This window comes from Papaver somniferum, chromosome 6 (assembly GCF_003573695.1).
Source record: "Papaver somniferum cultivar HN1 chromosome 6, ASM357369v1, whole genome shotgun sequence".
Classification (NCBI taxonomy): Eukaryota; Viridiplantae; Streptophyta; class Magnoliopsida; order Ranunculales; family Papaveraceae; genus Papaver; species Papaver somniferum.
Window position 1 is genome coordinate 160186790 of NC_039363.1, and position 72089 is coordinate 160258878.

A 72089-nucleotide genomic window follows, 5' to 3' on the forward strand; every position below is an offset into this window, starting at 1 on the left:
TGGACAGTTTATAATTGATAGAATGGGTCGAACCTTTTAAATTTTAGATTGTTGACACATGCACTCATTTTCATTTCAATTTAAGTGGGAATGTTGGTTCCTATGGTAGTTTTGTTGGAGGGAAATTAGCAAGTTTATTCATGAAATCCCACCTAAATGACTCCATATGGTCGTGTGTCCATTAAGATATTATTAAGATGTTGGGTGTATGCAAACTGATCCACTATACAAATCTATCATATGTTTAGGACTGGGCACCCACTACATTTCCTATTTATTTCTCTCATTCTCTCATATACTGCACTAATTACTTGAGTTTTATTATCCACCCAGTCTAAGTTACTAAACATATTATGAACTTTCCCCTAACCCTGTGAAATCTCTACATATATGTACCATTAACCATGTGATGCTAGATAGAATGTCATACCTTATATTTTCGTGAGAGAGTTTTCTATGAAATGTCAAAGCTTATATTTTCTTGAGAGAGTTTTCTAAGTTTAGTGTAAAATCCATGCCATGTTGGTATTTTTAGCATAACTTCATGTCACATTAGTGTTTTCCAAATAATTACGGATGGTTCGTGTCTCTGAATTTTAAAAAGTAGATTATCAATTTATTTGGTTTTTATCAGTCCTCTTGATTTTCTCACGGTTCATTTCATATACCTCTGTATTTATGATGTCGTCAATTCCTTGATTGTGTGATAGACTTGAAAGCATAATAAACTTGGGTTAACGCATTAGTTGTGGAGACTAGAGTGGTCTGTTAGCTACAGTTTGGGACTGTTATAAAATTGTACTATAATGCGCCCCATATGTGAAACTTGCAATCTTAAGTAGTCTGTCAACTCATTATTGCGTATTTCGCTCCTCTTAGAGAAAGATATCATGATTTTATTATTTAGACTTGGTATTTGATTGAATGGTTGTGCTGACGGTGGATTAAGATTGTTTCCGCTATACATTGTTACCCTTTTCTGACTTAAACATCTTGTTGTTTCAGGTTGGTTTGTGATGACATACGTGGATTAAGATTAAGATTATTGTTGCTCGACACCTTATAATTCCATTTGTGGAAATCATGTAGCTCCCCCTGCGCACATGTGAGTTGACAACATACCATGAACCTCCTTTGTGATTTGATTTTGCTACTTATTTGGGTCAGATAGTATGCCGAATCTTGGGTTATAATCTGCACCTCTTATATTCCACTATATATATATAACATGTTGGTTGTTGATACGATCTTGAACATTATTCCCCTGTGATATTAGTATTTGCATACCAAATGCATTCCACAAAAGTAATTCCCTTGTAGTCCTTTTCTTTTCCTGAATTCCCTGCTCTCTTCATTTATGTTTTCACTCTTGTTGCATGATTGTTTACCTGCTACTGATGAGCCAACTGTTGTTTACATGACCTAGATCTAGGTTTAATCTCTCAAATTACCTCACACGTGCTTTCAACATTAAAAGAAAGAATATGAAGTGTACTCTAGTAACTTATTTTGTTCTACCATGTATTATGAACTGAACGAAGTCATTGTGTTGTTGTTGATTTTCTTTGCAGGAACGACGATCCTTGTCGTATGTGAACCAGTGACACAGCACACGGATGCTCTCCTTGATATCATTTATGAAGTATTGGCTAAGTTCATCGTCATCGAAGGAACTTATCGTGTTGTTGTTTAACATGTTGTTGGCAGCTTATTGTCTATTATTTTAGAATCTTGTTGTTAGAACTTACTAGCTAGCTAGCATGGACATGTTTTGTTTTGAATCAGAATTTCATCTTTTTTGTGTAATTTTAAAACCAATAGAAATGAATGAATTAATGTGGAATTCTCAAGTTTGAGTTTAAATTTGAATTTCAGCTTGGGTTCTATTTGAGTTCCATTTGACTTGACTATGACTTGACTTTAGTTGAGTTCTATTTGACTTGACTATGACTTAACTTTAATTCAATTTGACTTGACTTTGATGCAGTCAGATCATTTCAGATTGAGCAATTCAGGCATTTCCGCAAATCTGAGTCTATAATTTTTTTATATTAAAATTTAAATCTGAGACCCATGGCTAAGGGTCTGTACCTCGGGTACCCTTAAAACCGGTCATTACTCTGAAACCCACGGCTATGGGTCGTACAAAAAAAGACGCTTTATCAGCGACCCCATCAGAGACGGTTAAATCTGGTCGTATAACTCGTATATATGACATGTCCTGACGGTCGCGGAACTTTTGTTTTCCACTAGTGTCTTTTACAGAATATCCAGCTAATTTCCTGATTTCATCACAAACACATTAAAAGATGCATAAATGAATTCTACTTAGAAATCAACCTAAAGTGTAAAAGCATTATTAGATTTAGCTACCCAAGAGCATTAAATTTTATGAAATAGACAAATCAAAGCAATCGAACGTGTAAAAGCACTAATTCGATTTAACTAAGGTTATGATTCACTTGTGACTAGTAGGATATATCACTACAAGCACTACTCACAATTATGCTACTTGCAATCAGGAATTGACAACTTTTTCGTATTGAAAATCCTAATCTAGTAATAGAGATGAATGTAAATCCAATTGATTCCGGACTCAACCAAAAAAGCAATCAAATCATATGATAATATAAACCATGAATCATAAACGATAAAGTTGAGACAAAACTAATTCATTAATGCAAATAACATGTTGTGAAATCAACATAACCCTCGACCGATTTTATTTGTTTAGCTACTCATAGCTTTTGAGTTCATCATAATCAATTATAAAAATGAAAAAGATGAAAAATAAATGAAAAAAAAAAAACTAGTCGCCGCTCTCTCCAAAAATCTCCAAGTAGTATTATACGTGATATCCAAAGTTGTAGAAAACTTTTCCTTTTTATACTTTTCCTCAACTTCTAAAATTAAAATTAGGTCCAATCTCCAAAATCCAATACAAAGATGTCCACCAAGCCCATAAAACTGGGGTCATCACCGGAAATTGGCCGGCAAGCAGCTGGGAAAGTTGCCGGAAAGTAGCTCAGGTGACCGGCAAAGTCCACCCGCTCACCTGTCAAACGAGTCAGTCAACACGGTCAAGCTCAGTGAGTCACACTGAGTCAAGAATGAGTCAGATCAGCTAAATCATATGAGTGGGATGAGTTGGTATTGGCCAAGGCCATTGCACTGGCCTAAACTCTGTTGCACAATCATTGTGCAGCAGCATTACACATCCAGCCATACTGGCTGCTTCCTGCACACCAAGCCATCTTTCCCAGGCCATAACCAAGTTAGCTCCATGATTGCCCTTCTTGCAGCTTCACATCCAGCCTTTATGTAACAACATATGAGCTGCACTTTTCATTCTTCTCTGCTGCAATTCAACTCAAACTATCCCTTGCAGCCCATCATACCCTGCAACTGCTTCAGTTCACAAACAACTGCAATCAGCTCCAATACAGCACTTGCTTCACTGCATTCTTGTTCTCAATTCCGTTAAAGATCAACACCAACACACATTCACTAGCTCTGCCTTCTCCTTGCTCCTTACATCTCACAGCAAATAACAGCCAGCTCCTACCAACTTCAAGCTATGCTATACTGCTCAAACCAAACTCCATCTGCAGTTACATCTGTTAATTCTAACATGCATCTAACCTGCAATATTGAGTTCTCAGACTCAGGCCGTAACTGACCTCAAATCCCTGATTCCTTTACCAGAGCCGCAGCTCCAACTTGTACTGCACCTGCAATTGCTTGCAACAACAACAACAACTTCATTATTTCAATTCAATAACCCTACACATTCATCTATACAACTAGCAGCATCATCTCAACTTCAGTTCATACAACCCTTCAGCCAAACCACCAACACTTCCATCTACTCTCTGAACTCAGTTCTAGTCTAACTGCATCCCACAACTTCACCACAAGTCTACAACACCACCAGTCCTTCTATCTTCATTTAGCTGACTGCAACATACCAGAATTGCCACCATCACCACCACCTGAAATGAACTCAAGCAACAACACCATCTCTAAATCTGCACCTTCTCAGTACCATTACTGTCAGTCTCCTAACGCATTCAACACCATTCCATCCCTGCCTAACAACATCTTCTGCATCCGAACCTTCTCTGACTCGGCTACAGATTCTAGCCAGATCTCAGTAATAATCATCACCAGATTCATCTTCATACAGACCCATTATATGAGCATCAACAGCAGCGATAACAATTCTTGCCATATGCTCAAACCCATTTCAGCACCTATTTCTCAGACCACCATAGTCATGTCACCCGTCGTAACATTCATCTAGGTCATCAGGTACCCATGGCACCAATCAAACACCATCTCAGCCTTCACTGCCATCAACTGCTCATTCCAATCTCTGTTGTAGATTTTTTTCATCACCAGCATCAACTCAAGCCAAAACTAAAAGCTCGGAACCCATTATATTCACCTGAGTTCATCCACAAGACCCATTCAATGTCAGACTCTAACATGTGCATCAAGAGACAAACATAGATCAAACTCAACCAATAATTCCACCACAATCTTCTCAATTTCAGTTTATCTACTCTTCTCGCGATCTGAGCCCTAATTTCCATTTCAAACCAGACATTAATGATGACAGCATCACTTCTTCTTGTTCAAACTCAAATCCACATCACACCCATCTTCAATTCAACAATCAACAACTTGAATTTATTCTATGAGCTCATTTGAACTCAATTCCACTTGTTAGACGATCTGTTAATCATCACACAGAACCCATCAACATCGAGCTTCAATTTCTTCTTTTAATCCTAATTGCAACAGCAACAAGACCTCCATTTCTTCATTGTTTCTCCGGCTGCAAACTCAACCCAAACCTGCCGTTCTTCAGAACATGTAACCCTTGTTCTTCTCCAACTCTTCAAATCATTTTTACTCTCCTCCATCTTCTAGATCTGTAATTCCCCTGAACCACAACAGTTTATCTCTTCTTCGATTTGTATCTCAAGAACCTTCATCACATCGATTGCTTCTCTTCATCCTTGTTTCAACAGCATCAGAATTTCATCTCTTACTGCAGCCGCCATGGCTTCTCCTTTGAGTTAGAAACCAAATGATTGAGAAATGATTCTCTTCTGAATTCTAGGGTGTGGTAATGATAAGAAGTACCATAAGCACCCAGAACTCCGATAAGGGCTATCCATGTACTCTTTGGCCTGTCAGTCTCAGAAAACTGAAAATTCATTCTTCACTCCTTCTTGCGCAACAGTAGCCTGCTCCAAATGTCGCTCACCCGTGAATTGACTTTTTTGTCCTTTTCGCTCTATTTTTGATGATTTCTCCTTCTTTTGCTCTTAATGACTCCAAAGTACCTAAACACTCAAAAGTGAACATAAGATACATATTTTACAAGAGAAATAGCAAAGAAAGCATAAACAATAGATATGAAATCAAGATGTTTTAGACACCTATCAAATTCCTCCACACTTAGACTTTGCTAGTCCTCGAGAAAATCCAATAAAACTAATTCTAAAACATACAACAACTCCCTTTCGTTGAGGATACGGTCAAACTTAGCATGTGTGACAAGCCTTTGAACCCCCAGGTGTCTCTAGTGGACGAGTTATAGTCTCGTGAGGGTTTACTAGAGGTATACCCACAAAACCTACTTTCCAACTTACAAGTTCCCCGAAATGATAGCATCCAACGCGCTAAGAAGACATAAATATTCTGCACACTAGTCATAAGAAGTTAGACACATATATGAACACAATCTCATCCTTAAAAGTTGAGAGAGAGATAACCATCTCTTATCGAAAGAAATTCGGGTTCGAGAGTGATCGAAAGTCTCGACTCTGCCTCACAAGAAAGAGTTTTATGAAATTGCTCTCAATAATAAATAGATTTTTATGGGTCACACATGTTTCTAGGTAGGAATAAAGAGAGAGTCCTGCGACACATTGAATGGTAGGAAGGAAAAAACCCTCCGAATTGTTTTGAAAACCGAAATCTTTATAATTTTAAAAACCCATTTTTCTGACGATCTCTAAGAAAGGAAATCAACCACTTAACAAAGGTGGGAATATGCTTATTTACTTCGTTATCCGTTCGACGACGTGCAGTTAGCGCCACTCTCACAATATCCATATAAACGTCTTCATTCTTCAATCCTTGTCTTCATCTTCATCTTCGTCATTAGTATTCAACTCTTGATGATGAAATCTTGAACTTCGTAGAATCTTGACATTGTGATTCTTTCCTCTAATTCCTTGTTGCTTGAAACTTCATTATGAATATTTCTTCTTCCATTGGCTTTATTGAAAGAATACAAAACTAAAAATGAACTAAACAAACAAAAATATGATGCAATGAAGAAAAAAAATTGTACGAGGCAAGAAAAATAAAATAAATACAAAATGAAAACAAACGAAACATTAAAACTAATGATGAACCTAACGAACTTTTCTCTTGTCTGTTTTTTTTTTGAGACAAGAGAAAATAAATTACAAACTAACAAATAAGAATAAAGATAAAATAAAAATGCAAGTACAAAGGCCATGGTGTAAGTACTTTACCACTTGATTCTTCATAACGTGTATTGTCTCAATATCATAAACTTCTTGAACTCTCATCTTGATAATCTTCGCTCTTGTACATAAGTCTTCAACTTGTAAATATTCTGCTCCTTGTCTTGTTGCTTTACTTGAATATGAAATATGCTCATTTATGTACCGTTGCTTGTGAACCTTGAACGTCTTCAACTTTCCTTCGAATTTGTGATGCTCCGCTTGTTGTTAATGATGGTGTTTCTATATACTTGTTGGTGTAGAGAGAGATAAAGTGGATGGTGCTAACTGCGAACAAGATTCCAACTGGTATGCAAGTTAGCAATTTGATGTCACCATCATGATTGATAAAATAACACTCAAGAGATCAAAGTAGTGCTTTTATTGGTGGGAGGTTGGGTAGCTCACCATTTTACCCGGAGTTTATGTACGGTGACACACACTTTAAAAGCACATATTTAGACACGTACAAAGAAGTGAAGGTCGGTGCCTCTCATGATGTAACATGGGTAGTCTCCACTATAGGGAATCACAACTCTAATATCGAATTCGGTGTGCACCTCATTTGCCACTAGCATGGTTAAATCCAACTTTAACTCTCATACAAGCAAGAAAATCGATCACGTTCTCTGGCATCTCTAAGTTCAGCCACTCTTGTGAGAATTTCGATGTAACCTTAGCGACATGTATAGTATGTGACTCTAAACTAACTACGACTTGGAGTTTTTCATGCACTAATTTACAAAAAAGTTAATGATGCAAAATTTGAAAAATTTACAACGCAAGCTTAACTACTCCCCCACACTTAAACTTTACATTGTCCTCAATGTAAATTGAGTCATCCAAGTAGAGTCAAGGTGGAAAATACTACATGATAATGTGACAAGAAATTAGAAAAAGTAAATACAAGACAAGAAGAAGCTAAAAACAAGACAAGAACAAAAAATTTAAAAAAAAAAAAAAGACAATAAATACTCATCCCATGGGTTGCCTCCCAAGTAGCGCTTGGTTTAAAGTCGTCAGGCCGACTATCTCCTTGTTTTCTACGCCTTAGCCGGCTTCCAACACATTATGGAAATCTGATTGAATGTTACATGGTTGTTTCCTCGCCTCAAAGATGTTGAAGTGAATGACTTCTTCATCAAACTCCATATTCAAGGTGTCATTGTGGACATCAATCTTCGTTCTAGCAGTACTCAAAAATGGTCTACCCAACAGTAAAGGTGTGGACGAGGATGAATTCGCATCACTCATATCTAGAACATATAAATCCACTGGAAATATTAGTCATTTTAATGCACCAAAACATCCTCAAAAATCCCTTTCGGGTAAACATTAGATCTATCGGCAAGTTGAATAACTATGACGATTTTCTTAAGAGGACCAAGGTTTAAAGCATCATAAACAGAAGTAGGCATAACATTAATAGAACTCCTAAATCTAACATAGCTTTTGTAAACCTTGTTTTAGCAATTGTGCATGGAATTATGAAACTACTGGGATCTTTCAATTTAGGTGGGAGTTTCTTTCGAAGATATGCCGAAGCATTCTCCCCCACACTCATTACCTCATTACCCTATTAGCTTGTGTTTGTTAGTGCACAATTCCTTTACACACTTTTCATAGAGAGGAGATTGCCTAATTACTTCAATGAGTGGAATATTCACTTGGACCTTCTTAAAAACATCACAAATATCCCTATCGTGTTCCACCTTCCTATTAGCTTTGGCGAACCTGTCAGGAAAAGTTAGAGGAGGAACATAAGTAGAAACAAGAGGTTTAGACATATATTTAGTTACCTCGGGAGTTTGGGGAAAATCAGCGGTCTTCTCCTCCAAAATTGGTCTCTTTAGGGATTCTTCTTTACCCGCATCAGTAACTTCGGGTTGCACAAGTTATATACCACTTCCCAAAGTAATAGCAGTGACAGCCTCTCTTGGGTTAAGAGGTTAGGAAGGGAGTTTCTCACCATTTTGTGCATGTAACTGAATGATCTCCTCGGCCATCGAACCAATTTGTGTTTGCAAGTCCTAGACCGCACCCTCCGTTCTTTGCATAAAAGATTTCAGCAACTTTTCCATATTGGAACCTTGATTTTGAGGTTATTGTTGTGGTTGACCAACTTGTGCTTGCAACACTCTAATTGCATTATCCGTTTTCTGCTGATTTGAGTCCGCTAATTGTTGATTTTGATGTACCACGGACATTAGAGCCTCCACCAAAGTAGCCATCTTTGCCAATTCTGGATTTTGGTTTTGTTGTGGTTGTTGCACTTAGAAAAAGCGGGGGTCTAACAACCACACCCAATATTTCGCTTAGCCATCTGTATGGACACTCCAATATGTTTTCTAGAGAATCAACTAGACAGTTAGACTCAATCAATAGAAAAATATATCAAAGAGTTTATATCTCTATCTATCGATTTAAATCTTACTCAAGCAAACTGCGAGTCTCAATTTAAATACAAGAGAGATAAACTTGGATGATACCAAAAACCAATTTCCAAGTGTCAATCAATTTAAATCAACAACCAAAAGGTCGGATATTCTAATTGATTGAACAACGCACAACCTACATTATTTCAATTATATAAACAAATATAATACGGAAAAGAAATAACACAGACACCAGAATTTTGTTAACGAGGAACCGCAAATGCAGAAAAACCCCGGGACCTAGTCCAGATTGAACAGACACTGTATTAAGCCGCTACAGACACTAGCCTACTCCAAACTAACTTCGGTATGGACATTAGTTGAACCCCAACCAATCTCACACTGATCCAAGGTACAGTTATGCTCCTACATCTCTGATCCAAGCAGGATGCTACGTACTTGATTCCCTTAGCTGATCTCACCCACAACTAATTAAGATTTGCTACGACCCAAAGTCGAAGACTTTAATAAACAAATCTGTATCACACAGAAAAGTCTATGATAATAGATAAATCTGTCTGTCTCCCACGAATATACCTATGAGTTTTGTTCCGTCTTTTGATAAATCAAGGTGAACAGGAACCAATTGATAATCCGGACTTATATTCCCGAAGAACAGCCTAGTATTATCAATCACCTCACAATAGTCTTAATCGACGCAACGAAAAAAGATATTTTGGAATCACAAACGATGAGACGAAGATGTTTGTGATTACTTTTTATATTGCCTATCGGAGATAGAAATCTCAAGCCAATTATTTCAATTGTACTCGTACGATAGAAACAACAAGATCAGATCACACAACTACAAGAAAAGTAGTATCGTTCTGGCTTCACCATCCCAATGAAGTCTTTAAGTCGTTAACCTGGTTTAGAAGAAGAAACCAAAGGTTAAAGGAGAATCTACTCTAGCTTAGCACAACAAGTATCACACAGAATGTGTGGGGATTACGTTTCCCAGTTTCTAGAGTTCTCCCTTATATAGTCTTTCAAATCAGGGTTTGCAATCAGTGTTATCTTAGTAACAAAGCATTCAATATTCACCGTTAGATGAAAACCTGATTAGATTCAAGCTAATATTTATCAACCGTTAGATCGAAAACATAGCATGTTATACACAAATGAAATCCACGTTCCTGGGCCTGTGTAACCGTACCCAAACTTGTACATTAGTTGGTTCAACAATAGTTAACCAAATGGTTAGCCATATGATCACTTTCATATCAACTATATTATTCTTCACCATAACTAGTTCAAATGACTCAAATGAACTAGTTAGAGAGTTTTTCAATTGCAAGGAAATCTTATGTACTACACAAGACACAATTGAAGAAAAAACGATTTGATTCACTTGAATCAGTTCACGAACTCTATAGCCACGGTTTGCAATTGCATTCCTTAGTTTATAAAGATAAGTTCACTAAACATTGTTTTTAAACATAACCTACACAAGTTCGTGGACTGGGTTCGCGGACTTAGCTCATGTGCTACTCCGGTTCACTTGATCAACAAAGTTCGTCGGTTCAAGCAATAAGGACTTATACATATGTGTTTCCACAACAATGCTCATATCCTCCAAATGGTTATATAGTCTAAACTCTCATTTCGACCATTGAAACATTCTCAGAGGACGTTATATAGTTGTTATTCACAAACCATTTCTCGTCAGAGTAATTTTCATAGTGATTCATACATAACATGACTTTCGTCACTAGTTAAAGATGACCTTATCTAAAGCGAAAGCTTTACCAACACATATTTCGAGAAATAGATAGGCGAGGTAAACTCGGCTCGAAATACCAAATATGTAAAATCTAAGTCTATATAGCAAAACGACTTTTGTCTCAAGATAGGAGATAAATAGACTTTTGAGTGATAGATAAGTTCAAGTCTCCACATACCTTTTAGTCGATGAAGATCCGCCAGTTCCTTGAGTAGTCCTTTGTCTTGTATGATGATCTCCATGGAGTTCTTGAGCTCAACTACACTCTCTATCCTAGTCCGAGACCTTAGCTATAGTAGACTAGAAATCAAGACTTATAGTTTTGATCACTAACATTGACAAACATGCTTGAGATAGCAACGCATGCGATTTCGACCGAGCAATGCTCTAACAATCTCCCCCTTTGTCAATTTTAGTAACAAAACTATCAATACATACGGAATACAAAAAAATATATAAATAAACTTTTGTAGCTCCTATTCCACATGGCTAATATTCAACATTACTCGAAATCTTCGTCACTTCCAACTACTCCAATGATCTCAAAGGTTGTAAGTTTAGCATCATCGTTGTTGAAAATCCGTAGCTATAACAACGAGAAAACAAGAGTTCTCAATCATTGTTATACAATGTCATAGTATCATTACACAGCGTCAAAGTTCAATTGTATCACAACTTTAACAACAATACTATGGTGATATGTTACTCCCCCTTAGTCAATACTCCATCTCACATGGAAACCACTCCCCCTTACGTAATGATCCGAAAACCATATGTATTTGTAGTGTGAACTACATATTAATTCTCCCCATTTTTATCAATAAAATTGGCAAAGGTACAAGAACGGGATCCTAATAAAATTTCTGAAAGAGATGTTTCATGACCAAAAGTAAGCATATATCATCTTGTTCAGATGAAATCATAAAGCCGAAGCTAAATGCATTCATCAAGGAGTCTATTAAAATACAATATAATCCCTTAAATATTCCACAGCCGCACTCCCCACAAAGATTTGGCAATTAAGCACAAGTTCAAAAGAACTCTCCCCCATAATATGTCATTCCCGAAAGAACAACAAGAGCGACCTTAATTTCAAAAAGAAAAGAAGGATTTCTTTGGACATAACAAATTACATAAAGTATGAATTTGAATCTAAAAAACTCAATTAAATTAATCATAAGAGAACCCATGATTTACTTAATTGGAAATACTCAACACAAGTAAACTTATGGAGACTTAAAAACACTCAATTAGATTAATCATAAGAAAACCCATAATTAATCTAATTGAAATACACAACCAAACTAATCACAAAAGTAATCAATTTAATTGGTCAACTCGACATAAGAGAATCTATGGAGCAATGACTAAGTTAATCATGAAAATAATCAACCCAGTTAAAAACGCTCAAACATAAGAAAACTTACGGTGCCATAACTAAATAACCAAACAAGATGATTAATTTAGTTCAAAATGCTCGACATAAAGTATCTCACGGAACAACAACAAAGCTAATCATAAAAATAATCAACTTGGTTGTTTAGTGCTCAACATATGACACATTACAGAGCCTCACAGTAATACATAAAATATGGATCAGGGAAGATCAATTACTGCGGAATACACAAGGATTCATTCTATTTTTCCATCATCATTTGCACAATGACATCCAATAGACATAATCCTTGAAAACAAAAGATTTTAACCTATCTCCCATCAAAAATTGACATAATAGGCTTAACTTTTGTATTTGTCAAAAGTCAATTCATTCTTTCATCAATACATAAATATCAACTCACGAACGACTTTACTTTTGACAAATTATGGGACAATCACGTTCACGGACGTAAACACACGTATCCCATAACAATATTGCAATATATAAAGTCATAAAGATTAATACTGCAAAAATCATCTTCCAACCAAATTTAGAATTTAAACCAATAAATCTAAAAACATGAAAATAAAAATGTTGGACATAGCTATATGTAATCACAATAATGGCTATTCCAAACTCTAGTTATTCTTCGAAATAGAAGATTTACTAGGAAATAAGACCCTTAAAGAATTCCTTATCGTCCCCGAACTCCTGGTCGTCAACTTCCATTGGAACATAAGGTTCATTAAGATAGGAGTTTATATCAATAAACCTTCTTGGCTGATGTTGTCGAACCAGGGCCTTCTGAATCTCATGATTCTTATACACAAAAGCTTTTATTTGTTAAATCTTCTTTCGCATCTCCTTCAACCCATCAAGAACATCAGAAAACTTCTGAGAATTTGAAGGAACGACTCTTGGCTTCCTCATATTCCTTCTTTTCCTTTTCAATGTTGGAGATAATGGAGATTTTTCTTCTTCCTTCGTGATTGATGGCTTAACAGTCATATTAACATCTTTTCCATCAGAAGACATCATGTTTGGAGTATCCATAAACGTATGGGTTTGTGAGAGGAAATCACAATTTGTTCAACAAGTAGTCTTGAGATAAAAAGAGGTTTCAGAGAAGGAAAAAGGAATGTAGGGTTTTTGAAACCTTTAAACAGGTTCGTACACGACCAACTCTCAACCTATGAAGAGTATAATTGTTGATAGTACCCTTTCTTTTGTTTGACAGACAAAAAGAAGGAAAAACTAAGAAAAGAAAAAAAAAATTCTAAAGCTGAGAGGTACAAAATCATTATCTCTTTTGATCAGGCACATGAGACAAGATTTCAAAACACAACACAATCAAGTTGCATTGTGGTGAACAACAATTTGTCCATCATTTTCCTCTTGAGAGGAATCTACAGACCTCTGTCTATCAAAACGACTCGACCATACTTTCTTCTGTAATGGCCTTGGTTTATCCTTGGAAACTAACTTCTTAGACGAAGATAAAATCCTACATACCTCAGCGGTCTTCTGAGCAAGTTTAAGCTTTCTTGATAAATGATTTGCTCTTCGTTGAAGTTTGTTGACGTGCCTTCGTTGGTGTTTGTACTTGTAACACCTTGATAGTTCATGACCCTTTAACGAACAATAAGAACACGTCAAGTTAGGATAAAAATCAGGCTTTTGAGATGTGCAAGCAGCTAGGCACATGGTGGAACCTGAAACATTACAAACAGAGTTTCCAAAGGATGGGTCAACTTTATCTTCCAGAATAGTTGGATTATCTTCTGAAAGAATATAATGATTGATGTATATATTACTACAGTAATCAAAATCAATATTTTCACCAAGAATTGCAACACTTGATTTCTCGTCTCCATTAGAATCATAGATGTCAGACATTTCATCAAGAGTTGCAGCAAGACCTTTGTTCCCAGTGTATTTTATACGATTTGGGCACTCGTTTGCAAAATGACAAAATCCCTTACACTTAAAGCATTGAGGCATATCCTCGTCATCAGTTTCATCAGTATCCCTATTTTTAGGAGGAACACGATTATGAGGTTTGACTGATGCCTTAGGATTATCTCTAGAGAACCGTTTACTTCTCTTCAGCAGAAGATCTCTAAACTGTCTTGTGATCATCGAGACTGATTTGTCAAGATATTCATCTGATGAATCTGTCTCAGAGTGATCATCTTCAGAGATATATACTTTTTTACTTTTATCAAGTAATTTAGTGTCCTTTAGTGCTTTGAACGCAACATCCTTAGATTTGGATGAATGTTCGTGATCAAAGATCTTAAGCTTCCCAACCAGCGTATTTCTAGAGAGATTATCCAGGTTATTTCCCTCAACGATGGCATGCTTCTTAGAATCGAATCTAGATGGCAGTGATCTGAGAATTTTCATCACAATGTTCCTTTTCAAGAATAGTCTTACCCAATGCAAAAGATGCATTAACAATTTAAGACACTTTGTGATTAAACTCATCAAATGTTTCTTCATCTGCCATACGAAGGTTTTCCCAATCGGAATTAAGATTTTGAAGCCTAGCTTCCTTTTCACTGGTATTTCCTTCAAATATGGTTTCTAAGATATACCAAGCTTCTTTTTAGACTTAGTGCAATTTAACACATGGTGCTGAAGATTTGGGGTAATGGCATGTATAATGACATTCAAACCATCGAAGTTTTTCTTTGTAGCATTTATCTCGGCAGGGGTGTATTCACCAATGTTCTTGGGAATGTTTACATCTCCAACTGCCACAACGGGAGCATTATAGCCATTAACTACATATACCCATGATTGAAAATCACGTGCTTGAAGAAAAGCTCGTATAACAATTTTCCACCATAAGCAATTAGAGCCATCGAAGACTGGTGGTACGTTTATTGAGATAACATCTCTGTCCATAGAGTCAGATCGCTACAAACACAGACTTGTAAGGTGTTAAACGTGTTTGCCTGCTCTGATACCAATTGGAAAAGCGGGGTTTTTACAACCACACCCAATATTTCGCTTAGCAAACTGTATGGACAAACTCCAATATATTTTCTAGAGAATCAACTAGACAGTTAGACTCAATCAATATAAAAGTATATCAAAGAGTTTATATCTCTATATCTCTATTTAAATCTTACTCAACCAAACTGCGAGTCTCAATTTAAATACAAGAGAGATAAACTTGGATGGTACCAATTACCAATTTCCAAGTGTCAATCAATTTAAATCAACAACCAAAAGGTCGGACATTCTAATTGATTGAAAAACGCACAACCTAAATTATTTCAATTATATAAACAAATATAATGCGGAAAAGAAATAACACAGACACCAGAATTTTGTTAACGAGGAAACCGCAAATGCAGAAAAACCCCGGGACCTAGTCCAGATTGAACACACACTGTATTAAGCCGTTACAGACACTAGCCTACTCCAAACTAACTTCGGTATGGACATTAGTTGAACCCCAACCAATCTCACACTGATCCAAGGTACAGTTATGCTCCTACGTCTCTGATCCCAGCATGATGTTACATACTTGATTCCCTTAGCTGATCTCACCCACAACTAAGAGTTGCTACGACCCAAAGTCGAAGACTTTAATAAACAAATCTGTATCACACAGAAAAGTCTATGATAATAGATAAATCAGTTTCCCAAGAATATACCTAGGAGTTTTGTTCCGTATTTTGATAAATCAAGGTGAACAGGAACCAATTGATAATCCAGACTTATATTCCCGAAGAACAACCTAGTATTATCAATCACCTCAAAATAGTCTTAATCGACGCAGCGAAAAAAGATATTGTGAAATCACAAATGATGAGACGAAGATGTTTGTGATTACTTTTTATCTTGCCTATCGGAGATAGAAATCTCAAGCCAATTATTTCAATTGTACTCGTACGATAGAAACAACAAGATCAGATTACACAACTACAAGAAAAGTAGTATCGGTCTGGCTTCACAATACCAATGAATCCTTTAAGTCATTAACCTGGTTTAGAAGAAGAAACCAAAGGTTAAAGGAGAATCGACTTTAGCTTAGCACAACTAGTATCACACAGAATGTGTGGGGCTTACGTTTCCCAGTTGCTAGAGTTCTCCCTTATATAGTCTTTCAAATCAGGGTTTGCAATCAATGTTAGCTTAGTAACAAAGCATTCAATATTCATCGTTAGATGAAAACCTAATTAGATTCAAGCTAATATTTATCAACCGTTAGATCGAAAACATAGCTTGTTATACATAAATAAAATGCACGTTCATGGGCTTGTGTAACCGTACCCAAACTTGTACATTAGTTGGTTCAACAATAGTTAACCAAATGGTTAGCCATATGATCACTTTCATATCAACCATATTTTTCTTCACCATAACTAGCTCAAATGACTCAAATCAACTAGTTAGAGAGTTGTTCAATTGCAAGGAAATCTTATGTACTACACAAGACACAATTGAAACAAAAACGATTTGATTCACATTAATCGGTTAATGAACTCTATAGCCATGGTTTGCAATTGCATTCCTTAGTTTATAAAGATAAGCTCACTAAACATCGCTTTTAGACATAACCTATTCAAGTTCGCGGACTGGGTTCGCGGACTTAAGTTCTCGGATGGAGTTCACAAACTCCAGCAGAAATTCTCGGGTTTGAGAACTTTGCCAGTACGTGGACTGAGTTCGCGGAATTAGCTCACGCGCTACTCCGGTTCACTTGATCAACAAATTTTGCAAACTTCGGTTCAAGCAATAAGGAATTATACATATATGTGTTTCCATAACAATGCTCATATCCTCCAAATTGTTATATAGTCTAAACTCTCATTTCAACCATTGAAACATTCTCAGAGGACGTTATATAGTTATTATTCACAAACCATTTCTCATCAGAGCAATTTTCAAAGTGATTGAAACATAACATGACTTTCGTCACTAGGTAAAGATGAACTTGGCTAAAGCGAAAGCTTTACCAACACATATTTAGAGAAATAGCTAAGCGAGGTAAACTCGGATCGAAATACCAAATGTGTATAATCTAAGTCTATATAGCAAAACGACTTTTGTCTCAAGATAGAAGATAAATAGATTTTTGAGTGATAGATAAGTTCAAGTCTCCACATACCTTTTAGTCGATAAAGATCCACCAGTTCCTTGAGTAGTCCTTCGTCTTGTATGATAATTGCCATGGAGTTCTTGAGCTCAACTACACTTTCTATCCTAGTTTGAGACCTTATCTACAGTAGACTAGAAATCAAGACTTATAGTTTTGATCACTAACATTGACAAACATGCTTGAGATAGCAACGCATGCGAGTTCGACCGAGCAATGCTCTAACACACTTGTTGTTGGAACTCAGTCGGACTGTTGTAAACATAACTTGCACTTGCAACTTGCTCGTTACCATAACCAAAGTTGGGGTTGTCTCTCCATCCTTGATCGTAAGAGTTGGAGCAAGTATCAAACCGCTGAGTTGAGAAAATAGCATTCACTTGATCTACGTTCTCATAAGCTCGGCGTGGTGGTTTTACAACTACCGCTGCAATTTGTTGCATCATTACCATCATATTTCTCATTTGTTAACGTAATTCAATAATCTCGTCAAGTTGATTAACTCCCTTGATAGGTGGCTCTGATCCACGACTTGAAAATTGTTGAGAATTTGCTGCCATACTCTCAATCAACTCTCTAGCTTGTATCACCGTCTTGTTCATAAGTGCACCACCACTTGTAGCGTCAAGAAGACTTCTATCACTTGCTTGGAGACCTTCATAGAAGTATTAGACAATCATTGCGTCACCGAATTGGTGGTGAGGGAAACTTTCCACCAATCTTTTGTACCGTTCCCAACATTCATACAACGATTCCCCCACACTTTGTTTTATCCCACAAATTTCCTTACGAATTTGGGTAGCTTTCGACTCAGGAAAATATCTCTCTAGGAAGAGTTTCTTCAATCTGCTCCATGTTGTGACACTATTAGGTGGTAGATAATATAACCAATCTTTAGCTGCATCGAGTAAAGAGAAAGGAAAAGCACACAACATTCCTTCATTTGCATCAGCACCTTCGGGTATCATATTTGTGATCAACCATTGAAACTCCATAATATGCTTGTTTGGATCTTCCGACGCAATTCCATGGAACTTTGGTATCTGACTGATCAGCCCTGGTTTAATATCAAGCGTGGAAGTTGCTTCAATACGCCATTGTTGTTGGTCCAACTTCTGAGAAGCTAGCTCCTTGAGTGTACGATTTGCATCAACCATCGCTTCTTTCGATTTGTATTTCAGTAAGGTACCTGAAACACAATTCTCAAAAATAAATTAAAATCAAAATAAAAATAAGAAACCAAAAACTTAATAACAATCCGCTGCCTTCCACGGCAACGGCGCCAAAATTTGATCGCAGTCGTATGCGTCAAAAATAATTCACTTTCTCACTCTATAAAATATAAATGAAGTATAAGACAAGAAAGAGTTTGTTTCCACAGATAGGCAATTGTTATTATGCAATTTTCAGATTCTTAAGTAACCAAGAGGGTATTTTGTTTATCAATGCAATAAAAATAAATTGAAAGCAAAGTAATCAATAAGAGGAATATATTGGTCAAGGGGTTGTATCATTCACAAATATGTATTTTCATCAATGAATAGAATTGATAATTTAATCTCTCTTTTACTAAAAGTCCTGGGATATCTTGATCGCCAGAATATCCCGTTAATTTCCTGATTTCATCACAAACACATTAAAAGATGCATAAATGAATTCTACTTAGAAAGCAACCGAAAGTGTAAAAGCACAATTAGATTTAGCTACCCAAGAGCATTAAGTTTTATGAAATATACAAATCAAAGCAATCGAAGGTGGAAAAGCACTAATCCTATTGAACTAAGGTTATGATTCACTTGTAACTAGTAGAATATATCACTACAAGCACTGCTCACAATTATGCTACTTGCAATCAGGAATTGACAACTTTTTCGTATTGAAAATCCTAATCTGGTAATAGAGGTGAATGCAAATCCAATTGATTCCAGACTCAACCAAACAAGAAATCAAATAATATGACAATATAAACCATGAATCATAAATAATAAAGTTGAGACAAAACTAATTCATTAATGCAAATAACATGTTTTGAAATCAAAAAAACCCTCAACCAATATTATTTTTTTAGCTACTCATAGCTTTTGAGTTCATCATAATCAACAATAAAAATGAAGAAGATGAAAAATAAATGAAAAGCAAACCCTAGTCGCCGCTCTCTCCAAAAAGCTCCAATTAGTATTATACGTGATATCCAAAGTTGTAGAAAACTTTTCCTTTTTGTAGCTTTTCCTCAGCTCCTAAAATTAGGTCTAATCTCCAAAGTCCAATACAAAGATGTCCACCAAGCCCATAAAACTATGTGTAGAAATAACTCAATAAAATTCTTGCCAAAAAGTAGTCGTCGGAAAACTGGGGTCATCGCCGAAAATTGGCCGGCAAGCAGCTGAGAAAGTGATCGGAAAGTAGCTCAGGTGACCAGCAATGTAATAATCCTACACATTCATCTACACAACTAGCAGCATCAGCTCAACTTCAGTTCATACAACCCTTCAGCCAAACTTCCAACACTTCCATCTACTCTCTGAATTCAGTTCTAGTCTAAGTGCATCCCACAGCTTCACCACAAGGCCTACAACACCACCAGTCCTTCTATCTTCATTTAGCTGACTGCAACATACCAGAATTGCCACCATCACCACCACCTGAAATGAACTCAAGCAACAACACCATATCTAAATCTGCACCTTCTCAGTACCATTACTGTCAGTCTCCTAACACATTCAACACCATTCCATCCCTGTCTAACAACATCTTATGCATCTGAAACTTCTCGGACTCGGCTACAGATTCTAGCCGCATCTCAGTAATAATCATCACCAGATTCATCTTCATACAGACCCATTATATGAGCATCAACAGCAGCGGCAACAATTCATGCCATATGCTCAAACCCATTTCAGCACCTATTTCTCAGACCACCATAGTCATGTCACCCGTCGTAACATTCATCTAGGTCATCAGGTACCCATGGCACCAATCAAACACCATCTCAGCCTTCACTGCCATCAACTGCTCATTCCAATCTCTGTTGTAGATTTTTTTCATCACCAGCATCAACTCAAGCCAAAACTAAAAGCTCGGAACCCATTATATTCACCTGAGTTCATCCACAAGACCCATTCAATGTCAGACTCTAACATGTGCATCAAGAGCCAAACATAGATCAAGTTCAACCAATAATTCCACCACAATCTTGTCAATTTCAGTTCATTTGTTCTTCTCTCGATCTGATCCCTAATTCCATTTCAAACCAGACATTAATGATGACAGCATCAGTTCTTCTTGTTCAAACTCAAATCCACATCATACCCCATATTCAATTAAACAATCAACAACTTGAATTTCTTCTATGAGCTCATCTGAAATCAATTGCACTTGTTAGACGATCTGTTCATCATCACACAGAACCCATCAACATCGAGCTTCAATTTCATCTTTTAATCCTAATTGCAACAGCAACAAGACCTCCATTTCTTCATTGTTTCTTCGGCTACAAACTCAACCCTAAATTGTCGTGCTTCAGAACAAGTAACCCTTGTTCTTTTCCAACTCTTCAAATCATTTTACTCTCCTCCATCTTCTAGATCTGTAATTCCCCTGAACCTCGTCAGTTTATCTCTTCTTCGATTTGTATCTCAAGAACCTTCATCACATCGACTGCTTATCTTCATCCATGTTTCAACGACATCAGAATTTCATCTCTTACTGCAGCCACCATGGATTCTCCTCTGATTTAGAAACCAAATGATTGAGAAATGATTCTCTTCTGAATTCTTGGGTGTGGTAATGATAAGAAGTACCATAAGCACCCAGAACTCGGATAAGGGTTAGGTTAGAGCACTGCTCGGTTGAACCCACCAAGCGTTGGTATGTCAAGATTGGTTGTTATATTTAGTTCCAAAACTCGAGTCGCTTAATATGTAAACTACAGTCAACTTCGATAGGTTAGACTAGAAATGATAGAGGTATTGTGCTCCAGTTACTCACAAAGATCTGAAGATAGATTGAAGACAACAAAGACATCACCCTTCAACTTGAGGTTAGTAACTATAACTTGACTTGTTTCGTATCTATATTGTGTATTTCAATTCTTTTAGATTGAAAACATAACATGCAAAATTATATTTTGATGATCAAAGTGTCAAGGAATTTATTGAATTACGAAGTATAATGTTTATCTTTTGAACTTCATAGATATGACATCAACATAATCTTTTGGATGCTATTATGATTATGTATGGGTATGAGGTGAAGATTTCATCCTAGGGAATAATGTTTTACATTCGTTTAAAGGAAGTAAATTCATAAACTTGTTTTGTGAATTGAAAGGGAAATCACTAGGCTTATTGGTATTGTTATTCGTTCCATATCTTTTGAACTACCAATATGTGTGATTAGTATTGGTATGACTTTAGTGAAACCGATCTTAAGTAATCACCTGAGATAGTATGATCCATTTGTTGTAATTGGTATGACCAACTCTAGGCAAAGGGGAACCTATCCTATGAAGAGGCGCAACCGATCACAAAAGGGTAATCGATCCTTGTAAGAGGTGCAACACGTTTTTAGTAGATGGGGGAACCGATCCTATGAACATGTGCAACAAGTTTTTAGTGAAAAGGAGACGATCCTATGGACATGTGCAGCAAATACAAGTAGTTACCATAAGTATGTGGGGTACCGATCCTAGTACCTAGTCAACCGAATTTTTGGAAGTGAAAAATATTACAACCCCCTTACTATATGGGATCAACATATAGAAGCCCCATTAAATGGATCATTCATTGTCAACTCCATACTTTAGGAAAATGATATTGCTAGGCCCAAAAAATCAAATTTTCTTCAGATCTGGCCCATAATTAATTATTACGAATTTTAATAATACGAAGTCTACTCTTTAGTATTTATATAAGAGGAATATCAGAAGATATTTTCATTTTCTATTTCATTTTCTCTCTCCGTCTAAAACCAGAGGTGCTCTCATAGATTCATTTTCTAGGGTTTTATCCATTCGGTTGTACTAGATCTAATCTTCTGATTTGATTTTACATCAAACATTTGCAAGCAAATCGATCTGTGATTTAGAAAGAATCAATTATGTATAGAGATTTTTTTTCTACTCTATCTTCTGCTAAAAGAATTTAGTGGTTATCGATCTATGTCATCTATGGCTGCCGATGTACGACGAAGAGGAAAAAATGATAAGCTTCATCGGTATCTAATTCTGTATCTGTATCTACTGATGATGTTTCTAGATCTTCATTCATTTATGAGTAAGTCGAAACACAGATGCAGAGACAATGGAATTAGTCATCAATAATTAGATCTGAAGATTCAACAACAAAAAGCTGAGAAAGATAAGTTTCTCCCTTCCAATCCTATTTAATTCAATTGAAATTCCTAATTATGTGATTCAGAAATAAAATTGACTATAATTTGTTGTTTCGAAGCTACTTCAGGTAAGGTTTTCGATTTGATTCAATAGGTTTTTCTCATTTAGTAGTTCTACTTTCTTAGTTTGATTAGGTTCTGATTTTTGTTTCGTTGACTTTATTAAGATCGGAGAAGAACATGATTTTTATTGAATCAACAGGTTTTGAACCTAGATATGTTTAGGTTTGTTATTGTTTCCACCGATTTGTTGATAATACTAGTTGAATTCAATCATCTAAGAAGATATTCTCCACTTAATAAAAACGCTGATCTCTCGTAATTCTAATGGAGCCAGTTGTGGACTCTTGTTGGTGTTTTTATGTTGTTTATCTTGACTACACATTTTGAGTTTGGTTAACGAATCTATGGTGGTGTTGGTGGTGGAGATGCAGGTTCTGGAGGAATATAAGGAGGCTGTGGTGGTAGAGGTGGTGGTATTGGAGCAGGTTTAAAGGAGGATTTTGAAGTCAGTGGTGGTGTTTTTCAGAATTGATGAATTGAAGGAGATGATGAGAAGATAGAGGATGAACTATTTTAAGTTTCTACTACTAGTGTTAGTGGTCACAGGTAATTAGCTGATTTCACAAGGTTCTTTTCTTTTTTAAATGTTTATGTTTTTGTTGTGATCAAAGTTAACTTGTTCTGATAAATTTACTACGTTAGCATCCCTGTCAATGATTGGTTTTTACTGTTGAATTATGCATCCTTGTAAAGGTAGTATATGGATTCTGTAATGTATATCAAAAGGGTCAATGCTTTCCGTTGAATGAATGTATATCAAAAGATAGTATATGGATATATGTCTGGAATGGTTTCACTTAACTCATACATATGTTTAACTGCACATTACATCTGTTTAACTGCACATTGCACAAGCCATATGCATGACAGTTTGCACATTTAGCTAGCATTGGCAGATTATAGATGTGTAACTAGTAGTTACACATGCTAATTAAATGTGTAACTTCTAGGTACACAAGCTAAACGAATGTGTATCTACTAGTTACACATGCAAATTAGATGTGTAACTTATAGTTACACATGTTAATTTGATGGGATATGCATATGTAACCTAATATGAAACTTCTATCTAACTGTAACATTTTTAATTTTACCTTCTTTTTGTAGAGTCTGTAACTCTGTAAGGGTGAACTATTAAGTTTTATATACTTTCTCTAGTTTGTTCAGTTATGACATATATTTGACTGTTCTGTGTCCACTGGTTTTTTATTTTTGGATGTCCTATTTTGTTCATTTGTATGAGAAGTGTTTTAGCTGCTATGGTACTGATAGCATTTGCTTGTCATGTAGTTACTAAGAAGGATGACCCCAAGGTGCTGGCTAACAAAGCTTCCAAGGCTGTCAAAGCTGGAGCATCAACCATTAAGAAAAAGTCTAAGAACATCTGCACATCAGTCACATTTCACAGGCCAAAGACATTGCAGAAGGAAAGGAATCCCAAGTACCCATGTATTCGTGCACTACCAAGGAACAAGCTTGACCATTACCAGATCCTGAAATACCCACTCACCGCCGAGTCCACAATGAAGAAGATTGAAGGCAACAACAAGAAGAAAACAAGGATGCTTTCAAGAAGATGTATAACATTCAGACAGATAAAGTGAACACCCTTATCAAGTAATCCTTCTTGATTACTTACGACTAGCTACTTCTTTTTCTTGAAAGGTAGTATATGGATATATATGGATATAGGTCTGGAATGGTTTCACTTAACTCATACATCTGTTTAACTGCACATTACACAAGCCATATGCATGACAGTTTGCACGTTTAACTAGCATTGGCAGACTATGGATGTGTAACTAGTAGTTACACATGCTAATTAAATGTATAACTTCTAGGTACACAAGCCAAATGAATGTGTATCTACTAGTTACACATGCAAATTAGATGTGTAACTTATAGTTACACATGTTAATTTGATGGGATATGCATATGTAACCTAATTATGAAACCTCTATCTGTTATAGTGGTTATATTTATGAAATTGAGGAAAGAACATCCAGTCCTAGTAGTAGGGAGTAGTAGCGGACGAAGATTAGACTATGGATGTGTAACTTCTAGTTACACATGATGATTGTATGTGTAACTTATGGTTTCAATGTTTTCATACTTTTTGTTTTGAAAGTTGTTGTTTTTACGATCAATTCGAGCCAAACAAGTCCTACGGTTTGTGGGAATACATACTTGGTTTTACTGTGATTATAATTTAACACGTTTGTTGGTTTCAAACTTGTTTTCATAAGGTGTGTATATTCTATTTTTTCCAGGTATACTCTTTTCTAGGTGCTGCTTTGCTCCAAATTAGTATTCAGTACTACATCCAGGTAAGCTGATTTTATTATGGTTCAGCAGATCTCTTGCGTATAAGATGATTATCCAGTCGTTGTCTTAGTTTTCTCATACTTGATGATACTATTCTTTTTATTATACTGGAGTATGCCATATGTTTTTGTTGTTGATCCTTTGTTTATGTCCGAGGATATACTAACTGAACGTGTAACTGCTAGTTACACTATCTAATTGGATGTGTAACTTCCGATAACACATGCCATATGCATGTGTAACTAGAAGTTACACATGCTAATTAGATGCGTAACTATGATGATTGTATGTGTAACTTCTGGTTACATAGATTTTACCTGTTTACGAACTTTTGCCTCCTTTTGTGGGGTATTTGACTATATTTTTTTCCTGGAATATGCAGATTTCCTTTGTACTTCGTGAGGATTTATATTATCAGATATAGTGGTTTATTTCGAGGATTTCGTTTCACTTCGAGGATTTCGCTTCACATGTCTAGTGTTTTGACTCGTTTATTGTGTTCAATAACAAGCAATTACTCCAATTGATAAACATACAAATTATTGTAAATGAATATTAAAGTAATACATGTATTTTCTCTATGCGTAGTTTTGATGTATAACTAATGAGTACACGCGCCATATGCATGTGTAACTTGTGGATACACATGCCATACGCATGTGTAACTTCTGCTTACACATGTGTAACTACTGAGTACACATATATATACTTTGCATTACACATGCATTCATATGCATGTGTAACTTCTGGATATACATCCATATGTTGGTGGTGGTCGGAGGTGGTTTGACGGTGGTGGTCGGAGGTGGTTGGCGAGGGTTTGCGGCGGTAGTGGTGAGCGGTGGTCGGTGGTGGTGGTAGGCAGCGGTGGTTGGTGGTGGTTGGTGGCGGTGGTGGTCGGAGGTGGTTGGCGGTGGTGTTGGTCGGAGGTGGTTGGCTATGGTGGTCGGAGGTGGTTGGAACATCATCACATAATATTTTAATAATTTTGGGCCTAAATTTAAATTTTATTTAATTATGGGCTTGACAAGATGTGTAAGGGTATCAAGGTCTTTTAATAACTTGGGGCCTAGATTTAAACTTTTTTAATTAAGGGCCTCATATTATGGGTTATCCACGTGGGGCCTGAGCCTAATTTTCCCTTTTTGGAAAGCTAGTGTGACTATGCACAGTATTCACATGGAGGGAGAACCGAAACTTGTTTTGATAGAACCGTGAAACCCATGATTTGTGATTGAGTGTTCTTAATCAATCACATAGTTCTTGAAAGTTAGATGAACCAATTCTAAACTCGTTTGGAAGTGTGGCAAATCGGTTTCAAGATTGTAAGTATGAAAGAGGACTTATAAAGTAAAAATGTCGACATACTTTGAACATGTGCAATAACGCTTATATTTATTATTCAAAGATATTCCTTAATAGCTAAAGGAAAATCCCGGATCAAAACATAAGTTGACAATCTTTTAATTAAGGTTTTTAATTTTATTTTTGGAAAATGAAAATTGGTAATGTGCATTTACTAATTGGAGATTTTTTAAGAGATTTTCGGTCAATGTTTGGACAAAGCATTTCCAGGAATTATGGAAACCGAATCTGGAATATATTGCATATCTTGAGAATATTTTCGATTTTGGAAATTCCTTGGTGTCCAAACTTCCTTGATCTATAAATACCAAAGTTTGCATTTCTAGCAAACTAATCCTCAGAGCCAGCAAAACTACCTAGTTGTGTTGTTACTGGTGGAGCCGCCTATTCGGAGAGGAAAGTAACCTAATTAGGCGAAATCTCTTACTGCCGCTCAGTTTAAAGACTTCTTTGGGATTGAGAAGCTCTATTAGTACCGTTGGTGGGAAACTAGATGATTCTATTGTTATTTTAGTTTTCGATTATTGATTTGATTGACTAACGGTTGTTGAATCTTCGATTGCACCTAGTTTGTTAATTCTTGAGAACCTTCTCTTCTGATATAAGGCTCACTCAAACTAGATCAAGTATTTAACGTTTCTACAGATCTAAGTTTTTCTAGATCCATAAGATAGATTCATTGATTTTCCATTGTTAACAGACTCTATTCTGTGTGACAAATCAATAAGGAATCAAGTTTGTTGTTGTAGGTTGTTACTTTGAAGATTAAATCGAAGATTGAAGACTTTGAAGATTTGAAGACTTTTGTTCTTGTGTTTTGAACTTGGTGTAACTTTCTGTGACTTGATTTTCCAGGATTAAAGAGGTTGTTTATTTTTAATAAACATAACCCTTTTTAAGATCAACAAGTAGTTTGTGATTTTACCATAAACTTTGTAATCAAGATTGATTATTTCGGTAATCATTGTCTTGTTGATCTTGTAACCGAGAAACTTCGGATCTGGTAACATGTCTTAAAAATAGAAGATCCTTAACTGTGCTTATATCATATATTTCGGTATTGTGATTATAAAGTGAGTTTTGTTACCAAATAGTTTATCCTTTACTGTTTGGAATACGATCCAAAGGAATCTTGTCTTGAAAGATTGAACCATTATGAAGATATATTAGATTTAAGTCCTAAATAGAACGCCTGTTCTGCTAGGATATCTAGTATCAAATATCTATTGAGAATTTTGGTTCTGCTAGATATTATTAAAACAAATATCTATAGAGAAATTCGGTTCTACTAGATATTGTCAAAACAAGAATACTACTGAAGCTGAGTAACTAGGATTTTAGTTTACTTAGTATTGTCTACACAAAGTTGCAGGTTTACTTTTTATAGCATCTTAATTCATTGAGTATTCAAATCTGGACTAGGTCCCGGGGTTTTTCTAGAAGATTGTAGTTTTCCTCGTTAACAAAATTTTGGTGTGTGCTTTTACTTTATTTCCGAATTATAATTGTTTTTATATTATAATTAAAGTAATTACACTTGTATGTTAATTAGGCACTTGATATTTATCTTATAAGGTTTCGGTTATATCGTACTATTATCAAGTGAACAGTTTGTTGTAGTATTGTCTCGATTTCATATCCATAGACGATCACACAAAGTGTATTGGATTTCTCCACTTGTATGATATAATTATTCACGTGTTAGGCCAGTTCGAACTAACCCTATATGAAGTGGACACTGTGTTGAAATATTCCTTGAGTGATTGTATCTCCAAGAGGTTTATACACAGTGGATCTTGTATAGGTTGTGATCAAAATAAAAGATTGTGGTGTATTTGGGTACCCTCTTCTTTTCAATTGGTATCAGAGCAGGCAAACACGAATAGATCTAACAATCTGTGTTTGGCGTGATCCAACCTATAAGTTTTGAACCAAATGGTTGATTCAGTTAACGTACCTCCAGGGTTTGATGGCTCAAACTATCTATGGTAGAAAATGTCTATGAAGTCTTTTCTTCAATCTCATGACTTTAACACTTGGGTTTTAGTTATTGATGGGTATGAGCACCCAAAAGTACTGGTCAACAATTCAACCACTGAGTTTAGACTAAAGGAATTGAAAGAATTTAATAATAAAGAAAAATTGCTTTCGAAGCAAAATTCCTGTGGATTGAACGCCATTATCCATGCTGTAACTTGAGACCTCCATCATCATGTAACCAGGTGTAAAACATCAAAGAAGGCTTGGGATATTCTTAATATCGTATTTGAAGGAAATGCCTCTGAAAAAAATCTAGGCTTCAAACCCTATCTTCTAAATGGGAAAACCTTTGTATGGATGAACACGATACCTTTGATGAGTTTGATCAAAAACTTTCTGAAATAGTGAATGCCTTTTATGCTTTAGGAAAAACTATTTCAGATAAAGATATTATGTGTAAAACTCTAAGGTCTTTACCACCAAGATACGAATCTAAAAAGCATGCCATCATGGAAGCAAATGATCTTTCCACACTATCTAGAAGCGCTATAGTTGGTAAATTAAAGATATTTGATCTTGAAGACCAATTCAAGAATGAAGAAGGTATTACCCTTAAAGTTGTAACTAAGACTAGTTCTTCGGCAGAAAATTCTTGTGATGCAAAAATCGAAGATTGTAGTGTCGATACAACCGCACGACAATTTATAAAGTTATTAAAACAAAAGAAAAGGATTTCTTATAAAGATGCATCTTCTCCTTCTCAAAAATCACATAAATTTGTAGAGAATAGAGAACAAAATAATGATGATAGCTCTAATTGTTCCAAGGATCAAGAGAACAAAGCTTTTACTGCAACTGTTGAATGCACACCTGAAAAGGATACTGAAGTAACTCCAAAGCTAAAGGCACCTGAATGTAATCTTTGTGAAGAGAATGAAATATTGAAAGAGGAACTTGATGAATTGAAGAACGATATTGAGATTATTGGTGCTGGTAATTATCCTGAATGCATGAGATGTTACAGAGAGCAAATCGAAGAAAGTCATGATCGATAAAGGAAACTATATACGGAGCTGGAGAACCTGAAGAACACTAAGGTAAGTAAATATACCGAATCTGAAATAGATTATAAAGTTCAAATAGATAAATTTAAGGTTGATCTAGATAATGCTCTCAAAAAAATAAACACACTGGAAAAAGAGAATATGGGTTTAAAAGCGGATTTGAAAAAGTTCGATAGTAGCACAAAAAAACTTGACTCTATGTTGAAGTCAACTAGAGTTTCTCATGACACGCGAGGATTGAGATACAAAGGTAAACAAACTTTGAATGCTAAATAGGAGACAAAGTTTGTAAAGCCTAGAGACTCTACTGAAGGAATTGCTTCAAAAGTTTCCCCAAAAGATTGCTCTTCCATAAAAGAAAAATCTATAGCACCTTCATCTTCTGCAAAAGACGGAAAACGTAAAATCCGTCAAACTCCAATGAAAGAGAATCCACAACAAGGTAACACTAAGCCTCATGTTTCGTGTGTTACTAAGCATTTCTCTAATTGTGGAAATAAAGGACACTTGGAAAGGGGGTGCAAATTCCGTAAAAGGAATGAGAAAACCATAGATGCACGCATTTTCGCAAAATTGGCTGAACTCAATAATGCCCCTCGTTGGAAATCAGGTCATCATTGTCCTAAATATGAGCAAAATAATTATTATAATAATAGTTCAAAGTCTACTTATCAGGCTTCTACAAAATCCTCTCATAATCGCTCAAACAATAAAAGGAGAGATAACTTTTTAAAGACCAGATATGATGTTCCAAATTGGAGAAAGGCTAACTCTTAGAGTTTTCAATGTTTTAGTTACCCTAATGTTTGCTCAAGAGATTCATCTTGGATTTCAGGAGGAAATAATAGGAAGAACAAAGATGCTCCTGTAAAACCCATTTCTAATATGAGTCCAATGTCTTCTCTAAAGACAACCAAGAAGGTATCAAAAGATAGTCACAATGATGACACTCGAATGATAAGTTTCAATACTCATGACATTCAGAATATTGTGCTAAACGTTCTTGATCAAATGAATGTATCTCCGTGATGTCATCGTTATATGAGATAATTAGTTCTCATAATCGGTTACCTTTTTATGATTTTGTGACTTTTGATTTAGCGAATTTCATATCTAACCTTTTGGGTTGCTTAATCAAATAATCATAAAAGGATGATGACAATTAATCTCATATGTGAGTCACGATTATACTATTATCAATTTATTTCTCATAAGTTGTGTATATATTATACATATGAGTCTTTGGTATTAGCTTATTACTATTGGCACGTAATAGTTAAAACCATTTCAACCTTTCTCTGGTAAAGGTTGTTGTTGCTGTTCTTATGTCTTTGTGAAAGGATGACAAAACAATGAGGAAAAGAGGATGCGAAATTTGAGGTAACAAATTTGCTAGTTAATCATTTTCCTGTTTAAGAAAAGCCTGATGTTATTGCATATATCTATCGCTTTTGATTAACAAAATTTTAGTACAGTTTATGTTTTATTCCATTACTAGGTACCACCGGGGCCTTACGGCCCCGACTCAACCTTTCATTTTAGTCTTAACTTTACCTATTCTAAGTACACAGTTCCAGCAAAATTATATTTTGAAACAAATGATCAATATCATTTAAGAGGATAAGTAGTGCATTAGTCAGAACTTAGAATTCAACACTGAAGATGTCATGCAAATATCAAAATCACATTGATGATGTATCCTACTACAGGATATGTACATCAACTTAGAGGTGTGCATATAATATGAGGAAATTAATTTCGAAATTTCGCATCCTACAATACTTAATAACCAACAAAAGTTTCTCATTGTAAGTCTTATTTGACACTTCTTATAATTGTCCAACCTACAATTACAAAATGAAACATGAAGAACCTGTGTTTCTAGTCAGTGATTTTATTATAGTTACTCTTATATTAAATCTGGGATCATGTGACATATATTGTGAATTTTAACTGCATGCTTAAAATTGCATGTGATATCACTTTGTTCTAAACCGTATTTGAACAATAAATTATATTCCTTCAACACAACTAAGGCAGGTCTTAAAAGGCTTGACAGAAACGATATGACAATAAATAATCAACAACAAAAAAAAATCACTGAGTAATATGATTACGTATAAAAATTGGCAGAAACTCATCAACAAAATTATATACAAAAAAACTTAACACTTATAAAAGTGTAAATCAATAAACTTAAACAAAAAAAAGAATTAAAAGTCGTAGATGGGTAAATAATCTTACCTATTGTAGTCTTTATTGGTGCATATATCGCGTTCAACCGAAATAACAATTAAAAGTGGTAATATATGTTGATTAAAAACGACATGAAAACAACCATATATGAAGATTACTGTAAAACGTAGCACGACATTACCTTTTAAACATATTTGACATCCGCTAGTCATTTAATCCAAAATAAATCTATCTATACGTCTTTGAATTGCTCTAGACTTCTCATATTCTTCATTCCGTTTTATACACTTTAAGAACTTTTTTGCATCTTTTAATTCTTTCTCGATCCCAAATGCTATAGAAGTTCTTGGAATGTAAACATCCTACATTCTTGTCTTTCTTTACTCTTTCTTCATCTTTGTAATAATATCTCTCAAATTCTTTTATTTGCTCTCCAGATCTATTGTTTGGGGAAAGATTTTTATTTTTATGCTCTCTCTCTCTCTATATATATATATGTATATATATATGTTCTATTTATATTGATATATATACTTTCTTCTTCAAAACAATATCTCGAAAACATAAATTGTCTATTTTTTAAATGTTGCACAGATGTCTTTCTTTTGCTTTTGGTGCCTCATTAAACTCCGTATCTTCTACGAAAGTTTTCCCAGGTAACTAAGCTTCAAGCATTTTACTGTCACGTGATAATAGAAGATCTGTAGAAGATTTTACTGTGTTTTTTATTCCGCAAGTCTCATTCATTTCCAAAAATTGGTTAACGTGATGTCGTTTCAGTCTTTTTCTAATTTTTGATATTATCTAAACTTTGTCAGCTCGTGTTTTGTATTCTCTTTTCGTTGTACATATATACGATCCTATTGTAATGATATTTAATCCAATCTTTTATAGATTTATAAAACTCAATCGGATAATACTGCAAAAACATGGGCTCGTACCCATACCTTTCTCCATGTATTTATCATCAGAATCCATTAATGAAATCGGGTATTTTAAGATACCTAAAACAGTATTAGCTTTCCTAGTTCCAAGTGTATTCGATTTCGTTGCTATTATATGTTTATAGCAACACCAATAACCATGATGAATCTTTATATGGAAGTATTAAAGAGTAGAGAAACAGGTTTTGTTCTGAAAACTTTTCCCGCACCAAGTTACATAAACCAAAGCAATCACCAATATCTCAAATTCCATCAGAAACCAAAATAGAGTTTGCTGAGATTTATTCAGTAATGGTTTACAATACAATTAGTCGAGAGTTACGAAATTCTATGTTGATGTATTTGACTGCAGGTTCATTAATATTTGATTCCACACTTTAACTCTATATGTTTCCATCTCTATGTATTAGTGATGATATCCGGTGTAACTATAGGTTTTCATTTGTTTCTATAACCATACTTCTTTCCTTCAGATATCATAGATCCCTCATGCTTTCTTGTGAATTTGATATGAATGACTGTATCTAGAAATTCTTTTCGGTTCTTATCTGAACCTTAGTTTCTTCTATCTTAGCATTTGTTTTTCCAAAATTCTTGTTTACATATTTCAAAAAGTGTCGTATAACCGGTTTTCTATATGAATACATAAATTTAATTCAAGTTTAAAGAAAAACTAAAGTACCCTAAGAATATATTCGAATAACAAATTTAAGTTTATACAACCCAATCATACCTTTCGTCTTTGTGTGTTGTTTTTCACTTATAGATAAAAAAATCCTCATGAATATTGTAAAAAATTTATCAAAGAATTAAAAACACCATACGTTCTGTTGCTATGCTTGGTTCCAGGTTCCACTTTAATTGGAGCCACAAATCATGACCAACATGAGATATGACACTTTTTCAAATTTTTGTAATCCATATCTAATATTGTTATCGGTAAGCATGAAAAAATTTTAAACATAAATCTCTGAATACACAATATCTCGAAAACATAAATTGTTTATTTTTTAAATGTTGCAAAGATGTCTTTCTTTTGCATTCGGTGCCTCATTAAACTATGAATCTTCTACTAAATTTTTCCCTAGTAACTAAGCTTCAAGCATTTTACTGTCACCTGAGGACAGATGATTTGTAGAATTTTTTACTGTGTTTTTTATTCCGCAAGTCTCATTCATTTCCAAATATTGGTTAAACGTGATGTCGTTCCAGTCTTTTCCTAATTTTTGATATTGTGTAAACTTTGTCAGCTTGTGTTTTGTATTCTCTTTTCGTTGTACATATAGATGATCCTATTGTAATGATATTTAATCCAATATTTTATAGATTTATAAAACTCAATCGGATAATACTGCAAAAACATGGTCTCGTACCCATACCTTTCTCCATGTATTTATCATCAGAATCCATTGAAGAAATCGGGTATTTTAAGATACCTAAATCCGTATTAGGTTTCTATTTCCAGGTTTATTCGATTTCGTTGCTATTATATGTTTATATCAACAACAATAACCCTGATGAATCTTTATATGGAAGTATTAAATAGTAGAGAAACAGGTTTTGTTCTGACAACTTTTCCCGCACCAAGTTACATAAATCAAAGCAATCACCAATATCTCAAATTCCATCAGAAACCAAAATAGAGTTTGTTGAGAGTTATTCAGTAATGGTGTACAATATAATTAGTCGAGAGTTATGAAATTCTATGTTGATGTATTTGACTGCAGGTTCATTAATATTTGATTCCACACTTTAACTTTATATGTTTCCATCTCTATGTATTAGTGATGATATGCGGTGTAACCATAGGTTTCATTTGTTTCTATAACCATACTTCTTTCCTTTAGATATTATAGATCCCTCATGCTTTCTGGTGAATTTGATGTGAATGACTGTATCTAGAAATTCTTTTTAGTTCTTATTAGCACCTTAGTTTCTTCTATCTTAGCATTTGTTTTTCCAAAAATCTTGTTTACATATTTCAAAAAGTGTTGTATAACCGGTTTTCTATATGAAAACATAATTTTAATTCAAGTTTAAAGAAAAACTAAAGTACCCTAAGAATATATTCGAATAACAAATTTAAGTTTATACAACCCAATCATACCTTTCATCTTTTTGTGTTGTTTTTCACTTATAGCTAAACAAATCCTCATGAATATTGTAAAAACTTTATCAAAGAATTAAAAACACCATAAGTTATGTTGCTATGCTTGGTTCCAGGTTCTACTTTAATTGGAGCCACAAATCATGACCAACATGAGATATGACACTTTTTCAAATTTTGTAATCCATATCTAATATTGTTATCGGTAAGCATGAAAAAAATTTAAACATAAATCTCTGAATAAACAATATTTCGAAAACATAAATTGTTTATTTGTTAAACGTTGCAAAGATGTCTTTCTTTTGCATTCGGTGCCTTATTAAACTATGAATCTTCTCTGAAAGTTTTTCCCAGTAACTAAGCTTCAAGCATTTTACTGTCACGTGATAATAGATGAGTTGTAGAATTTTTTACTGTGTTTTTTATTCCGCCAGTCTCATTCATTTCCAAACATTGGTTAAACGTGATGTTGTTACAGTCTTTTCCTAATTTTTGATATTGTCTAAACTTTGTCAGCTTGTGTTTTGTATTCTCTTTTCGTTGTACATATATACGATCCTATTGTAATGATATTTAATCCAATCTTTTATAGATTTATACAATTCAATCGGATAATACTACAAAAACATGGTCTCATACCCATACCTTTCTCCATGTATTTATCATCAGAATCCATTAATGAAATCGGGTATTTTAAGATACTTAAAGTCGTATTAGCTTTCCTATTTCCAGGTTTATTCGATTTTGTTGCTATTATATGTTTATAGCAACAACAATAACCATGATGAATATTTATATGTAAGTATTAATGAGTAGAGAAACAGGTTTTGTTCTGACAACTTTTCCCGCACCAAGTTACATAAACCAAAGCAATCACCAATATCTCAAATTCCATAAGAAACCAAAATAGAGTTTGCTGAGAGCTATTCAGTAATGGTGTACAATACAATTAGTCGAGAGTTATTCATTAATATTTGATTCCACACTTTAACTCTATATGTTTCCATCTCTATGTATTAGTGATGATATCCGGTGTAACTATAGGTTTCATTTGTTTCTATAACCATTCTTCTTTCCTTTAGATATTATAGATCTCTCATGCTTTCCGGTGAATTTGATGTGAATGACTATATCTAGAAATTCTTTTCAGTTCTTATCAGCACCTTAGTTTCTTCTATCTTAGCATTCGTTTTTCCAAAATTCTTGTTTACATATTTCAAAAAGTGTTGTATAACCGGTTTTCTATATGAAAACATAATTTTAATTCAAGTTTAAAGAAAAACTAAAGTACCCTAAGAATATATTCGAATAACAAATTTAAGTTTATACAACCCAATCATACCTTTCATCTTTGTGTGTTGTTTTTCACTTATAGCTAAATAAATCCTCATGAACATTGTATAAAATTTATCAAAGAATTAAAAACACGATGCATTCTGTTGCTATACTTGGTTCCAAGTTCCACTTTAATTGGAGCCACAAATCATGACCAACATGAGATATGACACTTTTCAAGTTTCTGTAATCCATAGCTAATATTGTTATCGGTAAGCATGAAAATTTTAGCCTGGTCAAATAACAATATATGTGGGAGTGAGCACCCAACTACATGGTTGAGAACCATGTGTTCTTCCATTTGAGCTAAGACAGCCAGTACCATTTTATAATGTAATTGGGATTTAACCAAATGATACTTAAGCTAAAATAATTCATAACTATATCAAGAACAGAGTTTACCCACTGCTTCCGGCACGTATATTACCCCAACAATATAATCCAAAGAACTCCATTACTAAGGAATAACATGATAATTAATTTTATCTCATATCAAAAAATGGGGATCAGAAGTCCAAACTGATGCCACCATTGATACTTGCAGAAGCAGCAAATTGAAATTCGCCAGCAGTAACACTCCATCTAGCAAGGAATTAATGTGGAGAGGCTTCCGGGGTTGCTTATTCTCTGATAAAGGTACCATTTTCATAATGTAATCCATGCTACGCACCGGGTACAATGGAAATTGTCCTTATTTGGTGAGGCAGCCCCTGGTCAAAAAAGGATTTTTACCTAGCAATGTATAATAAAGGCACAATCATCATTTAATAGATTAACAATCAATCAGAACCTAATCAACTACCGTTTAAAGTTTAAAGTGTCGGAAATTCAAAAATCATTTTAAAGAGAGTAAATTTAAAATTAACGGAGATTATATTCAACTCCCCAAACACCTCCTTACTCTCCTCCCCATCCAAAGTGTCATCATCTGCACCTCTCATTAATCCATTTCTTTTCTTCACCTAAGTTTGGGAGGTAAGTAAGGATGTGTTTGGGGAGTTGGTAATTACAATCCATAAAGGAATTTCAGAAATGAATTGTCATCACATTAGGCTGATCAGTCTCTTGGACCAACTCCTTCAGTTTTTAACTTGGCTGCCTCTCAAAAAGTTTAAACATAACATCTTCCAGTTCCCCGCGGCCCTTTTTTAAGGTTTGATGGCTTAATCGGCGTTGATTTCTTTCCCAAGAATATATTATAAGAGAAAGCTCCAGCTCCACCATTGAAATTACAGCTCCATCGCACATGGTTACACTATTCATAAGAGCAGACTCCTCAAATGGTTACAGCAGGCTCGTTAAAGTTCTAAGTAATGCTAAAAGGGATAACACCCTAATTAGAAATGTCCGTGTTGAATTGGTAAATGTTACAGATTATAAGATTCCATTCTTAAAGGAATAACACCTAGTACAAAACCGAATACTAAAGAAATCTCAAACACTGAAACGGTTTCAAATATGTAAATTCATTAGCAAACTCTGCTCACAGAGTATATGAATACCACAAATTTCAGGCACACGAAAGGGTAAGTTCACAGAACCACAACAAATAAAGCCTTCAAAATGGAAATACAGATTAATATACTTCAATTGTATCAAGACTGGCACTTAAGACGTGCATGCCGACACTATTCGCTATAGTTGTAGTACGCAATTGACATGCAAATAGCATAACGGTTACTAATAAAAGACTGAATCTGGTGTGGATCGAACACACAACCTTCTAACTTGATGTCAGACGCACTACCATTGTGCCACAGACACAATTCATTTATAATGAACCAGTTTGAACCATGAAACTTTGTTCTAAAAGAAATTAAACATGTCAAAATCACAAATCTAAAGGTAAAAGTAGAACAGCACTGCTGCTTCTGCGAATCTACCAAAACATAAATGGCACCTTTATGGCTGAGCATAAATAAATTACGTTTCATCAAAAACATGCAAGTTTGATTTTCGTACTCTGTTACTTCAACCAACATAACGAAATTAGTTCCTACCAAGTTTTCAAGTAATAGTGACAGCTGATGGGAATACCAAAAAATATTCAGATATATGAACTCATACTTCTACGTTTTCTTATAATTTTTTAATATATCTAGCCATCTATTGTACTTGAGGAACACATGAAGTTCAGTAAGTTGAAACTGGCCTATCTAACTTCTATCAAGCAACAATTAATCATTCTTTCACTATATTCCAAAAATGGGACGAAAATGATACAACTCGCAGTGAACTCTTCGTATCTGGTTGTGGGTTTGTGCACATTTTATATATACTGAGTAGAGTACTATTCTAGAGATTAAAAACTAAGAGCTCATGAGGCTAGAGATTAGTAACTAAGAGCTCATGGGGATATGCATGATTGATCAATTTTGTGCGTAAAGATCATATGTATTACTATTACCTCCATTAGTTTCAGCTGCAGTTACTACACAACCATCAGCTAGGGAGTTATCTGTTCTCAACCAATCTTATTGTACATTGCATCGGTCACTTGATGAGCTACAGTTCATGCATCAATCAGCATGCATTGCATGTTTATGTAACTGTTACACTTCGTAAGAATCTAATTCAAGTGAGTTACCTCCAGAATGTATCTGGGACACCAACAATGGCTTCTATCTTCAACGCTCACAATCAGACCAACTTGGTACCCCACTGCATGACAGTTTTGTGAGTTAATATCAATTAAGAGTTGAGCATGATAAATTTATTCAGAGCACATATCTTGTGTAATAATTCTATACTGCTAAATGTCAATACGTGTATTCTAAATTTCTATTCTAAATTTCTAATGTTGGTGATAGTTTGTTTGTTCAGCTTTGCCCAAAACTCTTTGAGATTTACATATTCATTGGTGATGGATTGTTACCTGGCTGGGCTACCAATCTCATTGTAAGTTCTCTTTGAATCATAAATGCATACCTAAAAAAAGGTATTCATGTGAGTAACTTAGGATTGAGATGAGAAGATATTTGAATAGAGATGTGGAAATTAAACACAAATATCGAAGAACGACAAATCAACTTTAAGCACGTCTCCTTAATAACTTTGTAACATAAGAATTGCAAAAAAATAAAAAAATAAAGTTTAGTTCCACTGAACCTTCCCAACCCACACACATCCTTTCAATTTTTTACCCATCAGAAGTATAACAGCTTCAAATATCATTTCTATAGATTAACACCAAAACACAGATTAGACAGAAAAGCAAAGAAAAAGATACAAATAATGCCAGATTAGATAAAACAAACAGGAATTATCTCTAATGAAGACGATCATAATCCTTATGAGTTTCCCACAAACTGATTGCTGAAGTTTACATAATACTGATACTTAATACCGAGTGTCAGGCAATGGGTGCACATTAGCCTCAAACATCATTATGAGGGAAAACTTCACTGGAAACTTCATTATGAGATGTAAAAAATATCACCTAAAAAGAGATAAAGAAAGTAAAAGTGTGATTACCACATAAATATTTGAGTATTTCGAAATTATGCGATATCTGACATTAGAGGTCCCATTGGCACAATATCTAGACATCAGAAAAGTAAGGGAGCTTCTGCTTAATAAAGTCGATAATGCAGACAAATTATATAAAAAAATGCATTGGACTTCTATGATATGCATTTACGAAAAGTTGTCTTTGCTCGATGATGTGCACGGTAACATATTTGAAAGCGTGAACTCCAATCCATTTAGGTCTTCCACGGATACAACTCTGACTATTATCTAATTGTAAAAATTAGGTTACTTGGTTCCTATTGGTCCACTGGTGTCCATTATTTGGGACAATTTTTTCCGAACAGGAGAAAATACCAAGTTCATGCAAGTTTTGATTTTCTATGGGTTTATAATTGATACATAGCTATTGTTACCTACAAAATAAACCGAAAAACAAAGACAAAATCCTACTAAACTAACAGTAACACTATTGAAATGAGGATAATACTATTGAAATCCATATTCTGATCCAAGCTATTGCCTGACCCTGTTTTCTACATCTAGATTATAAAAAGTACATACTTCTGCCAACCTGTTATAGCATATATATCATGTACATTACTTAATTGTTCGTAGAAAACATGGAAACCGACTGTGCATGAATCAAATCAAAGCTTTTATAAGATATGAAGGAAGAAATTGATAAGAAACTCTACTAAGACAAAAAGTGATTGAGCAACTGAAATTCTCACCAACCGTTGTCATTGTATAATTTATCCATGATAATTATCACAGCAATACCTTTTGATTGCACAAACAGTCTTAATTCTAGGTTCTATCAAGCTGTTTCACCATTTCTTTGGCAAGTAGTTTTAGTTGATCACATCCAATGTCCTTGCAATCGCCCAGTAACTTATAGAACCTTCTTTTCCTCAACCATAAGAAATTCACTCACTCTAGAAGTGAAGACAGTTAAATAAGTTACTGAGTGGCTGTAAGAAGATTAGCTACAGAAGCTCATGAAAAGCCTGATACCTGCAAGAGAAGTACACTAAAGACATCAGTTTAAGTACTCAAAATTACATAAAATTAGAAACACTCATTCACAAATTATAGAAAAACAATAAAATAAAAGAAGAACTCTAGCTCCTCTTGTTGTGATGTCAAATAATACAGAGCATTGTTCTACAAACATTTCAGATTTCTACAAACCCTAACGGATAATGAAAGAGAACACGGTTCTCAAATCTGGCTTTTGGTTTCTGTTTGAAAATTGCCAAATTATATTTTTCCTCTATCGAATATTGACCTATATGGTGTTTCACTATTAAGCAAATTAAACAAATTAATTAAACATAAGGCAATACTTACCACAAATAACCTTTTTAAAAGAGACGATTGATCTCGCAGACTCCATCAAGGAATGAAGCATCGAGTAAACTATTTCCAAGGCAAACTTTAGCGAGAGACCTACCAAGTTCCCTATAAGAACAGTATCCCATCAACCTAGATGGATCTGAGGCAAACTGAACTACATATGAAGCACCCAGCTTCTCCAAATCACTGGGAAGACATGAGAGAATCAATCATGCATTGGGAACCAACCATTGATTAGCAGTCAAAGATTGACGCAAGGATTTCGAGGTTAAAACTATATCAAATAGAGATGTGAACATTAACAGCTTAAGGATTTCTATGACATGAATTCTTAAGAAACTCTAATTAAGACGCAAGGTTATCCTTGCGACTCCAAAAAGATTTCTAAGACATGAATATTAAGATTAACAAAAAACAGTGAGTATTAAGAAACTGTACATGAGACGCAAGGTTATCCTTACAAAACTAACATTGTAAAATCCCAGATACAGCCTATTTCTTTGCAATATCTAAGGTTGAGGTTCTATTTTTGATTTGGTCTTGTAAACTACATGCTGCATACATTCTGTACAGATTAGGAATGAGTTTTTCTTGCATATTTCAGGAACCATGGACACATAATTAGATAATTTCAGAAGATAGAGCATTATTTTCCCGAATGGAAAAGAAAAAATCATATACACCCCTTGTGACGCAGAATTCTTACAACTTCCCTAAGCAGAAGGATCAATTGGTTCTTTCGGAAAAACATAAAATGGTAAAGAGGTGGTCTGGAAGTGAAACCTATATAATCTATCATGAGTCAGTGGATTCTGACACACTCGGTCAAGTTTTAAAAGGGTTGCGAAGCCCAGTGTTTCTCTAATTATGTATATGCATGTGAATCTCTGCCAAAGTATAGGTTTGAATTACATTGGTCTTTATTTGGAAGCCAAAATTAGTACTAAAAGGTCAAGACAACATTCCAGAAAACTTCCACTGAATTATACATATAAATGGTTACTTCGCTACCCCTTAAAAGCTATTAAAAGACTTGTGAGGAGTTTTGATTGTCTTAAGTTTTCATATAACGATTCTTTAATTGAAACAGCTACCTATAAAATATGTGAACTTCAGGAGTTTCTTTTCGAAAGCATTATGTTGCATACAACTATAGAAAGAACAAAATTTAAGATGGGACTTGAGAACCCCGCACACTGTTAATGTATATGAACTCTTCAACTACTAAAAGAATAAGAGCTACCCACAATGATGGTTTAAACATCCTTACCAGGATTCAAGCATAAACGAAAAAACAGAACACACAAAACCGAAATATTATTCAACTACCTCCAAAAAGAATGCAGTTGTAGCTAAGACGCAACCTATAAACTAACTGTTGAAACCTAGAAAGAGAGGGAAAATAACACCGTATAGAGATCAAAAACGACATAGTACGTAAATCTTTTGCAAGTATGCTTACCTTTGTTTAAAATCCTCAACCTCGCTGACATCCAAGCATGACTTTGTTTTCCATGATAGTTTAAGAGTTCAGTTAACAACAATTCAAAAATATTAATCATCCAATGCAAACTGGATAAAATCCTACCTGAAAATAAAAATAAAAATAAACCAACCACAAATCCAAGTTAAGCCAATCAATACAAAACAGAGAAAAAGAAAACCCAAAAGGATAAGAAAATAAACCGGACTATCCAAGACTGTATAAACCTAATTTCCAATCACAAAAACCTATTAATGTAAAAGATCCAGAAATTTCTTGCAATTAATAATCAGACTCTTAATACATGGATTCCCAATCATTTGAAGCCAGAAAATTGAAAAAACACAATAATAGGATGCAAAAATACTAATTCTTACCTAACCCTAGACGAAAAATAAAAACCGTAACAAATTGATCCGAAATTGATCATAGATTCTACACTAAGATCCAAACCAAACGGATAAAAAATCACTGTGTAGTTTAATCACGCAATAGAGAAGGGATTAGGGTAATACCTTGGAAAGATTTACATAGAAGAAGAGGGGTTTTTTAGTATTAGATACTTCAATTCGATTCTTCTTGTGTGAATCGTTGATGTTGAGGTTAGTTACTCCATCAATAACGTCCTCCATTGTGATTAAAGAGAGAAAACTTATACCTAATTCCAGACAGAGCAAACTAACATGGGTGTATTGAATTAGGATTTATATGGATATTTAACAATCAAACTCCCGGGTATTCAATTAAGATGCGTAAGAATCATTAAATATCCATAGTATTTAATTAGGATTGTTTTAGATTCCACAAATATCCTAGGTATTCAATTTATTTAAGATTTATTAGAATAGTTAAGGGACAAGATATATATGGATTTTTATGGATATTTGTAGCCAAAATATCCATATGTATGTTATTATCTCATATCCATCTTAACCCAAATCACAAGAATTTCATGAATTCTTATGTACATTTATTTTTTATCACAACATGCTATATTTTTCAACACCACCACCACAACAAACCACCACCACCACCATACACCACAAACCAACCCAAGCACAACCACCACCATCGACCACCGCCTCCATCACCAATAATTTTCCCTCCACCACCATCACCGCCACACACCAACCACCACCGCCCACGCCCACCACCATCACCGCCATCGCCACCACCACACATATCAACCACCACCGCCCACCACCACCCCCACTTTTGGATATATTTTTTTTGAAGGAATCATAATGGCCTTGGTTTTTTCAAATATATTAATAATTGGTAACATACTTCAATTTTCAAAAAGCAAACTACTCCTAAGACAATCTATTATAATCCAGAATCATGTATCTATAAGAATCTTAAAGATTCTTTAAGAAACATTATAAATACATTAGATTCGGGGAAAACTAATATCTAATTTTATCTAGATAAATCCTGATCCAATACACCCCTGTAAAAAAAAAAAAAAAAAAAAAAGGAAACTTATAAAGTACCCCTGTTTTTAAATTTACACTTCAAAAGTACCCCGTTTTTGACATTTTTTTGAATAAAACGTTAAACAGAAAGTTAGAGATGTTAAACTCCACGTGGCACCTACATAAAGTCTTAAAAGCCCCTCTGATTTGAACAGGTTAGAATCCGACACAGTCGACTCAGTGACTCAACTCACTGCTGTGATAAACATTCATACCTGTACAAGACCTGATTGTGAAAGTACTTCATTTATAGATGTTTCAAAATAACACAACATAACATTATTGTGCATATAAAAGCCTGATGAAACTGCATCACTAAGAGTTTTCATCCAAAAACCATTCAAAAGGAAACTACAATTCAACAAGACACAAGTAAACTGCTGCAGATTATCATCAATTTGTCTTGGTGTACTTCTTTGTCTTTGTAAAAGTTTGCCTGAGTCATTTTCTGGTTCTTTGTCGTAGATGGGGCTGCAGCTGCAGCAGATGCTTGAGATGATTCCCCCCTTCCAACTTGTCTTGTTTTTCTTAGTTTTACCTTTTGCAAAAATGGGTGCAGGTGTTTGACTACTGGTGAAGGTAGAACCATCTACTTGAGTTCTTGGACTCTTTGCCTTAGGATTCTGACCAACATCACCACCTGCACATGTTGATCTGTTATGACCATTTGAACCAAAAATGCCACAAGAATAAGTCATGATCTGTGTTTTAGGTTCATCCCATGCTCTCCTTCTCTTAACTCTAGGTCTTCCAGTTTTCCTGATCTTGAGAGCAGGCTGCAAGTCTATCTTTTCATGTTCCTCCAACTAAAGAACAATAAAGTAATAGATAAAAAGAGAACCCTAAATGAAACAATGCAAATTAATTTCAAATATTGCATAAATAACTGGTTAAAATGCATTATTCAAATTTGTACCTCAGGCCAGTCATCTTTTCCAATAAATGGAGCAATAACAGGTGCATATGTGGCCATGTATGCATCAACAGTATAATACTTAGAGCATTACCTGCCAACACATAAGCACATAAATGGTTAGGTAAAGAAATAACTTAAATGTTAAAGTTTACAAACAAGAAATATTAAAGTTAACTTAGTTTGTCCAATCTGGCCTCAATGACTTCAAATAGCAAACTGCATGCTGGCGAACAAAACCTCTCATTTTCCATTGAAGACAATTAAATTGTTTTGTTTCCAAGTTAACAACAAAAACTGCTTTGCTACCTACATTTGTAACCTCATATAATTTTCCCAAAACAGATGGTAGAACATCAAATGCACCAACTAACTTTAACATCTTCCCAATCAATTTCATTGCTTTTGGAACCAATTTTTTAGGATTCCATGTTGTACTCTCTGTCGTTCTCTTGTGAAAAAGACCCATAACCATCTGATTGTAAAGGTCTAATAGTTTACAGATTGGTTTGTCCCTAAGATTTTTTTCCATGGAATTGAAGGACTCACTAAAGTTATTGTTTAGGTGTTCACATTTACTAGTGTCATCAAAGAAAGTCCTAGACCGAGACTCAACACCAGCATCTTCTAGGTACTTCACAGCCAAGGGATTTTCCTGCCTTATCTCTTCCATGTGTTTCTACATATAAGATACAAATATAAGATATATAACAAAAGAACATACAATATTACATGATATATAAGTAACATATTTACCTGGAAATGCTTGATTTTGTAACATTTTGTTGCATTCCATAGTGAGGCATACAGTTTTTGTCCCTTGTAGTGTTTCTTGAAATTCGAATATAAGTGCCTGAAATCAGAAACAAGAATTAAGTCAGATCTCACACCAAAATATTTCAGTTCAAAGTAGTTATAATGTATAAGAAATGTAAACAAACCTCCAACAATATCTGTGATGTGCTTTAGGGGACACAACTTGAACACCTTCAAGTATCCCTTTATGCCTTTCTAAAATGAAGGTCAGAGGCATTGGATGTGCATTAAGTTTATCTCTCAAGTCAGTGAGAAACATTATCCAATTCTCAATTGTCTCATAGTTGCAAACCCCTATTCCTAATGTTACCAATCCATTTTGACCATCTAATCATGTTGCAGCCATCAACACACCACCACATTTACCATTCAGATGGCAAGCATCAAGCCCAACAATTGATCTACACCCTTCCTTCCATCCTTTTATAGCTTCAGCAAAACTGATGGTCACTGACTCAAACCTCATGTCAGTATGGCAATATGAGAAGTTTGCAACTGAACCAGGATTGGTATGAGTCACCATCTTACAAAACTTTGGAATATCTTTGAAACTGTCTTCATAACTCCCATGTAGTTTTTCTAATACTAAATTCCTAGCCTTCCATGCAGTTTGGTAAGAAATTTTAGTGAGGTGAGACTTTTCGAAATCATTACAAATTTGTCTAGGTTTTGGTATACTTTCATTGAGTTATTCTTCATCTTATCCATTACAATGTCAGCTACAAATAAAGGATCTGCAGTTCTATTTCGACTATCCTTACTTCCCTTACACTTGTGCTTCAACTTCATCTGCCTAACCATAAATGTAGACTGTTTTGGTAGTTTAGAAGCAAAAACAAACCATTTACACACAACAGTTCCTCTATGGTTAAATCTATTGGCACACCAAACCCTAAGTCTTTGTTTGTCACTATTTTCAACCTTCTACTCACATTCATTCAATATACAGAAATGCTTAAGATGATTTTTGTATGATAACTTATCAGGAAATGTTATACCTACGACCATCTGTGAAGGATCCACTGGTTGAACTTCATCTCCATCATCAAACAACTCACAAGTTTCAGCATCACCATCATCTACATCTGGATTATCTTCTCTCCATTTTTTGTACCACTCAGGGTCTTTATCATCATCACCTAAACAATAACAAAGAAAACAGTGTGTTATTAATACTACAACTACAACAAAACAAATACATTAAAAATGTACCAACATTAATAGTATTTGAAAGTACCTTGGTCATTAATTTGTGTACCATCATGACTTGAATCATCACTATCTGCAGCATTGAAGTGTTAGTACAACAATAATTATTGGGGTACAAAAGTACAAAACTAGAAAATAAAGGTACAAATATTAATACCTTCATCTGTGTCGGTATCATCTTCGTCATCTTCAGTGTCTTCATCAGTAATATAAGCAGCTGCAGATGCTGAGTCTTCTACAGGATGACACTCATCCACTTCAAGGTTCTCAAGTTGAAATACAAAATCATCATTTTCTTTACATTTGTTAATCCAATATTCTGGATTAAACATATCATCTTCTTCTACTGGTGGTTCCACATCTTTCACAAATGGTTCATCATCAACTACAACTGGTTCATCATCAACTACAACTGGTTTACTACTTGAGCTTCCTCTTGAATTATTACCAACAACATTTAGCTGAGCACCTTGTGAACATTCCATCCCAAACAACTTCTTCTGCAAATCTTGGGCTTCTTCTCACTGCAGGTGACTTTGATACAACTGTTTTCTTTGGTGTGCTCATCACTGACTGCTCATTATCCATACCCCATTGCATATCAATCCTAATAACCAATTCTATACAACCTTCGCCATTTACTTTAGCTTACTCCCAAAACCAGAAAAAGGAATGATCATTCTTTAATTTCCAAGGATTTCCATTATATGACACCCATAACATGCTAACAATATCTGTATCTTCAAGACACAACCTTCGGTGAACATTTGCTCAAATACCTTGAGACTGACTTTATCTCTATCTATATGTTTCAACACAAATTCAATTTTACTCTCAATACAGTATCATCTAGTGTCTCTAAACTTCACTTTCCCCTTATCAATGTTGCCACTGAAACATACAACACACAAGGTCAATTCTCAACACACATATTAAAACATACCATCATGGTGCAACAAAAACTCACATTACAAGCAAAATCTCACTAAACTGTGCTATCCTAACATTCATCCATATCAATTTACACATCAATTTTATATATCATACAACATTAATCAGTTTACATGTCAATTTTACATCCTCTAAACCTAATTTGTATCAACCCATCTTCTATTCTCCTCAAACATCATCTTTTTCATCTTCAATTTCATCTGATGTAGCTTCTCCAAGTTATTCTTATGAAACCCTAGCTTCTCAGTTTACATCAAACCACTTCAGATTATCAATTGAACAAATACCCTTATTTCAATCAACTAAACCTGACTCCAATTTTTTCCTTAATCATCACCTAAATCGAATTTCCCCTGCAACTCAGAAAACCCTTTCGGTTGAATTCTAAATCAACTACTCAAACACTACTACCAACAGCAACTGATATCTCAATCTCATAATCCTCACAGAATCGCCAGAGGCGAAGAAAATAAGAGAAGAAGATAGAAAAATCAAAAAGAACAGAAAAGAGATCGACAAAAAGAACAGGGGAACCAAATTGCGTGTATTTTTATGGGTACTAATATTTGTTTATGGAAAAAAATATATTTATAGGGATTAATTTTTGGGTAATGTCTTTTTACGGATACTAATATTTATTTATTTTGAAAACCCTAACTTTTCAGATTCGATTCTTCATGGACAACAGAGAAAAAACAGAAATAATCATGCAAACAGTGAAATTCGTATCATATCGAAGCACTTTATAAAAGAAAAAGCATTGAAAACACTTTAACAGAGCATGCAAGTACAAATCCAAACAAAAAAAAACAAATTTAGGATTTCTAAAATGTTACCAGGACATGACCTTCTGCTTTGCCTCCATCGAGAAAATGAGTTTTGGCGAGTCTTTAATAAATAAAATCAAAAACTAAAAGGGAACAACTGTTTCTATTGATTGAAGATTGAAAAAGATACACAGAGTCAGTTTCAGTTGTCCCTTTTCTCTTCTCCAAACGAACAGATAACGAAAAGTAAATGAGATATTTTTTTCTCTCTCTATCTCTTTAGGTTTAAGATAAGGATCGTTTGGTAACTTTGCAACATTTTTTTGACCGGGTAAAACAGGTTTGACTAACTAGTGTGACGCCTTCCCTTTTTTATAACTTTGGGGGCACTTTTAAAATTTTGTAAATATCGGGGACAAGAAAAAAACGACCCCAAAAAAACGGGTGTACTTTATAAATTTTCTCAAAAAAGAATTGAACGAACACATAAAGTGTATTGTTTGTTCACCAGCATCCCCCAGAATTGAGAAACTCCATCCGGAACATCTCGATATAGGTGGGGCTAGTAGGAGTCCCTTTCATTCTCCGTTTACAGTAAAAATTGGTACGAATTGTTAAAACCGTGAGTCTTTCATAGTTGTCCAGTAGATACTCCATCCGGAGCCTTCCGGCCCCGGCTCAACCTCTCTTTTTTGTGTACATAATTTACGACTACATAACAACGCTAATTGCACAATAAAACGTAAAATCCGTCATCTAATTCTAGTCTGATTGTTACCTTTGTATTTGGGAGTAGTTTTATATTACCATTGTCATTACTTGTTTACATTGGAATGAAATACAAAAAAACGGAAAACTATAATCGAATTAAATAGCTTTTGTATTGTTATTATCACTCGAAAAATAAAAATTGCAGCTTGTCAACTGCATATTAATTTCTCAGAGGAAGTATTGTTATCAAACACCTATTCAACTACATCAACATGCTAAACCTGAAATCAGTATTCCTTTGCATAATGGACCTATATGAAAAAAACTATGATCTGTGCACCTTAAACGTCCTTCAGATCAGAAGGTGTACAGAGCCATTCTATACATCCGGTTGAAACTTTAACACCTCGTACTATTACAACTAAAAGTGATTGTACATACAATTATCAAAAATAGGTATGTTAGTTGGAATACCTTAGTTAAAATAAATAACTAAGAGTTTGGTATGAGTTTGTAATTTGGTATGTACTTTTTTTTTGGTGGAGGTGGAGGGGGGTGTCTTGTTTTTATTTTATATCTATCAAAAGTAATTAACATATATGTATTGTGTTTGTAAGAATACCTTGAGTACTAAACACTAATGCAATATATGCTTGAATCTTTCATGATTTCCAATTGTTTCTATTTAAGAATAGAATTTAAAAGATAAAGTGTACTTAGTATATCAACAAACGTTAATTGACATGAGCTTGTTCTTAATGACAGAAAAAAAAAAGAATTCAATACAACTCCGTTATAATTGTGAGACAAACTATTTAAACGAGTAGTCAGTAAAGGTCAAAAAACGAAAAAGACATGGATATTTATAGGAACCAATCGACTTATTAATCCAAGAGATATGCCTTTTCTTTTTGAGGGTCGTAAGGAGTATGTAGCCATTTTTGAAACTCCATGCGATTCCAATATTCCTGTTCGGGAAAAACCATTCGATCTATAAAGTGATGAATTCTCATTAGTGCATTCACGCTTCACGGTTTTTGTATACCTATTTGGTAACTTATTATTCTTTATAATAGTAAATTTAATTTGGGTGGCTCACCAGGTATTTTTTGAAATACTAATATACATTGGATTTTCATCTTTTGTAAAAGCACATGATGTCAAGTAGAATCCAGCATTATGTAGGCTCTTTATGCCCTACTCTGGTCCATTTTCCTTGCAAAACAAACTTTCACCAGATAGTGATATCTATCTACCTGTATCCCATCCGTCGATCTCATCACTTTCCACCATATTATTGTTATATCCTTAGCAGCAGCAACAGTTAACGATTCCCTCCTTCACAATACACTGTCTTTTATTGAACTTTTTTAAACGAATATTTGGCAAGCCAATTTATAATTGCAAAGTATGCCTTGGCATATACATATTTTCAACTTGATTTAAAATTTCTGCGAGATACATCCGCTGATCTTCGTCATAATATTTAGAAGAAGAAGATATATAATCATTGCTCAAGTATACGTTCTCTTCTTGTTTAAAGAGTGAAACCATATGCTTATTTATTCCAAGCACATTACCTATGACAGTTGCTCAACCTATGATTAGTGTCATGCATCACGTAGTCTCCAATAAACATTGATTTATTGTCATGCATCACGTATTCAACACATGGTTTTTGTCTTGGTATATTCCGTGAAAACACTTTAAAATGTCATTAATATGTTTATGTTATCCAGGTATCCCATTGATAAAGTCCATTTTATGTTATCCAGGTATCGTCGTTGATATTTCTTAAAAAAAAAATCCTCGTGCCTTTTTTTATTCCTTGACTCCTTGATAATTGAATAGTAACACTAATTATTTTTTAATTCGTTGACTCCTTGATAATTGAGTGGTGATGTTGATTAAATGTGAACATCGTCCACGTATTAGGTGAAAATCAATAGTCAAAGTATAATTTGACTTACATGAGCGATGCTGAGCGTGAACATGAGAAGGATTTTTGAGAAGTGCAACCATAAAATGCCAAAATTAAGAAACCCAGAATAATGTTGGAACTCTAAACAACAACCACGTATGTCTAATATGTATTCATCAACAATGCAATTACTTATTAAATGAGCTAATTCTTGACACTTGGTACATCTTGTAATTGATAATTGATTTTCAATGACACTTGGCATATAACTCAAGATCCCCTTATCCATTTTTCTTTTAAGCATTGTATAACTCTTGCATAATGCTTGACACATCGTAAGTATAATTGGATGTATAACCATTATCAACATCTGACTATAAAAGGAACAACATCCATCCACATTAAACATTCATGACATATTTGGTTGGAAGGAACAACATTTGTATGGTTTTTTTAAGTCAATTACAAACTATTATATCTTTCCCATTGTTTAGGATACTATGACTTGGATATCCAGCTGCATCCAAAAATATATGATCATGTACCTTTGGTCAACCTTTACTATACTTAAAATAGGGAGATTTGTTCCATGTTATTCCTATACGGTACTTTTTTTAATGTTCAAAATAGATTTGGATCAGTTTTTTCATCTAAAAATTTAATACAAGTAAATCACAAACTTGTTCCACTATTCGTGAATTGTGCCGTCTCTTGGTATTCAATCATTGCAATAGAACTGTATACTACTTTAAATCCAAAACCCACAGACTAATTAGCGGCGGATAACCACAAATTGTAAGAAAATTGTCTTACAACAACAACTTTTGGAACTTATGGTTGAAATTAAGTTTTACATATACTAAGATGTATTGTCTACTATGGTGTTCATAAACACATGAAAAATAGTCCAAAACAAATGGTCTTTTAAGAAAATGTCGTTTCGTAAGTCATATTGAGTGAAATTAATCAAAAAAAAAATGTATTTGAATTAATTTTAAAATTTAAGCTAAGAATTCGAAGATAGACATAAAACAACTGGTCCATTATGATTATAACAAAGAATTTATGTTCTATGTCCTTAAAATGGTGAGTACGTTGTGGTTCATACATTTAACGAAATTAAATAGCAAATTTAGAGACATGATTTCTCAAAAGTGAAATTAAATCATAAAAAATTATCGCCCAGGTACGCATAATCAAGATCATCTACCTTATTAACTTTGCTAACATCATTGTTGGCCGGATATTATTTTTTTTGTAAAGAATGATTCCATACTTGTATAGTTGAGTTCTATTTTCAATCCAAATCCATTAGCTCATGTGCGCCCCTTACCTGCAACTCCCCCACCCCATGAATGACTAATGACCTATGTTTCTTGATTATATGTCCAGACGTTTTCCAAGGTAATTCGCAAAAACTCTAGATCTTTCAACCCTTTTATATTCTTTTGATCTTATAAAATTAAGTATTTTCATATCCCAGTGACTATCTAAATTAAGGCTTGGAAAAGAACATCAAAGTCATCCCAAATAATAAAAGTTTATATTACGAATTATGGACTCCCTAGCAACTAATCCAGCAAACCTTTTACATTCATATTCTTATACTTACTCAATATAATAACTTGTCTTTGAAGAGAGTTAAAGGTGTGCAGATATACCAAATTTTACCATCCAGTATACTAAACATACAAACATAACCTTTAAATTGTGAGGGTAATGTGTTAGGTTATAACAACTGGTAAGAAGCCTAACAAGACTGAAGGAAGTAATCTGAAAAACAAGTTGCGCCTCCTTTCTTCTCTATATTTTTCATGAACTGAAAGAGGTACAAAGGGTCACCCTAAACTGAGATCTAACTTCAGGTACACATCACAACCGTCCACTGATACTCTACTTAATGTTAACTTAAACGACTATTTAAGATAATTAATAACTGGATTATCTACTAATTAAGCGTACGAAACATGTACGGAACTTTTATGCTATTCGCACCCATTATTAGCTACTGGGGCACCCTTTCTACTAGCCATGCTATGACAATACCTTCCCCTGCAGAGAATCCTTGTCCTCAAAGATTAAAGTCAGAAAAATGCGATTTGATGTTGCTAGCATCCTTACAAGTACTGTCTTCTGGTAGAGAGTTAGACCATTGTATGAGGTGTTGTGGGACTGAAAAGTTGTTACGGACTATAACCCTTTCTCCTAAGAGATCAATGGGTTTCATGATGATTTGCCCCTGCTGATCAGTCAATGGGAGCTGAGGAGAGGAAGTAATTATGGTACCAATATTCTTCTTGAGCTAGGAGACGTGAAACACATGATGTATCCTTGACTCAGAGGGAAGTTGTAGACAATTTAACGGGCCCATAATATTTGGCTGACAATTTCTGGTTTTTCCTTAGTGTCACTGATGTTTTTCTATAGGGTTGAAGTCTGAGGTAGACCATATCATCCAATCGGAAACTCCTATCGGTCCTCTTCATATCATCAAAATACTTCATTCTCTCCTGTGACTTCTGTAATGAATCCTGGAGCATAGTGATTATTTTGTCTCTTTTTTTATGTAATCCTCTACATCAGTTACTAAAGAGGTGGCTTCAAGAGGGAAAGCTAAGTGTGGAGGATCATACCCATATAATTCCTTGAAGGGGGAAGTGTGTATGCTGGTATGATAGTTTGAGTTGTAAAACCATTCTACCAATGGTAACCATTTGCTCCAATCCTTGGGATTGTGACCTGTCATGCATCTGAGATAATTCTCTAGGCAAGCATTCACTCTCTCAGTCCGTCCATCAGTCTGTGGATGGTAGACAGTACTGAGCTGCAAGGAAGTCTCAATAGATTTAAATAAGTCTTGCCAAAAGTTTCTAGTGAAGATCTTGTCCCTATCTGATGTGATAGTGACTGGTAATCCATGGAGCTTGAATACCCGACTAAGAAATTCCTGAGCTACTGTTGATGCAGTGAAGGGGTGACTTAGAGCAATAACGTGGTTGTATTTAGTAAGTCTGTCCACAATGACCATGATCACCTCTTTCCTGTTGGAGTTTGGCAGTCCTTCTATGAAATCAATGGATATGTGTTTCCAGGCATGCTCTGGGATAGGTAATTGAAAAAATGGGGGTCTAACAACACCACCCAATATTTCGCTTAGCAATCTGTATGGACAAACTTGAATATACTTTTAAGAGAATCAACAAGACTCGATCAATTAAAAGTATATCAACGAGTTTATATCTCTCTCTTGATTTGATTTACTCAAGCAGGAACTGCGAGTTCTAACCAAATGCAAGGAATAACTTGGATGGTACCAAAGACCAATATCTAAGGATCAATCAATGACAATCAACAACCAAAGGTTGGATTAATCTAATTGATGATCTAACGCACAACCTGTATTATTTCAATTATAAAGATAAAACAATATAATGTGGAAATTGAAATAACACAGACACCAGAAATTTTGTTAACGAGGAAACTGCAAATGCAGAAAAACCCCGGGACCTAGTCCAGATTGAACACACACTGTATTAAGCCGCTACAGACACTAGCCTACTCCAAGCTAACTTCGGACTGGAATGTAGTTGAACCCCAATCAACCTCCCACTGATCCAAGGTACATTTATGCTCCTACGCCTCTGATCCCAGCATGATACTGCGCACTTGATTCCCTTAGCTGATCTCACCCACAACTAAGAGTTGATACGACCCAAAATCGCAGGCTTTGAAAATAAAAAAATCTGTCTCCCACAGACAAGTCTATCAAAGGATCAATCTGTCTCCCACAGATAAACCCTAAAGGTTTTGTTCCGTATTTTGATAATAATCAAGGTGAACAGGAACCAATTGATAATCCGGTATTATATTCCCGAAGAACAGTTTAGAGTTATCAATCACCTCACAACAATATTAATCGTATGGTAGAGAAACAAGATGTTGCGGAATCACAAAAAATGAGACGAAGATGTTTCTGGTTACTTTTTATATCTTGCCTATCGGAGATATCAATCTCAACCCAATCAATATGATTGTACTCGTACGATAGAAGATGCAAGATCAGATCACACAACTATGATAAAAGTAGTATCGGTCTGGCTTCACAATCCCAATGAAGTCTTTAGGTCGTTAACCTGGTTTTAGAAGAAGAAAATTAAAGGTTAAAGGAGAATCGACTCTAGCATGCAAACTAGTATCACACGTAAGGTATGGGGATTATTTTTGCACAATACTAGATGTCTCCTTTATATAGTCTTTCAAATCAGGGTTTGCGATCAATGTTAGCTTAGTAACACAGCATTTAATATTCACTGTTAGATGAAAACCTGATTTAGATTCAAGCTAATATTTCTCAACCGTTAGATCGAAAACTTAGCTTGTTACGCACACTTGGCAATGCATGCTTCTAGGTTTGTTAACCGTACCCAAACGTATGCACTTGTTGGTTCAACAATAGTTAACCAAAAGGTTAGCCATATGAGCATTTCATATCAACCACGTTCTTCTTCACCATAACTAGTTCAAATGACTTCAAATGAACTAGTTAGAGAGTTGTTCAATTGCAAGGAAATATCATGTACTACACAAGATACAATTGAAGCAAAGATGATTTGATTCACTTGAATCGGTTCATGAACTTTTATAGCCACGGTTTGCAAACTGCATTCCTTAGTCTTTTTAAGTTTAAGTTCAGAAATCATCTTCAGATATATAACCTTCTCAAGTTCGCAGACTAGGTTCGCGGACTTAAGTTACCGGACAGAGTTTACAAACTCCAGCAGAAATTCTCGGGTTTGAGAACTTCGCCGGTTCGCGGACTTAGCTTCACGCAAGTAGTTTGTCAACTCCAGCAGAAATTCTCGGGTTTGAGAACTTTGGCAGTTCGGGGACTTGGCTCACGCCATTCTTCAGGTTCTCTTGATCAACAAAGTTCGCAAACTTTGGTTCAAGGAATAAGACTTATACATAAATGTGTTTCCACAAAAATGCTTATGTCCACCATTGGTTATGTAATCTAAACTCTCATTTCAATTATTGAAACATTCTTAGAGGACGTTATATAGTTGTTACACTATTTCTCGTCAAAATAATTTTCAAAGTGATTGAAACATATCATGACTTTCGTCACTAGGTAAAGATAAACTTGATCGAAGCGAAAAGCTTACCAACATATATTTCGATATATAGATAGGCGAGGTATACTCGGCTCGAAATACCAAATGTGTATAATCCAAATCTATATATATATATCATACGACTTCTTGTCTCAAAGAGTAGGAGATAGAGTAGATAGACTTTTGAGTAACAGATAAGTTCAAGTATTCACATACCTTTTTGTCGAGAATTTCCACCGGTTCCTTGAGTAGTTATTCTTATTGTATGATGAATCGCCATGAAGTCTTTGAGCTCAACTACACTTTCTATCCTAGTCCGAGACTTAGCTATAATAGACTAGAAATCAAGACTTATAGTTTTGATCACTAACATTGACAAACATGCTTGAGATAGTAATGCATGCGAGTTCGACCGAGTAATGCTCTAACAGTAATGGCTGTAGAAATCCTGCTTGTTGTGTGTTCTCCACCTTGTTTCTTTGGCAAACATCACAAGAAGCAACCAGCTCAATGATCTCAGACCTCATTCCTGGCCAACTGAAATATGTCTTGGCCCTTTGGTAACTACCCTGAATTCCTGAATGGCCTCCAATTGAAGAAGAGTGAACTGAAGTGAGTACCATCCTCCTCACTCCATTGTTGTTGCCCCACATAGATTTTATTCTTGTACCTCAAGACTCCCTCATTGTAAGTATACCCCTTTAGAGAAGAGGGAGATAATAAGCATTTGGAAATGATGTCTTGTGCTACTCCATTTTGTTCATAAATTTTGATAATTCCAATGCCCATGTTGGCCTTGTAGTGGAGATGACCTGACAAGAAGAAATTGGTATTCTAGAGAGTGCATCTGCAGCTTTATTCTCCATCCCTTTCTTGTACTTCATGTCATAATCAAAGCCCAGCAGCTTCATTAGCCATTTTTGTTGTAAAGCTGTAGTCATTCTCTGCTCCAAAAAGTATTTAATAATTTGTTGGTCTTTGTGGATTCTAAAGTGGTTGCACATCAAATAGTTCCTCCATTTAGTGACAACCATTACAATGGCCAACAACTCCTTTTCATATGTGGATAGCCCTAATGATCTGGGGCTGAGTGGCTTACTGAAATAACTATGGGTCTGCCTTCCTGCATGAGCACTGCTCCTACACCCTTGGCACATGCATCAATTTCCAAGATGAAAGGTTTGGAGAAGTCGGGTAAATCTAGGACATGAGTGTTGCTCATTGCTTGCTTCAATTCTGCAAAGGCTTTGTCAGCTGACTTGGACCATACAAAAGCATTCTTCTTAAGTAAGTCAGTTAATGGTTTGCAAATAGCTCCATATCCCTTGACAAACTTCCTGTAGTACCCAGTTAAGTTTAGGAATCCCCTTAATTCCTTCAATGTCTTTGGAGTAGGCCAAGATATCATGCTAGCAATATTGGATGGATCTGCTGACACTCCCTCAGATATGAAGAGATGACCTAAATATTCCAACTCCCTTTATGCAAAACAACATTTTGATTTATTGGCATATAGATCATGTTGTTTTAAAAAATTCAAGACTATCTTCAAGTGTTCTTCATGCTCTTCAAGAGACTTTTTGTAGATCAGGATATCATCAAAGAAGACTAGAATAAATTTCCTCAGGAAGGGCTTAAAGATCTAATTCATAAAGGCTTGGAAAGTGGCTGGAACATTTGTGAGCCCAAAGGGAATCACCTTGAATTCATAATGACCTTCATGTGTTCTGAAGGCTTTTTTGTGAATGTCAGGGCCGAAAATTCTTATCTGATGGTATCCATACCTCGGATCCCATTTAGTGAACACTATGGAACCAAAAAACTCATCTAGAAGTTCATCTATTACTGGAATGGGGAATTTATCCTTGATTTTTATCTCATTGAGCTTTCTGTAATCAACACAAAATCTCCAAGAATTGTCTTCTTTTTTACTAGAAGGATAGGGGAGGCAAATGGGTTGTGGCTTTCCTGTATAATGCCAGCATTCTTCATTTCTTTCACCATAGATTCAACTACTGACTTTTGCATATAAGGACATCTGTAGGGTCTCTGGTTAGGAGGTATTGAGTTAGGAAGTAATGGGATAGTATGGTCAAGGGACCTTGGTGGTGGTAGAGTTTTAGGTTCTTGAAATACATCTGAAAATTCATCAAGAATATTTGGTATAGGAGCAGGAGGTGGAGTAAGAGTTGTTGATGTATATATGGAGAATAATTGACCCACAACTCCATAAGTGTTCTTTTTAAAGAACCTCTTCATTGCTCTAGTACTAATCATCTTCAGGGTAGGTTCTTATCTAGCACCAGATAGTGTGATCTTATTTCCTTGATGAATGAAGCTGATACATAATTTTTCAAAATTAAAAACCACATCACCAAGTGTTCTGAGCCAATCAGCTCCCAACACCATGTCACAACCTCCAAGTGGTAACACTCCTAGTTCACTGGAGAATTTATGGCCCTGCATTGACCATTGTAAGTTATTGCACACCCCTGAGCTGATAGTTCTATCACCATTGGATATTGTCACTAGCAATTGAGCAGTAGGTTCTACATTGCAGTTTAACTATTGAGCCAAGTTAGTATCAATGAAGCTGTGTGTACTCCCAATATCTATCAGTATTGTGATGAATTTTTTCTTCATATATCCAGGGATTCTAATAGTCTCACTACTAGTAATACCAGTAAGAGCTTGAAGTGATATACTCATATATGTCTCAACTGGTGCATCTTTATTTTTCTCATGTTCAACCTCATGTTCACTTTCTGAGTCTTCCCCTGAGTTCTTAATTTCCTCTACCTCTTCAGCTAATAACATTAATAGTTGTTTACATCTGTGACCAGGTGCAAACTCTTCATCACAGTTGAAACAAAACCCTTTTCTCCTCCTATCTTGAATCTGCTCATAAGTCAATTTTTTGATGGGGGAGTAGTATGGTTTTGTGGTGGTGCTTTAAGGCTGAGGATGTGGTTTGATAATAGGGCTTTTTGTTGCTGTGTTATTTCTGGAAGTAGAAGGGAAGTAGGTGGTGGTGGGATATTGAGGTTTAAGGGTAGACTTATTCCTTTTTTGTTGTCCTTCTAATGAGAGTTCCTGAAATCTGGCTAGTTGCAAGGCTACTGAAAGAGTGTTAGGTTTGAACATGTGTATGGTGTTTTTTATTTCTTCCTTCAACCCACTCAAAAAACTAAGGACAAAGTAGGACTCTGTGAGATGAGGGTTCTTGCTAAGCATGATAACTTTTAATGCTTCAAATTTTTCAAAATATTCTTCTACTGAAGCTAGCTGAATTAATGTATTAAACATTCATACATAATTATCGTTAGCTAGATCTTCAAAGCGAGTACAAATATCTAAAGAGAAATGAGACCAAGAGATGTATTTTTTACCTAATTGATAGTCCCAAAACCAAACATATGATTTACCCTCTAGATAAAAAGAAGCAGTATCCACCTTTTTTGTCTCATCAATATCCTTTATTGCGAAGGACCTCTAACACTTTCTGATCCATCCTCTTGGGTTGTCTCCGTCAAACCTTGGAAAGTATAGCTTTGGGGGTCTGTGAGAATCATTTCCGTATGGTATTCGGGTGACGTCTGTGTGACTCACCATCATGTGATTCATGCTCTGGTGCTTCAGCTTCTTCCTCTCTCTCCTTGTCCTTGTTCAATAATTGAAGAAGTGCAGATTGTATGGTAGCATTTTGCTGAGATATATCTTTAATGTTGCTCATCATCTCTTCTGTCCTCTTAATGGATGTTGTACGTTCTTCAGCTTCCTTGGAAGAAATAAGTGAAAGTGACGAGACCTCCTCTGCCATTTTAGTGAATAATGATTTCATTTCCTTAGAATGATTATCAAATCTTTTCTCAACATCTTGAAAATTGGATCCTGTCATGGTGGATTAAACCAGCTCTGATATCAATTGTTAGGTTATAACAACTGGTAAGAACCCTAACAGGACTGAAGGAAGTAATCTAAAAAATAAGTTGCGCCTCCTTTCTTCTCTATATTTTTCATGAACTGAAAGAGGTACAAAGGGTCAGTTAAATACCCTTTACAAAACCCTAAACTGAGATCTAACCTCAGGGAAACATCACAACCGTAATACTCGACTTAATGCTAACTTAAACGGCTACTTAAGATAATTAATAACTGGATTATCTACTAATTAAGGGTATGGAACATGACGGAACTTTTATGCTATTCGCACCCATTATTAGCGACTGGGGCACCCTTTCTACTAGTCGTGCTATGACATAATGGTTTACCATTTCCATAACTTCAAGAGCATTGTATCACGAATGCATTGAATATATCAAGGGATATTTCGAGTTCTAAAACTTATATACGACATTTTCAGTTCATGAAGAGCTTGCTTCTATCGCATTGATTAGGTGCTAGTTTTTTGTTTAACATATACAACACCCAAATAAATAAAAATGTAGAAATTACCCGCAGATGCAGTGAATCGGTCTGACAGTTTAACATACCATAACCTTATAGGAAAGTATCTTGTAGCTGGGAATGAAATATGCGCATACAGTTGCAGTCAGAAGCTCTTGTCAATTAACTGATGAATTTCCATTTATGTACATTCCCCTCTAAATGTTGCCTTACGTTTCAAAAAATATCTTCATGGTTCCATAACTCCTCAACATGGTTATTCTATTCCTGCAATGTACACTACAACTTGGCTTAAAAAACATATTAGTATCAAGGCACAAAACAAAGTAGCTAAACACTCACTAAGCCTAAAATGTGGAAACATAGCCGTCAGAAAAGCAAAAACAATCTAACATATTATGTGAGAGTTTTGTTTGCCTACAACTATAGTCAAGCATGGGTACCCGATGTAGTATCACTGACTAATTAAATCCAAAACATGATGTCAGTTTATAAGTCATCTTCCATCAATAGTGACATCGACAAATTAAAAATCAAAGCACATACAGACAAAAGTTTCAAATTCTCATGGTCAGCCAATTAATACTGCATTTTTCATGTTGATCGAAAAAAAACATATACCTTAACTGTAGCGAAAAACAATTAAGTGCATTAGTCAAGCTATGTGCTTCAAATCAAAGAGTATCACATTGATCTCAAAGAAGGCCACCGAATAGCTTCATTTGAGACAAATGTTCAACATGCTTTTCCATAAAAGATGGAATGCTTGTTTTCAAAGTCGGCTTGCTCCGACCGACAAATTTTGTAAGGAAATGATAATTGCTAGAACAATTTGTTTTCTCTTTTTACGTGTATTACATTCTAATCATCATTTTCGTCTTTTCTGCTCAACTTACGGTTCATTTTGTCATTATTACTCACTTCTTGTTTTCGAGTTTAGTTTTAAACAATAATATATAATATAAAACAACAAAAATAGAACATAGAAAACGATTTTCAAGTATAATCTAGCATCACTACTAAATTAAGTTGTACCAGTTACAGAAAACCTCCACCCTCCTCCCTACTATCTCCAACCTTAATAGTAAAGTTTGCTATCACCAAAGGAGTTGAACTAAAAATAAATACTTAATATAATCGTAAAAGATAAGGTAAAACAACTAACATACCTAAACGGTCTAATTTCATATATTTAGAAATGCAGAGAATGCAAAATAATATATTAGAACCACATGTAAGGTAAGAAAACAATAATATTCATAATTGTAATAATAATTCGGGAATGCAACTGCCAAAAATCAGGACAAAGTACTTTAATCACCTGATAAAGCCAATCTACAATTCGGGAGTGCAACTGCCAAAAATTAGGAGAAAGTACTTTAATCATCTGATAAAGCCAATGTAGTAATTTTAAAAGAATTGACTGGTGATGCTAATTACCTTGTTTCCTCCGAGTTACTTTTAAGCTTTTTTGTATATTTGGAGAATATAATGTGCAACTCAATATAAACAAAAAGTCCATAATTGTTAGTATCTAATTTTGGTTAAAGCCGGACAGTGAACCTGACGTGATTCGAACACGCAATCTTCTAACATGGAGTCAGGCGCGCTACCATTGCGCCAAAGGTTCGTACCCATGCACATAAATAAGAGGTTGGTTCAAATAATGAAGGTCCGGCCATGGAATCCACAAACTCAGATAGTTATATGCTTCAGGTTGCATAGAAAACACATGAGTTATTATTATATACTACCTTCGTTCAAGAAAAACATATACTATCACTTTTTCATTTTAACCGAAAAATAGGCTAAATTGAAAAAGTGATGGTATTTAAAAATGGAGGGAGTATAAAACAGAAGACACTTTTGTTTGGGTACATCTAAATATGTCCAATATCCCTAATGCACAAATCCAAACATGGACTCGAGCTGAAGACATACATCAAAATAAAGACTAAAATCTGAATTAGTTAAATAGATAGTCAATTGTCTCAAAATGGATTGTGAATCTTGGTCTTTTTTTCAAGGCTTGCCAGAATAAGTAATGCTTGTAAATAAGATAGAATTATGTGTGTTATGTTCTGTAGACTCGTGTCTCTGTTTCATTAATGATTGACAGCATAAGAGATCACATGACAACATCTTCCACAATGCACGCGGAGTAAAATCATATATAAGCTAGACTAAATTTAATAAAAGAAAAAGGAAATACCCATGGATTAGACTTCGGTAAACATTCCAAATTAACAATGTTCTCACAGTTTTCAATATCATTATCTAAAGCAACAAAACTTCACTATTTTCTAACAAATTCTATCATATTATAACCAAGAGAAAAAAAATTTGACTAATAAGAACCCTCGTACTACGGGTTTACGAATAAAATATAAAGCATACCTCTTAAAACTCTCTTTGAAGAAAAAGAAGTAGCTGCAGTATGACACGCCTGTAATAACATCCTTTGAAAAATGAATTAATGATTAGCTGGCACTTAATAAGACATGTCTGTTTTGCAAGCATCACCTTCTTCGAGTACTTAGGATATCTGCAACCCAAACATAAGAAAATTAATTTTGTTTTCACTGGAAACTTCCCAGTCCATCCAAACATTTCACTGGAAATTCAGTCACTTTCAATAATATCAATTCTTTGTATTTGAACATAAATTAGGGCATATAATACAACGTTATATTTGAAGTGTTAAGCTGTCGAAGAAAGTATCACTTCTGATTCGTGTAAATATATGTAAATCCTCAATATGGTTGCCTGTAATGAGTATAACAGTTGTTTTGGTGCCCAAATGCAGAGTAGACAATAAGTTAAAACCTCTGATGAAGTACCTGAACTGCTTGAGAACTATACCCGAACTTCTTGGTGTACCACTAAAAAGGCAGTAGGTTTAGGTCCTTAGGCTTACCCAAAATAACGGAGAAAAATGCAGATGCCTCACCTCTAATGGCCGTAAAACCTAAAAAGGGCATAAAAATTTAAGTCTTACATATTTCCTAAAGTTTTACCACATATTAACGAAGTAAAGAAGAAGAATAGGAAATGATTTAAACTTGCAAACAACGCTGGACTTAAGCCGATTTAACGAAGGAAAGAAGAAAAAGAATTTGAAATGATTTAAACTTAGAAATAGCGTTGGGCTTAAGATGATAAATTGAAGAAGATGAAATTTAAAAAGCAAAGAAGAAATCACACATTTCTTCAACCTCGAGATGAAACAATGGTACTTTTTGAGGGATCAAATACCTCCGATCTCAATGACCAATAGCCACCCCATGGTCTATCTAACGCTAATGACATATCCTGAAGCCAAGCCGCATCGAATTTTACATCTTGGTCAGTCTAACATTCAATTCACATTACAACGTGCCCATGAACATTCAATCAGCTTCAGATTTCCTCTTCAAAGACAATACATAAAGATTTACTTATACCATTTTACCTATGCAGGTGATCACCCAGCAACGTGAAATCACTAAAGAAGTTATAAAGTTTTGGGATCTTTATTCGGCTACTACATGTACCAAAATTAGCATTTCACGTCCAAAAGAAAGTAAAAAATGCGAAAGGATAACGATAATAAACTACTCAAATTCTTAAATACTCGCATATTTTTTCTTAGATACTCGCATGGACATAAAGATGTTCAGTGGATGAGTGGAAGATCAAAAGACTTGAATTATGCGACAGACTTTCTCATCAAGCCTTGGAACTAAGATCCAGCTCCAATACCAATTTCAGCAAAAGATGTTTCCTTTATTTTTGCTTCTTTTACAACCATACCCGCAACCGTATTCTTCACTGCCATACCTAATTGAACTGCATGCATCGGTAAGCCGTATTATTTTACTCATCCACGATACAATTTGATGATCCTGCCATATACAGATTCAAAAATTCGAGCTAATGGTAAGGTGTTAAATGCCTCTTAAATTCAAAATCATGAATACTAAATGAAGTTCCTCAATCAATTCGATAATATACACTAATATACAGTGCTTAGAAATTGAAAAACATAACCGCAATGGCTAGAAAAATAGCGCCACCATCATTAACAGTGAAAATAAGAATACCAACAGGTTTATGAAAAAAACATTAATTTTTTGGTGGCGGACAAGATGTCCAAGTGCAGAGAACTATTTAAATGTGACATGGATCTGACATGACGTTTGTCATACAGATGGTAGAAACTTTAAAGTGATATTCGGGTTAATATGCAATTTAGAAGCAAATTACATCAAATAACAGGAAATCATCTAGGTTGAAGAATTCACCAACTTACAAAAAATCACTCTTATTAATCATTTTCTACGCGTACGCTCTCTATTATTTGGGCGAAGTGTATCTTAATTAATGGTATTTATCCAAGTGACTGTATCAGTATGTCTTGTTGTGCTATTTACTTTGTAAGTGATGTCTCACGTGTAGTTCCTCTTTCTTTTTAGTATTTTAACTTTTCTAGAATGAATTTAAGTTATAGGTGTGATAGGGGTAACAAATATCTTTGATGACTCCGCATTCTTGATGTGCGAGGAAATAGCATAAAATCATATTTTTATAGAGTTCTCTAAAATATCAAGTTGAGAAGTACAAGAGGATGACTCTAACCGAATTACTCAAACAATAATCAGTATAGTATCTTATTTCATGAAAAACGCAGTAGTCATTGAGCGTCCTTACCGAATACAATCGTTCACCAAACTAGCAACTCCTGATCATCGACTCCCAGTAGGTCTCCTCCAACGGAAATCTCTAAAACTTTTTTTCCAAATATCTCTAGCTAGAGAGTTTAAAATACCGCAAAAGGTCATTACATCCACTTCCATGACAATTTGTTGGGAGCCTGAAGAAGAATAGATAAGAAAAGTTATATGCATAAAGTAATGAAAGTACAGTACATAAAATGATATTCGCATACACCATCGATCACTCCAAAGTGTGTTACAGAGAAGCTGTACATAATTGGAGACTTTTTGTATTTGAAAAGTAAGATGTAAAGACAAGAGAGCATTTGGGCTCATAGGTTTGGGGTGACGATTCCCAGTTTCTTTGGGAAATAATAGTGAAATTGTCCATCCAAAATCCTAATTCTGGTGTTATTTGTTTCCAAGAGGGGTCCATCGTATTGAACCACTAGCGCAAAGTGTTAATAGTGTAGTTTGTCTGAATGATGAGTATGGAAGATATATCATAGTAGAAAGTAAAGAAGGAGAGAGCGAGACATAAGTAACCGATAATCATACCTATGCTGCAGAGACAGGGAAAGGTTCTATAAACAGTCTTCAATTGTTGGCGGCGGGGTTAATGTGGATGGAGCAGTGGTGTTTTTCTCCAAATGATGTTAAATTAGGTTCATTTCTGGGAGACAACTTTGAATTTCCTGAAAAAGAAAAAAAAGTGATATTACAAATTGTCAAAATGAAAATTAGCAAATTTTACAGAAAATTAATGGATAAATAACTTCTGTTGTTTCGCATTGGAAAAATCCAAACACTGATGACATAAGATCGAGGCAATTATATGTGCATTTGGTCATTACATCGGCAAACTATCCTTGATCAGTGGTAATCAAAATTGAAAATATATATTGACTAAACAATAAGTTTTCCAATGTATATCTGAAAACAATAAGGATCACTCATGTCGCTTTCACATTCAAGATTTTTTAACTAACGTATTTTTTACATGAATGCAAAAACATGATAAGTAAGTCAGCATCACATGCGACAGATAGAGAGTGCACTAACCATTACAACAAAGCTGAACAATAATGAAAAAAATCCATAAAAAAAAAGGTTTTATATCCCATCTGATTTGAATTACCACTTGGAACATAAAAACAGGAGCAATACCGATTACGTAAAGTTGTAACTTAACATTCTTTCAGATGGAAACCATAACTTTGAGACCCCACCAAATTACTTTCCCAAAACCAAAGTAGTTTGGCTCATTTCACTCAACTAAGTTGGTGTGCAAATGGTGGTTTATTTTGGCGCATAATATCATAGTTTTGCTTATTTCACTAAACTAAATTGATGTGCAAATTATGGAACGATGAGCATAATAGATCTAAAACACGAATGTGATAAAGTAACGGTTTGAATAGATTAACGAAGGAGTACCTTGAGAACCTTAATCAGTACCTCGGGTGGTTATTAACACCATAAACCCACCACACCACCAAATAAATTCAGAAACATCAAAAATCATATGTCGAAAAAAGAATAGGCATGGAGTAACATGGATGATGAAAATATCAATGCTCAATAATTATTTGAGGAAGAAATTCATCCATAGATAGTTGCGCCCTTCTCTATCCACTCCAGTTACCATCATAGATTGCCTGCAAAGATCACTGAGATTGATTACATTGCTCAATCTCTAGTGAGCAAAACATGAGATTTACATAAATTTATGTCATATCTGCACCAATCTTTTTAAAAAGATTTAGATAGATTTCTTATGTAAGAGAGAAATTTTAATATCATATTATAGCATAAAGACACTTACCCATAGACACAGGGGAGACAAAAAGATAGCTGGGAAGCTACTATATGCAATGCTCTTAAAACCATTTTCGTTTCTGATTGACTTGCTTATAATTGCCATTTTCGCTCCTTAAAGCCAATATCCTGCAATTCCGCTGCATATTCTATATTAATTGGAAATCAATATGAACAGTAAAAAGAGATAATAAAATTAATAGAAATGCTTATCTCCATTTAGACTTTACTCCACAATATATACAGACAAACTAAAACCTAGAAGAAATAGGCGACAAATAAAGAACTGCCATCTTTAATTCCCCTGAACAAAGTAATGGTATACATATGGTGTTTGTTTGCAAGTACTTCATAAGAACCATAAACTAAAATGGTTACCTATTTAAGAACTTGTCATATGTAGTCATGCTTGTTGAACACCTACATGACATTGAATACATCACCTTATAAATCCAAAGTGAACTCGGTGTTCTTAATAGCATTTGGTTAAGGGTTAATTGTTGACAATTCTGCCACAAAATTTCACCTAAAATAAAAAACTAATATGAGCCAGTTTAAGCTAAAGTGTCATCAACTAAACTACTAATGTATGATCTCGATGACTCAAAATCCTGCTTCAAGTGAAAAAGCTCTAGCTCATTGTCTTTTTCTATATGCTTCTTCTATCATATGCAAGTAATTTCTACCTACTTTCGGTTTCCTCTCTACTTTTGTCAACATAATCTCAAACCTCAAAAATAAAGAAAAAAAATAAAAACAAAAATCATCAAAATCTTACAACGAATTGAAGCTCGAAATTTGGTCGACCAGTCTCTCTGACAATTCCTGCTGATAAATCTGAACTAACCTATTTTTCAAAATTAGGCAATAATGTAAAACAAAATTGATTTTAATTGACGATGAAAATTATGGTTTTTAAAAGGGAAATGGGGAACATTCCTCTCTAAATATTTGTTTAATGGATGAAATTGTTTCGTACATAGATATGGTTATGATAGTGGAATCGTGATCGAGCTGATTTACAATCTATGCAGCAGAATCGTGAAAGAGGTTTAGGGGAGCAAGAAATCCGCGATAGATAAACACAGAATAAAGGATTTAATAAAAAAATCCTTTACTTTTCAGCCACACGCCCCATCTTAACATTACCGGAAATTTACCGACCGTGAGTCTTTCTCAGCCGTTCAAGTCACTTTGAAATGAGAATACCTATATAACGTCCTCTGAGAATGTTATGTTTCAATCACTTTGAAAATTGCTCTGACGAAAATGATTTGTGAATAACAACTATATAACGTCCTCTGAGAATGTTTCAATGATTGAAATGAGAGTTTAGATTATATAACCATTGGAGGATATAAGCATTATTGTCGAAACACATATATATATATATATAAGTCCTTATTCCTTGAAACGAAGTTTGCGAACTTTGTTGATCAAGTGAACTGGAGTAGTGCATGAGCTAAGTCCGCGAACTAGCGAAGTTCTCAAACCCGAGAATTTCTTTTGGAGTTTGTGAACTCCATCCGGGAACTTAAGTCCGCGAACCCAGTCCGCAAACTTGAGTAGGCTATATCTAAAAACGATGTTTGTGAACTTATTCATATTAACTAAGGAATGCAACTGCAAACCGTGGATATATAGTTCATGAACCGATTCAAGTGAATCAAATCATTTTTTCTTCAATTGTGTCTTGTGTAGTACATGAGATTTCCTTGCAATTGAACATAACTAGTTCATTTGAGTCATTTGAACTGTTTATGGCGAAGAAGAATATGGTTGATATGAAAGTGATCATATAGCTAACCATTTGGTTAACAATTATTGAACCAACTAATGTACAAGTTTGATACGGTTACACAAGCCTAGAAACGTGCATTTCATTTGTGTATAACAAGCTATGTTTTCGATCTAACGGTTGATAAATATTAGCTTGAACTTAATCAGGTTTTCATCTAACGGTGAATATTGAATGCTTTGTTACCAAGCTAATATTAATTGCAAACCATGATTTGAAAGACTATATAAGGGAGAACTCTAGCAACTAGGAAACCTAATCCCCACACATTCTGTGTGATACTAATTGTGCTAATCTAGAGTCGATTCTTCTTTAATCTTTGGTTTCTTCTTCTAAACCAGGTTAACGACTTAAAGAATTCATTGGGATTGTGAAGCCAGGCCGATACTACTTTATCGTAGTTGTGTGGTCTGATCTTGATGTTTCTATCGTACGAGTACAATTGTAATAATTGGCTTGAGATTTCTATCTCCGATAGGCAAGATAAAAAGAAATCAAAAACATCTTCGTCTCATCGTTTGTGATTCCACAATATCTTTTTTCGATGTGTTAATTAAGACTATTGTGAGGTGATTGATAATACTAGGCTGTTCTTCGGGAATATAAGTCCGAATTATCAATTGGTTCATGTTCACCTTGATTTATCAAAAGACGGAACAAAACTTGTAGGTATATTTGTAGGAGACGGATTTATCTATTATCATAGACTTTTCTGTGTGATACTAATTTATTTATTAAAGTCTTCGACTTTGGGTCGTAGCAACTCTTAGTTGTGGGTGAGATCAGCTAAGGAAATCAAGTATGTAGTATTCTGCTGGGATCAGAAACGTAGGAGCATAATTGTACCTTGGATCAGTTTGAGATTGGTTGGGGTTCAACTACAGTCCATACCGAAGTTAATTTGTAGTAGGCTAGTGTCTGTAGCGGCTTAATACAGTGTGTGTTCAATCTGGACTAGGTCCCGGGGTTTTTCTGTATTTTTCGTTTCCTTGTTAACAAAATTCTGGTGTCTGTGTTATTTCTTTTCCGCATTATATTTTGTTATATAATTGAAATATCACAGGTTGTGCGTTGTTCAATCAATTAGAATATCCGACCTTTTGGTTGTTGATTTAAATTGATTGACACTTGGATACTGGTATTTGTTACCATCCAAGTTATCTCTCTAGTATTTGATAAAGACTCGCAGATTTCTATTTGCTCGAGTATATATCAAATTGAGAGATTGAGATATAAACTCTTTGATATACTTTTTTATCTAGATTGAGTCTGAATGTCTAGTTGATTCTCTAGAAAGTATATTGGAGTTTGTCCATACATATTTCTAAGCGAAATATTGGGTGGTTGTTAGACCCCCGCTTTTTCAATTGGTATCAGAGCAGGCAAACACGTTTAAGACCTTACAAGTCTGTGTTTATAGCGATCTGACTCTATGGACAGAGGTGTTATCTCTATTAACGTACCACTCTTCGATGGCTCTAATTACTTATGGTGAAAAATTGTTATACGAGCTTTTCTTCAAGCGCGTGATTTTCAATCATGGGTATATGTTGTTAATGGCTATGATCCTCCAGTTTTGGCAGTTGGAAATGTAAACGTTCCCAAGAATATTGTTGAATAAAGCCCTGCCGAGATACTTGCTGCAAAGCAAAATTCCGACGGTTTGAATGTCATCATACATGCCATTACCCCAAATCTTCAGCACCATGTGTCAAATTTCACTAAGTCTAAAGAAGCTTGGGATATCTTAGAAACTGTTTTCGAAGGAAATACTAGTGAAAAGGAAGCTAGGCTTCAAAACCTTAATTCCGATTGGGAAAACCTTCGTATGGAAGATGAAGAAACATTTGATGAGTTTAATCACAAAGTTTCTGAAATTGTTAATGCATCTTTTGCATTATGTAAGACTATTCCTGAAAAGGACATTGTGATGAAAATTCTCCGATCGCTGCCATCTAGATACGATTCTAAGAAGCATGCCATCGTTGAGGTAAATAACCTTGATAATCTCTCCAGAAATACGCTGGTTGGGAAGCTTGAGATTTTTGATCACGAACATACATCCAAATCTAAGGATGTTGTGTTCAAAGCACTAAATGACATTAAATTACTTGATAAAAGTAAAAAAGTGTATATCTATGAAGATGATCACTCTGAAACAGATTCATCATATGAATATGTTGAAAAATCAGTCTCGATGATCACAAGACAATTTAGGGATCTTCTGCTGAAGAGAAGTAAACGATTTTCCAGAGATAAGCCTAAGACATAAGTCAAACCTCATAATCGTTTCCTCCTAAAAATAGGGATATTGATGAAACTGATGACGAGGATATGCCTCAGTGCTTTAAGTGTAAGGGATTTGGTCATTTTGCAAACGAGTGTCCAAATCGTAGACAATACACCGGGAACAAAGGTCTTGCTGCAACTCTTGATGAAATGTCTGCCAACTATGAGTCTAATGAAGACGAGAAATCAAGTGTTGCACTTCTTGGTGAAAATATTTATTTTGATAATTGTAGCAATACATACATCAATCTTGATATTCTTTCAGAAGATAATCCAACTAATCTGGAAGATAAAGTTGACCATTTCTTTGGAAACTGTGTTTGTAATGTTTCAGGTTCCAGTATGTGCCTAGATGCATGCACATCTCAAAATCCTGACTTTTATCCTAGCTTGACGTGTTCTTATTATTCTCTAAAGGGTCATGAACTTTCAAGGTGTTACAAATACAAACACCAACGAAGGCACGTCAACAAACTTCAACGAAGAGCAAATCATTTATAAAGGAAGCTTAAACTTGCTCAGAAGACCGCTGAGGTATGTAGGATTTTATCTTCGTCTAAGAAGTTAATTTCCAAGGATAAACTAAGACCGTTAGAGAAGAAAGTATGGTCGAGTCGCTTTGATAGACAGAGGTCTGTAGATTCCTCACAAGAGGGAAATGGTGGACAAATTGTTGTTCACCACAATACAACTTGATTGTGTTGTTTTTGAAATCTTGTCTCATGTGCCTGATCAAAAGAGACAATGATTTTGTACCTCTCAGGCTTTAGGAAAAGTTTTTTTCTTAAATTTTAGGAATTCACGTATATCAATAAAGGAGGGTTATTATCGATAATTATACTCTTCATAGGGTCGTGAGTTGGTCGTTTACGAACCTGTTTAAAGGTTTCAAAACCCTACATTCCTTTTTCCTTCTCTGTAACCTATTT

General features: G+C 34.8%; 1 protein-coding gene and 1 long non-coding RNA gene across 6 annotated transcripts; both read right to left on the bottom strand.

Annotated features, from left to right (window-relative positions):
* Positions 1-36805: 36805 nt before the first annotated feature.
* LOC113289917 lies at positions 36806-43074 on the bottom strand. Of its 5 annotated transcripts, none has more exons than XR_003331261.1 (6): positions 42793-43074; positions 42257-42382; positions 40789-40980; positions 39076-40452; positions 38843-38895; positions 36806-38628 (listed from the first exon to the last, which is right to left on the bottom strand). It is a non-coding gene; the product is annotated as an uncharacterized LOC113289917 (long non-coding RNA). The 5 variants fall into 5 exon arrangements; XR_003331262.1 differs by having other exon boundaries at positions 36806-38472; positions 38555-38628; positions 38843-40452; XR_003331260.1 differs by having other exon boundaries at positions 36806-37222; positions 38375-38628; positions 38843-40452.
* Positions 43075-44843: 1769 nt separating this feature from the next.
* Positions 44844-45740, bottom strand: LOC113291714. Its single transcript, XM_026541212.1, has 3 exons — positions 45607-45740; positions 45422-45518; positions 44844-45344 (listed from the first exon to the last, which is right to left on the bottom strand). Exons 1-3 carry the CDS (start codon positions 45738-45740, stop codon positions 44844-44846), a joined length of 732 nt encoding a protein of 243 aa, XP_026396997.1.
* Positions 45741-72089: the final 26349 nt, after the last annotated feature.

What these genes read in the sequence shown, in the direction of transcription:
- LOC113291714 (XM_026541212.1), bottom strand. Translation starts at nt 45,740, where the DNA reads ATGTTTCTCACTGACTTGAGAGATAAACTTAATGCACATCCAATGCCT. An exon ending in CATCACAGATATTGTTGGAG is followed by an intron (nt 45,519 to 45,606) that starts GTTTGTTTACAT and finishes TTCTGATTTCAG; the next exon opens with GCACTTATATTCGAATTTCA. An exon ending in ACAAAATCAAGCATTTCCAG is followed by an intron (nt 45,345 to 45,421) that starts GTAAATATGTTA and finishes TCTTATATGTAG; the next exon opens with AAACACATGGAAGAGATAAG.